This window comes from Gigantopelta aegis, chromosome 4 (genome assembly GCF_016097555.1).
Source record: "Gigantopelta aegis isolate Gae_Host chromosome 4, Gae_host_genome, whole genome shotgun sequence".
NCBI classification, from domain to species: domain Eukaryota; kingdom Metazoa; phylum Mollusca; class Gastropoda; order Neomphalida; family Peltospiridae; genus Gigantopelta; species Gigantopelta aegis.
Window position 1 is genome coordinate 86,753,496 of NC_054702.1, and position 72,089 is coordinate 86,825,584.

The window sequence follows — 72,089 nt, forward strand, 5'->3', positions numbered from 1 at the left end:
AAATTATCTATGAACGTGATTAAATTACAAAGCTATAGTAATTCTCAGAACAGTGCGTAAAGTGGTTTACATCGTTTCTATACAGGTTGGCCTTCATGCATGTGCATCAAAAATAAAGGTTTTTAGACAAAAATAGCTGAGGTAATAAATAGAATAACAAACTCGGTACCAGTTATTATCAAATTTATGTCCCTCATGAAATAATTTTCATTTGTCACTCGCTAAAGCTCGTGACAACTGAAAATTATTTCACTTGGGACATAAATTTGATAACTGGTAACTCGTTTATTATCCTCTATAAAATAATTATTTATTTGAAAAATTTAATTATCTATGAGCAATCTTAAATTATTAAACTGCTTAATGGTAAATACAAAATGTTAATAGAAAACTTAAAAGTGTTCACTAGATTCAAAGAGAATGGCATCATCATCATCTTCTTTTTTTCAACTTATTTCCGTACTTATATCCAATTAAGGTTCAAGCACAATGTCCTGGGCACACCTCAGCTATTTGGGCTGTCTGTCCAGGACAGTGGGGTGGTTAGGGAGAGAGAATGAGTGTGTAGTGGTCTTATACCTACCCACTGAGTTGTTAAAACTCACTCTGGGTGGGAGCCTGTACCTACCAGCCTTATGTTCGATGGCTTAACCATGATACCACCGAGGCCAGTATCATATTCTTCAACCTCTTAAACTGTGTGAACCACAATGAACAAGACCACTTCAAAAGAATGGATATTACAGTGAAGAAACAGAAAGTGAAAGAGTTACACAAGGAATATTTTACTTAAAACAGTTTTGATTAGCAGTAATTAACTGATTAAAAATTGACATTTAGAATTGTTTAGCAATCTCGGAATCTTTCAGTAATCACAGGTGATTGCCACACAATATTGAACAAAATGTTCCCAGTTATATACAGAATTATCTTCTTTATGAAACCTTTTATTACATTCATCTGACTGTAAGTGACCTTATTAGTACTGCCACACCACAAAAACTCTTACTTACACACTATTGCATATTACTTTTGTAATGTATGTCACCCAAGCCTAACATTGTAATGGTCAAATGATATCCTGATATACAACTGTGTATCGATGACAAACAATGCTAAACATTAATTTAGCATCCAGCCACTATGTATGTGAAATGCCACAGACCAACATGGAAATTTGTAAAAAAAAAAAAGACATTGTTGTGCTATTTTGGACATTGCATTTGCCAGAATATCATATGTCACAGATCAGCATGGAACATTTTCTAATAAAACTTTGCTGTCCTATTTTGGACATTGCAGTTGATCAATGGTAACCCCTGATCACTTGGTAATCAGGCCTGGGAAGAGCAAACTCAAGTTGATATCGAGGCATTTGTTCAATAATTATTACTTGTGTCGGTATAAAGTGCTCCATATATACAATGGGTACTGTGCATATGCATTATATTGATAAACTTACTTGTGAAATTGCTTTAATGGAAAGGACACTAATTCTGTCATTAAATGCTGTGATAGACCTTGGTCTCACAACCACATCAACAGTGAAAATGTATTTATTACACTGCTATGGCAGAGATACCTAAGAGATACTTTTTATTTCACACAATGAAGGTCTGGCTTCTGATAAATCATGACTTCTATCAGCATAGTGGGTCATACAAAAATTGGGCATATTGTTTTTAGTTTTTTTCGGCTCATACTTCATTGCTTGCAAGAACCAAATATACATTCAGTCAATTTTTATAATTAAATTTAGTCACATAATTTATCAAAAATATGTGATCAAATACTTTTGTTTAGTCTTGAATATACTTATAGTATTGTGTGCACAAAATCCATTGAGACTTGTGGTGTAGGAATACAAAGGTGTTGGGATTAATTAGTCAAATAAGGTGGGCACCAAACTGATTTTTGTTCACTAATAAACATTGTAATGGAACATTATACTGGTTCCTGTGAGATTCCCATAAAAGACCAATTATACTCATGATCTAGAACTGAAAATAAAATTCATAATATAATTTATAGACTCATTGGAATTGTGCAACATGCAACCTATTCAAAATGGAACATAATGGGCTGAATTTACAGTGTGGTTTTGTCTGACCTGTATGTAACTACACATTTATTATGCTTAAATGTCATTTAAAGGAAGGGACAATTAAGGCAGTTGGTCTGGTATGCATATTCAACGATATATAATGCACATTATTGCTTAATATCAACAAGTATAATCATATAGTTAATTAATAAAATGGTTAAATGTGACGGCTATTATATATAACAGGCGCAGCCATTTTGTACCATCTCAGTGAGTACGCCATCTGGCGAGCTGGTGGTTACGTAATACTTAATGCGTAACATCAGGAATGAGCCTTAGAACTAGAGAAACACAATTTACCTGTGTTGTGCGGCATGATAAATAGTCGTACATTGCAATGTTCTGTAATAATACACATCCCAGTAAGCCAGCAATAAGTATATCCAGCACTATATATATTATTTTTCAATACAAAATAAAATACCATTGTCAAAGTGGCTACACAACAAGTCGAAATAATTAACAATGTTTTGTCCATGCATTAACCTACGTACTGAAATGATACATGGAGTGTTTTCTTAGTTAATTGGTCTATGCTGTTAGTTGCTTCTACCTGTGATTCCTTATTGGCAGGTGTGTATTTGATTGGTAACCAGACGAGCCAATTAATTGACGCTGTCTAGACACAAAAATACATACCAGTATTGTAGAATATTACCTGTCACCCCTAAAATGGTAATGGACATGGTTTATTACTGTAAATAGTTCTGTAAAACTATTGATTATCATTAAGTAGACTTTTCCATCTAAAACCACAGAACTGACCAATTACGTAGTCCCAAAGAAAAGAAAATTATCACTTGGGTATCGTGGATTGTCCTTTTTGCTCCAACATAGCATATCAATAGGCCTAATAGTGTACATTTTTCCTTTGGATTATTTAACAGAGAAAAATACTATAACCCCATTTTGTTCCGTTAATGCAACTTGAAATATATTTAGTTAAATAGTTTATTATATTATTACGTCATTTATGCTGTTTTCCAAGTAGGGTTGATCAAAAAGAAGTGCCTTGTCTAAAATTACTGCTTTTGTTTACATTGTACATACAGGAGATGGTCAGGAGCTGACATCACTTTGCCCCAAGCTATCCCACCGGACGTCACACAAGCGAAACAAAATGGCTGCCCCCAGTTAGCAGGAATAATCATGTTTTTTTATTAACTCTAAAATTACGTGTTTTTCATTTGCTAAAGTATCAGTATGTGTTGGTGGTCCGGGTATGCATCTTTCCAACAGATAAGGCTCTTGTTTGAGTTGACCCTACCTTTAAGAAAAACCAGGCTTCATAAATTCGGCTCAATATTAAAAAGTGATAACATGATGTTTCTGTATCAAGAACACCATAACTGTCCATTCCAATAGCTTCCATCATTTTTCTCGTTAAAAAGGTACTGGGTACATACAAACAGGCATTACTATAACAACCAAAAAATGTTTGAAATAAGCGTGTAATGAAGAACACATTTGTGATTTCTCCCATTAAGTGGTTACAGCTATCCAAGAATAAACTTTTAGTACGAGTTATCTACCAGTTGTTACAGCAACCAGGAAATAAAACCTCCAGCTACACGAACTCATGCAGTGGGTTGAACTGAAGCAATCTTCTGAAGATCATCGGGCCCAGATGATGCCGGTGATGCTTGTGTATCCTGCAGTTGGCCTTTAGATCGCAGTCTTCGGTTTCTCACAAAGCGCAGAATCAGTAATATCAGTTGTGCTGACCAGACGAGGAATGTTATCCAGGAGGCTAGCTGTTCAAATAAAAATAGAAAATACTTATATACATGTAAACCATTGAATCGGTATATTGGTACATATAGAGAACAAAGTTAGTTTGTTTTGTTTCACGACACCACTAGAGCACATTGATTAATTAATCATCAGCTATTGGATGTCAAACATTTGGTAATTCTGACTTGTAGTCATCAGAGGAAACCCGCTACATTTTTTCATTAGCAGCAAGGATCTTTTATATGCACTTTCCCACAGACAGGAATGCACATACCACAGCCTTTGTCCAGTTGTAGTGCACTGGTTGGCGATTCGATCCTGTGATGCAAGCACGTCAAGCGAGTGCTCAACTGACTGAGGTAAATCCTTCCCCCATATAGAGAACAGTAGAAATCTGTAAAGTATCCATGTAGGGACTAGGGAAGCATATAAATCCACTTTTCACGTATGTAGATCACCACATAAATCCATATAATTATACATGCAGAGAACCATATAAATTTGATAATTGTAGAGAACGTTGGTTTATAAATCCATTTATCCTATAACTTGCCCATGATATCCATGTCATAAGCCTATATGATAATTTAGTGTATTAACCTGTGTATAATGGTATCCAAATTTAAAGGGATATGCAAATTTGCAAGGTCTCTAGGTAATAATGTGTTGCTGTCAATGGGTCATTTGTTTACAAGCCAACAAGACCTGTATAAAAATGGAAACTAACTTGGGGTGAGGAAAATTTTAATCTATTAGGTGTACAATTTTCTGTTAATATTGAACAAATTAGTATAAATAATTTTGAACAAAAAGTACTTTGGTCATCAAGGAAGTTGACTGTTTTGGGTCGAATTGTTGTTGTTAAAACTTTAATAGTACCACAAATAATTCATTTACTTATTTCCTTACCAAGTCCACCTGAAGTAATAGCAAAACAAATAAATACAATGTTGTATACTTTTATTTGGCAGAACAAACCAGAAAGAATTAAACGAGAAGTATTAGTACAAGACTATAAAAATGGAGGCATTAAAATGTTACATTTTTCAAATTTTATGATTGCATTAAAAGCCTCTTGGATAAGAAGACTTGTACCACAAATTCAAAATGGAAAACTCTATTCCAGGCAATAACAGGACTAAAGACAGACATTTTATTAAATTACGGTGATTATTTCCTTCAGAAAAAACAAAAACTAATTAAAAATCTGTTTTGGAAAAATGTATTACAAAGTTGGTTAAAGATACAACAAAAACAGACGTGGGAAAATAATGATGAAATAATGAGTACAAATATTTGGTATAATAGTCATATCATTAAAGATGATAAACCTATATTGTATAAACACTATATTGAAAAAGGCATAATTTTTACACAAGATTTATTGAATGAGCAAGGACAGTTTATGGATTATGAAGTTTGTAAAGCAAGATACAATATAAAATCAATTTTTTTTAGAATATGCCACTTTAATAAGAGCAATCAGAACATTTATTGGCAATATTAAAACTGATAACCAAATATTTGTACCTTTGAACAATCCAATTTTCCCTTTCAATCTAAGAATTTTTCTAAAAGATACAAAGGGATGTAAAACAATATACCAATTATTGAACAGGAATAAAGTAATACCTACATCACAAATAAAATATAGTAAACTGGGTTGTACTTTTTCTCCACAAATATGGGGATATTATTACAGTTTACCGTTTTCAGTTTTAAAAGACCCATCTTTAATGTGGTTCCAGTATAAAATCTTACACAGAACAATAGCAACAAATACTTTTTTGCATAAAATAAAATATATAGATTCTGATATTTGTTATTTTTGTTATCTCCAACCAGAAACATTGGAACATTTGTTTTATAATTGTACAAAAGTTGCTGAAGTCTGGAAAACTGTTGAATATTGGTTACAAGCCAAAGATGAACACATCTCATTGGACAAAAATATAGTTTTGTTTCGACTTATAAATCAAAAATACAGATTTATTAATTGGCTAATTATTAATGTAAAATATTACATTTATAGAATGAAAATTCAGAAGTCTGGACTAAATGTTGAGGCACTTCAAAATATAATAAAAGATAAAATGCAAATTGAAAAATATATATTGTATAAAAAATGTCAGTTCAGTGAATTTGAAGAAGTTTGGAGACCTTGGCAAATTTTCTTTGAAACTAATGGTTAATGGTTATTATAGTTTGGAAATCTGTCTTCTTTACTCTTTTATTATTATTATTATTATTATTTTTATTTTTATTTTTATTATTTTTATTATTATTATTATTATTATTTTTATTTTTTTTTCTCTCTCTTTCTTGACTTGAACATTCGCTCTTTTTTTTTTTTTTTTTTTTTTTTTTTTTATCTGCCCATATGAAACCTGTAATGTAAAGGTATTGTATATTGGTTATTTTTAATAGAGGTTATTCACGTCACATCATTTTGCTTCCCTTGTTGAGAATAACCTCTATACATGCATATTTATATATGTACATGCAGGGATTTGTCCAGGATTTTTCACCAGGGGCCCATAGCAGATAAAATTGGGAAAACAAAATAAACAATGAAGGCACATTGAGAATTTTCAATGCCTGTTTCTTCTGGGAGGGGGACCTTTTTGGGTACCAGAGAATGTCTGGATAGATCCCTGACATATAGGCCTATAAGTAGTTGTATTATAGACTCATTCTGTAAGTAATGACTTCAGGGCCCCCAACCCTGACTTTACCAAATGGTTTTTGGAAAAGAAAAAAAAAAGAAAAAAAAAAAAAGACCTGTATACCCGAGCGTAACGTTTCCATAAAATTTAGTTAAAATCTGTGATGTCAAACTAATTTGTGTTAATTGTCATGACATCATTACCAATGGAGGTGATTTTAGTACTGTGATTTACTAAAAATCGAATTACAATGTTATTTTAGAAGTGTTATAGGATAAATAGAATTTGCTACTCATGTTTTTTGATATGTAAAAATATCAACCTAGTCTAGTTAATCAGTAATTGTCTCGACAAAGCCTCAACAAATATCAATTAACATAGACTTGGTTGATATTTTCCACATTAAAAAACACTTGTGAGAAATGCTCTGTATATTGACCGGCCTCGGTGGCGTCGTGGTTAGGCCATCGGTCAACAGGCTGGTAGGTACTGGGTATTTTTAATACAGATACCGACTCCAAACCCTGAGTGAGTGCTCCGCAAGGCTCAATGGGTAGGTGTAAACCACTTGCACCGACCAGTGATCCATAACTGGTTCAACAAAGGCCATGGTTTGTGCTATCCTGCCTGTGGGAAGTGCAAATAAAAGATCCCTTGCTGCTAATTGGAAAGAGTAGTGGCGACAGCGGGTTTCCTCTCAAAATCTGTGTGGTCCTTAACCATATGTCTGACGCCATATAACCGTAAATAAAATGCGTTGAGTGCATTGTTAAATAAAACATTTCTTTTTTTCTTTGCTCTGTATATTAAACATATAGAGAACCATTTAAATCCATATTGTATACCTGTAGAGAATTGTATAAATTGGAAGGAACACACCATGTATGTTAATCCTATCTAGATTTTACATTTAATGTTAGAATACTGTCACATTTTAAAACAAATGCCATTAGGTTCAATTTGATAGTATGAGTTATAGGATATTAAACAAGCTTCCGTTTTGTATCATGTTTATGTCCCTCGTGAAATAATTTTCAGTTGTCATGAGCTTTAGCGAGTGACAATGAAAATTATTTCATGAGGGACATAAACATGATACAAAATGGTAGCGACTTTAATATCCTATTTATTACCCATAATTGATCTTAATTTATATCACTCAACTCATTTGATTGACGTTCTTGTACGGTTGTAGTGTTCCAATCTATGACATCACGAAGTGTTACATTCCACTTGGTGTTCTAGTAGGACGTATCACTTTGATATGTACCAAGATATTTTTAACCATATGGATAATAAAATGGATTACGTTGTGCCCATGACAGACGTGCGCTGCAACAGCTTGTTCTGAATGTGCATGTAAAACCCTATGACCTGACCTGACCTGACCATCAAACCTCACATGTAGGAACAACCTGGGATGGCAGTGTGTCAAGTACTATTACTAGGTCACTGTGACATACTTTTCACGGTCTACTGCACATAACAGTAAATCCTTGTCCTGACCATATCTTCAATACAGATGCATACCATCAAACCTCACATGTATGAACAAATTGGGATGGCAGGGTGTCGCGTTCTATTACTAGGTCACTGACTTACTTTTCATGGTCTACTGCACATAACATAAGATCCTTGTCCGGATCATATCTTGCATACAGATGCATACAGGACCATCAAAACTCACATGTAGGAACAACTTGGGATGGTGGTTGATACAAAACAAACTGTTCATCCATCCCCTTGCAAAAATTTCTCATAATTGTAATTGAATCATACCCGTAACATATTCATTAATATAGATATGGTTTTCCTTCAAGCTCCTGATGGGCGTATCATGTACTTCACTGGTACGCTTGGGGTTTTTTTTTAAATGCATGATGGATATATGTTACAGTTAATCTGTATAATCAGGTAATATGTATATTACCTGATTTTTTCAGCTAATATGTATATTACCTGTTTCAGTCAGGTAATATGTATATTAGCTGAAAAAATCAGGTAATATACATATTACCTGAAATATACTTCACTCATTTATACAGATTACCTGAAACGTGCAGAATGGTATTGACAAGTCTTTTCATCAATGTAGTCCAAGTTGGTCACAATACCTTTGATGTACATGTTCATTGTTAAATCATTTCATAGACAATGTTACAGTTAATCTGTATAATCCACCACTGCTGTTTTAACTAATCCTGTCTGTAGAGCACAATAAAGTGTGCACAATAAAGTTGTGCCAGGCACCCAAGAAATCACCGCGTCAGTTTTACCTGCTTAAGAAATATGAACTACTGCAGTGTGGGGATGTTCAAAAGCTCATCAGAAAGAAGCCAAACCAGGAATATCCACTGTACTTCGCTACCATCGAGGAGACCTTTGACATCATCAAGCGCGCCCACATCGCTACTGGTCATGGAGGACGAGACAAGATGATCAAGGAGATCAACAAGAAGTACGCCAACTGCGAAAGAGCCAACTGCGACATAAAAGACATGTTGATTGCATGGATGAGTGACAATGACACACGGGATTGGACTGTTGGACTCAAGTTTGTGCAATTTCAAAAGAACTCAAGCCATCACACTGGAATCAAGCGTTTTCCCTTTGCTGCTCTGTTTGGTGCCGATGCTCTGTTTGGTGCCGACATCATCCAGTCTCCCCCAAGATGTCATTGTAAGGTTGCAAACTGAAGACGACCTCCTGTCTGCAGTATCCCATCCAAACCCAGTCAAGAAATCCAGCGAGGAAGCAGAACCTGTACCAGTCTCACCCATCTCTGTACGTCAGGAGGAAATTAGGCTGCAGAGAGAGAGTGCCAGAGATGCCCAGTTCCAACAGGCAGAGAGAATGGTCAAACGAAGTCGCATTGTGTTTTCTAGTGTGCAAATGGGAAGCAATGTGACAGTGCCCATTCCTTCGGTTGACAGAGGACGTGCAGATCCTAGGAACATCATCGAAGTTGTGACAGAGTGAAGTGACAACGAGTTGTACACAATTGCTGTAAAAGGAGGAATATTGTATCGAAAGTACTCTAGAAACCAATTCGATGTGTGTGCTACGACCTTGTATTCACCCGATGATGTCTGTACAGATAATGACATTTCCCTGCGTCAAGCTGTGCAACTGGACTCAAGATGCGGTGGACAAGGTTTCACGAGATGTAACTGTGCTGGAAGTAAGAGGTGTCAGAAAAATCGATGTAAATGCTTCAAAGCCAGATTAGTGTGCAATTCTCGCTGCTATTCAAGCCTGCCATGCATAAACAAGAACTGTTGTTGATCAAAAGATCTTCTTGTTTGTTCTGCAGTAGTGTGTGTGTTATGTGTTGCAAATGGTATGTGTTTTGAGCCAATAAAGATTGCCAGCATATTATTGTTTATAGTTATTCATTCAGTCAAATAACAACCTTGTCAATACCATTCTGCACGTTTCAGGTAATCTGTATAAATTAGTGAAGTATATTTCAGGTAATATGTATATTACCTGATTTTTTCAGCTAATATACATATTACCTGAGTGAAACAGGTAATATACATATTAGCTGAAAAAATCAGGTAATATACATATTACCTGATTATACAGATTAACTGTAACATATATACAGTTTCCTAAAAAAAAATAACTAGTAATAGATGACTATGTATTATATATTTTTAGCAAAAATAACTTAAACTGTTAGCTAAGCTGAATTATTCCAATAAACTTGAGAAATGTTAAAACAATATTATTCTAAGAGATGTTCTGTAATAATCATGACATCATAATATATTAATAATTTCTACAAACAAAAAATCAAAAATCCTTTAAATATTAAATGCTTTCTGATAAAGCAACCATATCTGAGACCGTTAACAGTTATCAATTGATAATTGAAAACGATTCCCAAAGGACACATAGATGGTTTGAGACTATTTATATCCACTTTCGTTTTTTCAATAGGCAGGAAATTAAAAAAAAAACCTTAATAACTGTGGCTTACCTGTGTTACTGTTAAGTATGCAAAATAGTGTGATGGGTTGATACTGGTGTTACCCAATATATTCCAGTTAATTTTTGAACCATCTCTGCAGCTGTAACAAAAAGCAAAACAAAATGAACATTAAAAGAACATTAGTATGTACATCTCTAATTTTCACTGAAATGAAAGTATCCACATCAGTACTATTATTGTTTACTTTTTCAACTGTTTATTTGGTTCATTTACTCACTGGTTTTAAGTACTGGTACTGAAATTACTGTGCTCACCTGAGGTAAAATAGGTCCTTATCGACCCACTTGAGTGAATAGACCCATTTGTGTTTTTCCCATTCCAACCAGTGCTCTAATGCTTGCATATCACAATCCTACATGAAGGTCTCTGTATATAATAAAAGAGCCATTGCTGCTAGTTTGTAATAGTACCTTGTCAAAGCTATTTTGAACCATTCTCCATGCACAACTGACTTTACTTGCAGTTACCATCTAGTAAAGTGCTCAATCAATATAGGATCGATCCCTGTCAGTAGGCCCATTGAGCTATTTCTCATTCCAGCCAGTATTCCACAACTGGTGTAACAAAAGCTGTGATATGTACTATCCTGTCTTGGATGGTACATATAAAATATCCATTGCTGACAATCAAAGAGTAGTCCATGGTATGGCAGCAGCAAGCTTCCTCTCTCATTATCTGTATGGTACTTAACCATGTCTGATGCTATATAACCAGAAATTTAAAGGTCTTGAATGCATCATTAAACGAGTATTCTGAGAGTACTGCTAAAGCAATACAAATGTTAGTACATCTACGGTATCTTCTAAATTCAAGGGCCATAACTGAAAAATGGGTAAAAGTCAAACTTGATCTGTAACAGAACATGATAAAGCTATACATAAAATTTCTGCTTGATATCTTACGGCATTGCAAAACAAAGTCAGCAAAATAAAGGACCATAACTTTGTCAAAAATGGGTAAATCACCATGAAAGTCAAATGAGATCTGTAACAGTACATGATAAAGCTATGCACCAAATTTCAATATCTCGTATGGACAAATAGAAAGACAAACAGAAGGAAATGTTTTATTTAAAGACACACTCAACAAATTTTATTTATAGTTATATGGTTATATCGGACATATGGTTAAGGACCACACAAATATTGTGAGGAAACCTGCTGTCGCCACTTCATGGGCTACTCTTTTCGATTAGCAGCAAGGTATCTTTTATATGCACCATCCCACAGACAGGATAGCACATACCACAACCTTTGATATATCAGACGTAGTGCACTGGCTGGAACGAGAAATAACCCAATGGGTCCACCGACGGGGATCCTATAGGGGACTCATAAAACCTATTTCCTTTTCTCCTTCCTTCCATGATTTAAACTTTAGGACATAGCATGTTGGTGATGTAGATACCTAATACACTTCACTATTTGTCATTGAATTACAGTTTTAAAGTGAGTACTGGTAACAGTCTGATATAATACCTTGAAAGTGGAACTTTTGGCCTGTCAACAAGACTGTCACAGAATTGCTTGAAACCAACGCTTATAATACAGGATGCAATAAAAGACACAATAGCTGCCAGTGCAGTAACAAGGATGAATGGCATCACCCACATCTGAAATCTGAAATAGACAAAGGGTCAACCTAAAATGTACATCCTACAGGTCTGAGTGGTGCACTTATTAAGGGCCTTAATAAGCCATCAGCTGGTAGGTTCTGGGTTCACTTCTGGATAGCGATTAATTACTCCCCTAACTTAGGTCTCATTACAAAAGAGGTCAACTGTCACTGAAATCCATGTTAAATTGCCCAAGTTCAAATGAAGATTGCCAATAGAAAGGGTTCTCATTTGCACTAACAACATATACCATTGCAAACATACATTATATAAAATGTTTATTTTCACTCCAAAATTGAGAACATTTCTGTCTCAGTTTTTTTGCTATATAACCGCATCTGGCTGCAGTACCTGTTCATTAACTGATTCACTCATTCATTCCGGCTGTCTCTTCCGCTATACACCAATGTCCCAAAAGGTCAATGCATAAAATGTTACAAAATAACATGGGCATTGCCCCCACCCCGCCACTGCAAAGGATTGATGAGGAATGAGTTATCTCCCCTTAAATGGAGCAATCTGGGGTCTCATCTCCTTACTAACTACTAACAACTAACAATTAACCACTGTCCTGGACATAAGCACAAAAATAAATTAAACAAAGCACATTCTGTTGTTAATGATACAAACTGATGGAACTTTGTCAATAAATATTTCAGCAAAGTAACCCATGCATTTAATACAATTTTAATAAACCTGAATTGATTTGATTTTCAACTGAATATACATAGCATTTGTTTTACATTAATGCTCTATCAACCAAAACTTACCCAATATTTGGATCCTTTCTGGTGATGGCATAACCATAGTATATAGCCATGGCTAGACCATAAAAAATGCAGGCAAATACAGCAAAGTAAATTCCCAATGAGCAGTTGATATTAGATGACATTTTGTAAGTAAAGAATGTTTCATTCTTCCAGCTAATGTCACCATACAGTATGCAGTGTCCATCAAAATCTGACTGGAAGAAAACAAAACTTTGTGACGTTAGGTATTATACCTAGTTTATCTATATTGTACACAATAATACATTTACCTAGTAACTTACTTCTGCAAAGTTTTGGTCAAACTTGAGATGCTTGTAAAATAATGTCTCATGTTACTAAGTGATGCTCATGTTATATTTATTGTAAACTCTGTTGTTGAATTGAATCTATGTATATAATTAATATGTCAAAAACATATCTAGTATAGAACATGAAAGATAATTAAAGATATGCAATTAAAATAAATGATATAAAAATATGTACATGTGTGTATATATATCATATGTAAATAAAACATAGCTAAATAAGAATGTCTATTCAATATGAATTACACAGGTGAGTAAAGACAACAAAATGATGAAATTGGCCTTTTTACTGTGGAATGACCCATATATAAATAAAACTTATATAGCATTTGTTTACATGGTTCAAAGCTAAATGAGAATGCCTGTTCAAAATGAATAGGTAGTATGTACATGTAGATATATCTCCAAAAACAGTATTAAAGAAAATAATGTACCAACACCCCATTTTTTTTTTTTTTAAACTATGGAAATATATATTGCATGAAACATGATTGACATTTAAGTTATGAGACCTATAGTTTTGTTTACCTAATAGGATTTTATGGAGAATGAAGTACTAGTAACATTCTTGATCTTATTGACATATGGTAACCTCCTGGTAACCTGAACAACCAGTGTGCAATAATATAAACACTGACAGAAGAAACCTGCTGTTGCCACATAAACTACACTTAACAAGCAGCAGCATGAAAAGATTCCCAAACAGGACAGTACATACCACTGCCTTTGGTTGGAATAAAGAAAATGCAATGGGTCTACCAGTGAGGATGAATCTTACAATCCAGTGCACATCAGGCGAGTGCTGACCAGCAATCCCCCCTCCAGCCACACACACACACACACACACACACACACACACACACACACACACCACACACACACAGAGAACACACACACCAAACACACACAACACACAGAACACACACACAATACACAGAACACACAAACACACACACACACACACACACAACACACAGAGAACACACACACACACACACACACACACACACACAGAACACATACACACAATACACACACACAACAGACACACCAATTCCCCCATAACCATGCAGCACAAGAAATTTCCTTTATATTTTAATACTGATATCTGTTACATGTTTATGTATAGATTATGATAAACTTGTTTGCTTTCACTATAGTGATACCTCATTAAACATATTTAATGGGGACAAAAAGTTTGTTTTGCTTAACAACACCACTAGAACACACTGATTTATTAATTATAAGTTATTGGAAGTCAAACATTTGGTAATTCTGACATAGTTTTGGAGGAAATCCACAATTGTTTTCAATTAGCAGCAAGGGATCTTTTATATGTATTTTCCCACAGACAGGATAGCGCATACCATAGTCTTTGATATACCAGTCATGTGATACTGCATGTCTGGGACAGGAAAAAAACCAATCAGAGAATGTCCACTGAGAATGTGTCCACCTATAACCCAGTCACCTCAGGAAAAATGAGGTAAGGAAAAGGAAAGGAATATTTGTTTAACGATTTTAATTTACGACTATTTGGTGTTTGTTATAAAATTAAAGTTGTTGAACACTAAAACTAGATGGAGAAGAAACCTGTTGCTGACATAAACAGACCTGCCAAGGATCTTCTACCTCTGTGTTGGAGGTTTAATAAACATTTGCTGGAAATTTGGTCATTTTGGAAAAATAATATGGGAAGTTTCGATTTTGGAAGGAGTTATTAATTTGCATTTTATATAAAGATGCACAGAGCAGAGCTTGTAAGGATTTGAAGTAACATTTTGAAAAAGCTGACTTTGATACTAAAGTGAAAATTTATAAAAAGGAAGAAATATATGTTAATTTTTGACACTTTACTAAACTTTTATTGAACAATATATATTGATAGGGAAACTGAATAACGCAGCTGTAATAGAAAATGGTCAAAGTTCATGTTGCGACTAAAGCAATTTATTTAGGAGCAACATTAAAATTATGGTTGCATTTATGACTACATAGTTGCTATATCAAGCTCTGCTGGGGGGGAAAATGGTCACAATGTGTAATCTCCCGCATTATATGAGTGAAACTTGGCAAATCTACACAGACTCCTTTTACTAATTAGAAGCAACAAAAACATATATATTTTTATAGGATAGGGCAGTACATACCACAGCCTTTGTTTAACAATGCCACCACAGCACATTGATTTATTAATCATCGGTTATTGGATGTCAAACATTTGGTAATTTTTACATATAGTCTTAGAGAGGAAACCTGCTACATTTTTCCATTAGTAGCAAGGGATCTTTTATTATGCACCATCCCATAGAAAGGATTGCACATACCACTGCCTTTTGATATACCAGTCATTATGCACTGGCTGGAATGATAAACATCTCACCAACAGGGATTGATCCCAAATTAACTACACATTAGGAGAGTACTTTACAACTGGACAATGCCCAGCCCCAAACAACCAGTAAATCCACCTGGGGTGATATCAGACATGTGTACATGTGTATGTGTGTGTGTGTGTGTGTGTGTGTGCATATGTTTGTGTGTATGTGCCACTGCATGTGTGTGCATGTGTTTGTGTGTGCATGTGCGTGTGTTTGTGTGTGTGTTTGTGTGCAAGTGTGTGTGTACATGTGTGTGCGTGTGCCACTGCATGTGTGTGCATGTGCCACTGCATGTGTGTGTATGTGTGTGTGCGCAAGTGTGTGTGCATGCGTACACGTATGTGTGTGTGTGTGTGTGCAGAGGGGAGTGGTGTGATGTGGTTTGGGGTTAGAGATTTCACCCAACTTAAAGCAGTTTTATTTTTTAATATATTTTCTGGGGGAGCACAACTCCCCCCCCCCCCCACAAAAAAAACCATCGCTCGCCGCGTCTACCACCCCCCCCCCCCCCCCCCACACACACACACACACGCGCGCGCACAATTTCCGTGGCACTTTCCTGGATGGATTTTAAAAGCTTGGCCTATTATAATGCTACAGAACATTCACGGGTGACTGTATAAAAAACAGTTTCCCAAACTTTAAAAACTCATACCCAGGAAGTAGTGGGCGTTGCCAACCGCAACATGTCAAAAGTGACACCGACCTGGCAGTCGGTAATGCAATGCGTAGATCTACTTACTGTGGTGACGCCCAAAGGAATTGAAACCACAAAACCAAGCACAAAGAGGGTTAGGTACAAAATGCACTGGACAAAAAGATGCATGTCTAGAAGGAGAAAACTCGGCATTGTTGCTGTTGAATTCCTCACTTCGCTGACTGCATTTCCAACGCGCCAGTGTTTGTTGAGGTAACACTATATGGAAGGGAGATAATCTAATTTTCTAACAACAACAAAAAACAATAATAATATTGTGTGTGCATAAGAAAAATACGAAAGAGTATTTGGGCCAAGTTATTATTATTTTTTTTATTATTTTTTTTTTTTATTGTTAAATCGAAATTTCGAGATACCAACTTGAAATTTCAAGTTATTATTTAAAAAATTCACGGCCATTCACATAATACGTAACGCTATTTTTACTCAAATTTAGACTCGACCCTGTAAACCCAGTAACGCTCCGTAACGCTAGACAATAAATCCCCAAAATATTACGTAACGCTTGGAGTCCCCACCCTCCCCCGCAAACAAGTCATGCGATGTTAACGTACTGTTTTGCGATTTGGGAAAGCGCAGATCTATAGGCCCTACGCATTTCAACTCGATTTATATATATGCCTATATAATATCGTGTGAATACGTCTAGTTACAACTATACATTGTCGCGTTGACAGGGTGTTTATGAAAAGAAAAAGAAAAGATTTTATTAATAAAAAAAAGTGTGTTACGTAACGCTGTTAAATACGCCCACCCACCCCTTGTAACGCTACATGTATAACCCAATAGCGTAGCCCCAATCAAACTCTTTTTTTTTTTCACAATCTAATTAAAATTAGCTCCACTATTACATGTGGATCTAACAGCAGCCAGATGGAGCTCATGTCCACCAATCAAAACCTTACTTGCAGAATCATGCTAGTGATTTAAAAATAATTATCCTGAGGGTATACGATATGTTTCATGTAAATTACGAATGCCTTATTTAGACCAGTAGAACTAATTTTAATCAGATTGCTAACAACACTGCGTAGTCTCCAATGTCCAGGTAACATTTCGTCTGTAAATAATAATTTAAATATTGACCAATCACACTTCGCCTTTTATAATGTTATTTGGGCGCATACAAATTCTAAAAATATCGGGCGAGTCTATTTTAGTGGCCGCAGTACAGCAAACCATACCAATACGTACGGGATGGGTTATCAGTCTTCAATTTTACATTAAAAATTATTTATTTATTTATAAAGAAAACCCCAACTAAATCAATCTTCAGTTTTACATTACAGATTATTTATTTTATAAAATAAAACATGTTTTAAGGCATTCGTAATTCATACGAAACATGTCGTATACCCTCAGAATAATTCGGAATGTTTTCAAATTATTTTTAAATCACTTGCATGATTCTGCAAGTAAGGTTTTGATTGGTGGACATGAGCTCCAACTGGCTGCTGTTAGATCCACATGTTATAGTGGAGCTAATTTTAATGAGATTGTGGGTTTTTTTTTACTGTATTAAAGATACGTACATACATGTACATACATACATGCACACACATACATGCACATATATACATACATACATACACACACACACACACACACACACACACACACACACACACACACATACATACATAGTTTGGCTGTGCCAGTGCTTACACCCACCCCATCGAGCGTTACGCAGTATATTTGAATGGCCTCTTAGGCTATCTGGAAATTTCAAGACATTAACTTGAATTTTCAAGTTACTATTTCAAAATTTCAAGTTACTATGTTGAACTAGATTATATCACGAAATTTCGAGTTATTATTAATAATATTAAAGCTCTCTAAGTAACCCATTGAAGCCATAACACTATGTCTTGGAGAGGCCGTCCAAACTGTTGTCCTGACTGCTTGAATATAGGATATAGGCACGTCAAATACTATATATATGGAAAAAAAACCCACCCAAACATTGAAAGTTAGCACGTGTTACCCGCCTCGGTGTTGTAGTGGTTAAGCCATTGGACTGATAGTACCGAGTTCAATCCATGGTATAGGTTCCCATGCACTCAGTTGGTAACACATTCTTAGGTTCGAGCCATATTAATAAAATGTAAACTACTACTACTACTGCTACTACTACTACTACTACTACTACTACTACTACTACTACTACTACTACTACTACTACTACTACTACTACTACTACTACTACCAAGCCCGTAGCCAGGGGGGTTCGTAGGGTTCGAACGAACCCCCCTTTTTCTGAAGTGCCCTTTCAAACTAGGCTAGAGCCCCCCCCCCCCCCCCCCCGAGTCATGTCCTGCCACTCTGAAACATGCTGAAACCGACAATGTGCTCGCAAGTGCCCTTTTAATACCAAAAAGAACCCCCCTTCAAAAATCCTGGTTACGGGCTTGACTACTACTACTACTACTAATAATAATAATAATAGCAAATTTTGGAAGACCTACCATTTTAAAAATAATTCCTTTATTCTGTTCCTTGTTTGTGTTTTTAATGGCTACTTTTGTTTTGTATTTTATAGTATTTGATTTTACAATTTAAAAAAGGCTAAATGGTGCCTTTAAAATTAAATATCAAAACTATTCGGATGCACAGAGTTATTTCCTTTTGGCCAACAGATGGCGGAACGAGCACACGACTGGTACTCTGTAATTTGCTTATTGTGTTTACACTGAAAAGGGAAGTTAGTTAAATATTGGTGTATTGTTTGGGTTAACATGGACGTCATATTTCATGAAAAGGTTTGCGTTTTCAGAGAATTAATTAAAATATTGTTATCCAATACAACTACTTGTCATGTATTTTGATCGAAATATAATAAAGTTCTTTAGTGACAATTTTCAGATTAAAAAAAATAAAACATAATTACAGGTTTGAGGTCACAATGCTAACGGTATTATTCAAGTCAAGACACCGAAATCGGATCTGGGTCTGGATAGTGCGAAAACTGTTTTCACCTATCCCCTTATTTTCTTCGAGATACAATTAAAATTTTGAATAACAGTCAGTATCTATCTGTGATATTTCATTATTTGTATTTTTGCACAGTTCTTTAAACTGTGTTTTTATTTAAATCTTAAATTTTTATATTGATGTTGATCATCACTTTATTTGTTTGCATTACAGTGCTGTCCGGTGTATCGGCGCACCTAAGCTTTCAAGGACCAGTTTCTATGTGAACATTGTGAAATATTTAATAAAATGCGTCTCTCACCAATGAAAAAGTGCATAATCTGAAATACACTACAAACTGTTTTATGTCTGTAGTAAATAAACATTTTAAAATGGTGCATAAATATAGGCACCCCCTTGTATCCAAAACGATTTGCATGTCCGGTGATTCGGCGCAGTAGATGTAGATCGTTGACCCCGCTATTTATAAACCGCCCATGACCTCACTTTTAGCCTATAAACGCTACACTATTGTCCCAGAATTATTTTAGTACTTTTTTTTTTTGTTTTGTTAAAAATATTACTATGAAAATGAACGATCACATGACCCATCTCATGATCAGTTTCGGAATCGTTTTCTTGAGTGGCACAGTACTGCAGATGCATACATGTTCATTGTCATGCATGGCCAAGATGCCTACATGGATTTTATTTTTCTCGGGTAGATTGTGCACACACGTGGATCTTATTTTGCTTTTATTTTTATAACAATGTGACAGTTGTGAAATGGAATGACTGTCAATTAAGGTGTAAAATTTTCGTTTTGTTTGCATTTACCTGTGTTTTCTTTTTCGGTTTAAATAAAAAAATAACCCAACAAAAATAATTACATTTATACTGTTTACTATAATTTTTAAAATGTGGGAAAGGTGTTTTTAGACTGGTTTTAACATTCTTAATATCAATAAGGATGACCTACTTCGTGTTTATAAACACGAAAACAGGTGAATGATTTATTTTGAAATTATTATATAATTATTGATAATTCTAAAAAAAAAAATTAATTGCACCCTTAAAAATAAATATGTTGATACTTGATTAACCATTGAAAAAGGAATTGAACTTTAATTCGTTAAAAACTCTGACAACATGACAACTTCCTAAGCATACTCATGCAAAATACCAAGTGCGCCGAATCACCGGACGCTCCGATACACCGGACACGGTTGTACCATAGTTTGACACCCAATAGCCGATGTATTTTTCGTGCTTGGGTGTCATTAAACATTCATTCATTCATTCTATCGGTAAAAACACGAAGGGTACCCAATGGGTACCAGACATTTCGCCCCCACGTACATAACCAGTTCGCCCCCATAAAGATACCAATGTGAATGTGTGGTCTGGACCCATCTGTGTGTGCCAAGCTTCCTCTAATGCAACCGTACCTTATTTTAAAATTATTTCGTGCACTCCCATGTGCAGTCGTCGAACTTTGATGCAAGTATGATTTACAGATCACGCAGAATTTTACTTTCGTAATCTGGAATAATTAGTTATTATGAATGTCATCAATGTTTAATTCTCAGTCAGGTGTGCCATGGCGCAGGTTCTTCATACCTGAATGGTAAACAGCATTTTTCGGGTGTAGTCAAAGAGCACCTGTCGTATTGAAACCGAAACCCATGGTCCCATGATAAGGAGGTGGTACACATCCTAGCTGGTAATTTAAATCTACTAATATACTGCTGGCACCGGTTCTTTCTGTGGACAAATACAAAAACGTCAGCAGTCACCAAAAACATTCTGCAATTTTAACCAACAGAAGGACGACTACAGCCTGCTATTTATACAACGGATAGGCGATGACAAATATATCTAGAAATCTACTTCTCCGCCAATATTTTCACTTGTCCAAATAAATGGTTTATTTAATTCAAGTATCAGGATGATGTTTGCAATTGCTAAAAATGAAATTGCGCTGAAATTTTTTACTTGTCCACTGGACAACCACCGAGGCAAATTTTGCTTGTCCAAATAGATTTTCACTTGTCGGAACAAAAGGACAAGTGCTTATTTCGAACACTGCCAGCAAATCACGCTAAGAAAAGAAACACACACATTACAATAAATTTTTTAAAGTGACAAAAATTGGGAGTTGGGGTCGAACTGACTGGGAGTTGGGGTCGAACTGATTGAAAGTTGGGGACGAACTGACAAATAGTTAGGAGTGAACAGGCAAACAGTTGGGGGCGAATTGACTTGGGGTGAACAGGTCATACTAGGGGTGAACTGTCTTGGGGGCGATACGTCATGGATTCAAACACGAATACAATATTTACGGAAATACTATTCTACATTTTTCAGTTACGATACGTAAAATGAAGTAGATTGCAATCAGTTAACGTAAAAAAAAATCAACAATGTGGACGTAAAACAAATCCATTCTAGTATACAAAAGTGAAGCACCCTCCAGTAAACAGGTTAAAGTGCAACATTTCTAACTGCAGTGCTTTCACTGTTTCAGGTGCAAAAAGTATCGTAACGCACATGTGCGGTTCGCCATTTTCCATTTTTAAGGCCACTTTATGAAAATATATGTTTCTGAAATATGTACAGTGGACGAAAACTTTGTTTCATATTTTTTTTAAAGGATAAATTCAGTTTGTCAAGCGATCTGGTCCGGTTCACATTTTACCAACACCCATAGCTAAAAGTTGATGTCAATACAGATAGGCATTACATTCATACCAGTGAATAGATTGTAAAATATCAATTTTCAAATGAATTGATTCAAAATTAATGCAATTTATACTCTCAAAATTATTTACAATTGTTACGAATGGATTATGAATACTATTTAAGCAATAAACAAAAACGAATTTGCAAAATTACTGGATTTAAGGGTTTGTAAAGTTTTGTATTGAGATACTTATCTGAACTTAATTGTTAATGAAAATGTTCACAAAATGCGAAGAAAAACCTCACAAATGAACGACAAGCAGACGATAACAAATCAGATTTTGATTGCGTGAACTGTTCACAAGATTTCAACAAACCAGAGTTGGAAGCATAACGCTATTAGGGACGTTGACGATATATATTAGATGTATTTTCTATAAACACCAACACGAATTATGAGAACCTTTTCTGATGTTTATTGACAAAAATGAAAAAGTAAGACTTGAACATTGTGCAGCTACTACCGTAGTCTGGCAGTATGAAAATATAGCACATGTTCTATGTCATCAGTTGCCAAATCTGTAGTTTGTGCCGGAATAGACAATGTGTTTTGTCACATTTGATTGAGTGCCTTTCACTTTTGACTTTTATCATACCACCAGACTGGTGCAGTCTTCGCCATGAGTAAAATCAAGGTGAACTGTAGATCACTCCACTAAAATGGTGCTATAGGCAAGGGATCACAGATGAAAGTGTATTAAAATTTTTTACTGTAAGGTGATCAGTTTGCTGCTTGCCTGAAACTTTCCATGTCAATCTGGAGGGGAGCAAGAGTAATAACTTGACTTTCCTGGCAAAGACTGCTTCTGTGTTTTGGGCTTGAGCCAGTTAATGAGTGAATCATAGTCACTTCGTACCATAATGCCTAGTCATTTCGTACCATTGTAAAAAGTCATTTCATACCAGTATATAGCAAGCGAATCGACCATATCATAAAAGCAGTTGCCACAAAGATGCAATGTTTTTTTGTGTTTTTTTAACTTTATTTGGACAGTTGGAAATTGAGAACACGATATTTCCATTTTACCTAAGTTGACCAGACCCTCATTTGATATTTACTACTAACTGTCAGTTGTGGCATTTACTAGTAACTAACTGCCAACTTCTACAGGTTGTCACCTTCATCAATCATGTAGCAATGTCCTGGTAATATAACAACAAAACAACATAATGGACTAAACTAATATTTGTTTTATTGTTTATTTATTATTTTTTGTTAACAGTTACAATTTGAAAGTAGTCGCACACAAAAAACCAAAAACAGTATGGTGTTTTCAGACGTAGATTTCACATTTATTAATTCACAAAATGAAATGGTTTATAAAGTCAAAACAAGAAAAGGAAAAAAATTTGCAGGTGATGTTGGGGTGATATCAAGTCTGATATTACAAAAAAAATGTTATGGTACAAATTAACTTTCAGTTGTGGTGCGAAATGACGTTGGTTACTGTTACTATTGACAACAACTTGTACCCCATTGTTTTTGTTTTGCACACAATATAATATTATCATACCATAATTTCACTTCATAGTTTGTAATTGGGACAATTTTTAAATGACAATATTTTTTCCAAATATATTTAGATGCATTATTTTAATAATCCTCAAACTTGGGACCATGGACACTTTTTGGATATATCTTTGTGGTATCGGTTTCAAACAGGATATACCGGCCTCGGTGGCGTTGTGGCAGGCCATCGGTCTACAGGCTGGTAGGTACTGGGTTCGGATCCCAGTCGAGGCATGGGATTTTTAATCCAGATACCGACTCCAAACCCTGAGTGAGTGCTCCGCAAGGCTCAATGGGTAGGTGTAAACCACTTGCACCGACCAGTGATCCATAACTGGTTCAACAAAGGCCATGGTTTGTGCTATCCTGCCTGTGGGAAGGGCAAATAAAAGATCCCTTGCTGCCTGTCGTAAAGAAGAGTAGCCTATGTGGCGACAGCGGGTTTCCTCTAAAAACAGTGTCAGAATGACCATATGTTTGACGTCCAATAGCCGATGATAAGATTGAAAATCAATGTGCTCTAGTGGCGTCGTTAAATAAAACAAACTTTACTTTTCAAACAGGATAAGCATGATCTCACATAGAGCAATTATATAACAATGTTTTTTCTTGTTGCTATTGTAGCCATATATTTTGTTTCAAAATCTATATTAGCAATATTTCTAGTCAGTTGAAAATTTGATTAGCAACTCCTGTTTAAATTTTAATGTTTTAAAATTGTGTAGTGATCTAAAATCTCTAAAACTTGCGTAGTGAATCAAGACTCGAAACTGAACAAAATGTTCTCTGTATATATTGTGATTTTTGGGTTTGTTTTAGTTTATGTGGCAATTTTTATTATTTGTTGTTTAGCTTGCCTACTGCATTTTAAACCAGTAACATACAAAATAAAAAATAAAATATCCCAAAAAAAGACGGTGTAATATTATCCTTAGTAAAAAAAATGCCATCAGTAAAGTCCTTGATCTATGGCATTTTATATTAAAGTTATGGGGAATGTTTTGTTAATGTGGCCTGATGTATATTTTGACATCCAATTCTAAGATGGTGTGATGGAAAGTTGCTGGGAAATGTGTTCATCTGACACAGAATGGCTAATAAATAATGCTGTTTGGCATTGTACGTTTTAAAATCTTGATCAGACTTTGAGCGAAAAGTATTACTGTCATTACAAAATTTAATTACTGTAGATTTTATTTTTTATTTCAGCAAGAAGGATCACTGTGTGCACAACACTGTTTAAATGCCTTGCTTCAAGGGGAATATTTTTCTGCTGTAGACTTAGCACAAATAGCACAGAGACTGGATGAAAGGGAACGGGCATTACGTTCGGAAGGGGGAACACTTACCCATGAATACCAAAATTTTATACAAGTAAGTTGGTCCTTTGTCTGCCATTTTCATCCTTTTTAAGATGTTTTAGACAAATTACATTGTTACGTGTACATTGTAAATATTATTATCCATCTGTTAAAAGTTCTTGTCTGGGGCATATTTTCCTTATCAATTCAGTTAGAATAATCAGACCTTGCATTCAAGAACAACATGGGATGGTGGTGTGTCGGACACCATAATTAGGTCACTATGACTAGCTTTCCATGGATTACTTTCATTGCACGTTATAAGAAATCCTTATCTGGACTATATGTTCCTTATCAATTCATATAGGATCATAAAACCATACAACTTACCTGCAAGTATAACTTGGGATGGCCGTGTGGCATACCATAACTAGGTCACCATGACCTACCTTTCACAGTTTATTGGTCATTACTACACCTAACATATTTATGTAATGTGTTATTTTTTTTATCAAAGTTGTAATGGCAGTGCTCTTGTATTGCATGTTATACATTGAGATGAATATCTATGTACGCAACCAAGAGTGACAGAAAATACATTTACTGTATGCTAGACATTTACTTCACAGAATTCTTGTTTAAATAAATAAAGTATGACATAAATGAACTTCAGAAGCACTTTTTACATTTAGTTTTTAAATTTATTTTACAGCAGCCATCAAGTAACTTTGATGACAGTGGTTTCTTCTCCATCCAAGTGATTGTTGAGGCCTTGAGGGTATGGAACCTAGAGTTACTGCAGTACAACAGTCAGAACTCGATAGCCGAGCAGAGTCGCCAAGATCCGACGTAATTCATTAATGTGACTATATGATTATGTGAAATATATGTACATTGCAAAGCAGTAATATGTTTGGCCTCTAAAATTTCTAGTCTTTTTACCTACTCTCATGTCATTTTAACACCTACATTTAAATACTTCAGCCAACTGAGAATTGATATGCATGCATTAATATTCTTGTCAATGAATATATTACATATAATTTCTTATGTTTACATTTTAATTTGGAAATATAACTTACATGACCTAGGCCCAGTTTTATGTACTTACGGTGGTGATACTAACCCTAAGATTGCTTCGTAAAACGAGACACATTTGTGTTGGGGAAAAAAATAACAATAAATTTTGATGTCTAAAGGACCATTACTAATTTGTTTCACATGTCACTACTAGGTAATATATTATGTCATAGCAATCATGTAACACTGAATTATTTTTACTGGTAATTATGTGATATTATTGGCAGAAATTGTAAAGCATTTGAATTGCATCTGGTTTCAGACAACAATCGGCGTACATATGCAACTTCCGACAGCACTGGTTCACGATCCGACAATTGGGACATCAATGGTTTAACCTCAACTCGCTGCTGTCCGGGCCTGAGCTGATATCAAACACGTACCTCTCACTGTTTATCACTCAATTACAACAGGAAGGTAAAACAAATCATTTTTATCACAGAAAATCACAATATTCAATGCATTATTGTCAGAACCATGTTTTCGTCTGAAAGGAATGTTAATGACACCTAAGTATATTTATTTGGTGTTCATTGAACATTGTCATGTTAGCACCATGTGTTATTTAGTAATTGTATGAACCATCAGTTATTTAGTAATTCTGACGCATACTTTAGAGAAAGAGAAGAAAAACCTGCCATTTCAATTTTGCCACAGACAAGGTAGAACATACCCTTTGATGATTAAAATGATAAGATATCCTACTTGGTTCTCTAATTGGGAAATGACTCTTACAATATCAGACAAGCACTAATTGTTTATATTAGAATCAATGTGTAATGACACCCCAGCATGAAAATACACATCGGCTACAGGGTGTCGGAAAAGGTAAGTCTATATTAGAAGACAGGAGATTTTTCTGTGCGTTTGTTTAGGACAAAGAAAATAAATTTCTGGTTTCTGGTCAGTGTGTGCGTTGATTTTAATTTTTGTTTTAATTTCCCCGCGGTATTACATCTATTTTTGCCAGGCTTTCTTGCTGTGACGTAAAACTGCATTTGGAGCCAAAATGCCATTGCGTATGGACTAGGACGTGCATTCTAATTTTAATTTAAATATGCCCCTTGTTTCAGTATCAAATATATCCACCATTTCTGTACAATCCATGCTTTAAGAAAAAAAGAAAGCCACGTCAATTCTGAAACTTTGGTCTGACCAGAGACCGACTTTTTTTTGGCCTTATTTATTTATTTTATTCAGCTTTTTCAGTTATTTGTTAAATTACCTTATTTCAGGTTATTCAATATTTATTGTGTTGGGAGAGTTGCCAGACTGTGATGCTGACCAGCTGTTGAAACTAATGCCTGCTGTCCAGTCAGTGAAACCCACATTGATAACAGAAGTGGACGAGTCGGAGATGGACGATGCTGACCCCCAGATAAGAGCGTTGAAAGAGGAAAGCCGCAAATATGTAGAGGCAGAGGATGCAAGTCTTCAGAAGGCTCTACAACTGAGCATGGAAGGTTCAGGCCGTCTATAAATAATTGTTGCATTGCTGTGACCTCACAGCTATTCACATTTTACATTTCTAAAGGCGTTCTAAAGTAATTAATATTATTTTTTATGTTTTTTATTAAAACATTTTTTTTTAATGAAGTCCTAGCTTCTAATAATAATAATTTATTTGTGTGGTAATAGAATATCAAAAGTTTTATAATTAACACGGTCCAAGTTTTGTTTATTGTTTAATAAAATGTATCACTTTAAATAAAAAGAACACCAAAAGAGATCCACATAGGATGATAAAAAAGATATCTTTTTATCAATTGATTTTTGTTTGCTAATAAAACGTAAATTCCCAAATTGAACTAACAGTCCAACATTTACTTAAAAATAAATAAAATTTATTTACTTCATAAAGTAAGTAATAACAGAAAAAGAGTTATTACAGTGTCCATTATCTACAGCTTAGTATATATTGCTTGGTCTCAGGAGTTAATGTAAATCTATTCAAACTATATAAAAAATATAGACAGAATTATAATGCAACTTAAATAGGAGTTTGGTAAAGCCTAATTTTGAAATATATTTCCACTGCAGGGCTCGCACTGGAAATAATTTTAGGTTAGCCAATCTTTTGATGCTTAATGTATTGCTTTCAAAATTGTTAAAAATAATTAAGAAAATGTAGGTGTTCACATATTAAATATGATAGCCACTTTGTGTAAAAATTAGCAGTTGGCTAATTTGGCAATGAACAAGGTGAGCCCTGCGTTGAACAATTCATTGGGAATAATTCCTTTCCAGAACTTGTAATCTTATTGGTAAAATTAATGTTAAATGAATTACCTAAAATGTTTCTTTATTTCAGGATATTATTTAGATGATGAGGGAATGACCAGTCCTTTGGAGGCTAAGGCTGGTAGTAGTTCAGCTGTGAACTGCACTCCCAGTTTGGAAGAGGTTAGAGAAAAACGACTTGCATTTCTCAACAAACTTGAGAAAAATACTGACACACAGCCAGCCTCCGAGACAGACAGTACACAGGCCAAAGATGGTTTGTTATTGTTTCAAAATTTAGTTAATCGGTCTGTTAATATTGGTTGTACTATTGTTATATTAAGTAAAGGACATGTTACAATGGGATCTAAAGCATATGTGTACCTTTCACACATAAAAAATCAAACCCGTCATGCATATTTTAATAAGGGCTTTGAAGTGTTATTCTTGTCTTTCATTATCTCCCTTAGCAACATGCAACTTTGATTTTGTGTTAATTTTATTTGTAAAAAATTGGCTAGTAAACAGCCCCTTTTTTCAATGTCTGGAACCGATTCTCGATCTCTGAGACTTTTTTTTTTTTTTTTTAAACATGTTTTGCCAGTCACACTTTTGTCATTCTTGTCGGTCCGAAGCACCTGTTCATTTCTATTATTGGACCACATTCTTATCTGTCAATTGGACCTGCCCAGACCGATATCTTATAAAAAATAAAATAAAGGATACTCCCAGAGTGTCTTGTGATATCATAATTTATCAGCATGAGTTGATAAAAGTATGAAATCCAAGACTTGTAACATAGAAGGTATCTTTCTGATAATTAGATAGTAGTAAAAAAAAAAACCCAATTAATTTAATTAATAAACAATTATTATTTATTAATAACAAATGAAACACTAATTAATAGATGTGCTGCTGAACGTGTTTTTTTCCTTCCTGGTTCATTTAATGATTAATATTTATTTTATTTATTATTAATATATTAAAATTATTATTATTGGGGGTTTTTTCTCCAACGAAACTGGCCCCTTGTCTGGGAATAAGCCCACCCCATGCTAAGCTCACAATGAGTTGTCTTGGCCCCCTGGGCTTATTTCCGGTCAAATACGGTAGTATCAATCCACTGCCTCAAGGCTAGACATTTGTCAAAGCTGCTGAGCTGGTCACAAGATTAAACAGTAGTTAACAATAGCACCATTCTTGGTGATAAAGCTATCAAGGTATTATACTCTAATTAAAACAAAGGACCCAGAGTTTGAAACTTGTTACAATCATTGTCCTGTCAACATCTCTGTATGGAGACCCGTCGGGTTGAGTGTCAAAGTCTGAGGCAAGAGGCTTTTGTGAAATACAAACTTCTTGAAATAGCATAAAATGTACTGAAATAATCTATAAATGTATTTATTGTTACCTGTTCAGTGTAGTGTATCCAATAATTATAAAGGACTTGAAAATTAAAAAAAAGGTTTACATTTTTCTTATTGTGGGAGTGAGCACAATAGCTACACCAGTTATCTCCATAGCCAGTAGAGGTCAAATTTATCCAATCAGCGACGTTATTAATCAGTTCGTCAACACATGCCAGCTCAGGCTCTCAAACGCTTCACTGGTTTCAGATTGACAATTTTATTTCCCCCCCACCCTTGCTAGTAAAGCAACTTAGCCATTTTTGGTCTTACTGAAACCAAATACAAATCAAGTTTCTATTCTACACATTCTACAACTATCCTCACCACCTTTGAAATTTTGACTAAATATGGATAATCAGTTGTTCAAAACATGGTTGGACTAAATGATTTTTCATAAAATACAAAATTAGTTTCAAACTGATTACATATGTAGACCTTCAGTTGCTAATTAGTATATATTTATTCAATTATTACTTGCACAGACTTGTATTGAAATACTCTTTTTACCACTGATAGAGCTAACCGTTGAACAGTTTGGGGCAGGTAAACATTGAACAACAAATTTAGGATGTTGTTTCCATACAATATTGTCACAATGCATTAATTTTAGTTATTAAGCATTCATTAAAGGGACATTCCTGAGTTTGTAAGATGTTTCCTACTAATAAAATATTTCTACGATTAAACTTACATATTAAATATATTTTCTTGTTTAGAATATCAGTGTTTGTATATTCAGTGTGTTTCTGGTCGTCTTAATATTTGTAAGAATCCGAAACTGGATTTTGTCTTCAAATAATTTCGTACGTACGAAAAAAACTTATTTTAGGAAATACAATGAAATTTAACCTAATACAAATATTAGAGCGATCAGAAACACGTTTAATATACAGCCACTAATATTTTATGCAGAAAAATATATTTGATATGTAATTATAATCGTTAAAAAGTCTGTTAGTAAATAACATCTTAAAAATTGCAGAAAACTCAGGAATGCCCCTTTAAATGTATACATTGCATTATTAATTTTTCTTCTACATTTTAATTTTTAAATACTTTGATGAAAATTTGTATTTTACAGAATTAAGTGAAGAGGACATGTTGAAGATAGCCATGGAAATGTCTATGCAACAGCAGACTTGACGTTTGTGAAAGCTTCCAAAGTGATCTGTGATATGTTTTGTACCTGGGTTAAAACTAACATATGCATGGGCAGACCTACAAATGAACTGAGTGTGCAGGAACAACATGGAGCCGCATGTTTTATATTGATAGGTTTTTCAGGCCACATTCTGCACATGTTCAAAGCATTTTCCTGATGTGGGTGTGAAAAGCATAATCTCACTACAATACACAAATAATAGTTGTCTGTCTGAAAAAGAAGAATTTGTTTGGTTTTTTAAAAACAAAATGTTACTTCTTTGTCATTTGCAGTGTTTGAATGTTTTTCTGTGATACAGTCAACACCGTTTAATGAACACATGCTAAGCAGTTGGAAGTAGAATGTATTTGTTTACGAGTAACAAGAAGTAGTGCATTAACGTCATATAGCAGGCTCATCGTTGTTGAGTTAATGGTTGATAGCAGCAATTGCCAACGTCGTATGAAACCCAACACTTGTGTTTAGCATGTTCCTGGGTTGTAATGGAGCCATTTTTTGTTCATCCTTTGTTATAAATGGTTGAGAAAATAATTTTGAAATAGTTTCAGTAAGGTTGGGCATCATGTGTTAGTTCTGACAATAAACGTCCCATGCTGAGTGTGATGTATTGTGTTGTACTCCACTACCCATATTGTCATTTGAGTGGATAAGCTACATTGACTAGCTAGTCACTACTCTATTATGGCAAGATGTAAATATCTTTCAGGTCACCAGAGTAAGTGTTTAAAAAATCTCTACTTGCAAAAATGGTAAAAATGAATAGTATTCTTATGTCAAAACATTACCGGTAGATGGTTTATCAAAGTTGTAAATTTAATGTTGGTTGTGCCTTGGGGTGGGTGAAGTTTACCTGAGCCTAAGTAAGTGTTTAAAATTCTAATTGCAAAAATGGTATAACTAAATAGTATTCATATATGTAAGAAATCATTACTGGTAAATAGTTTATCAAAGTTGTAAATTTCATTAATGTTGGTTTGTGCCTGGAGATGGGTGAAGTTTACTAAGACTAATTTCTTCACAACAAGCTTCCTCGACTCGAGGGGAAGCAAATTACCAATTATAGATACATTTACTCTGTAAATAGCTGTCACACACTCTACAAGTCTGGTATGTGGGGGGTCAGCAATTTATTCAGATGACCATTTAGGTCCGTGGACCTCATTTGAATCAAGTTACTCTTAAAACAGAACTTTCAACATGTATAAAAGCAATTATTGAATGCCCATTCATGTTTTTTGTTTTGCTTTTTTTCTTCTTTTCCATTTTTGTGTCAAAGTGCCTTTAATTCTTTTAGTCAAACACTATTTTTGGATCAGTCATCTTAATTTTATTGGTAATTGTTTTCCATCCATCCAGTGTAAAACTTTATGGTATCAGTATACAATGATGTATTTTTTAGTGTTGTGCCAAATTATTGGCAAATGTAAGTAATCTTTCTGTTTTTTAAGTTTGTTTTTGTTAAATTTCCACTTTTATATTAATTTAACACTGAGCCCTAATCTAACCTGTCAAATTTTTTTTTATACCAAAAGGTTGCTAAAGTCATTGTGTTATTAACATAATCGAGAAGTTGAAGTTGCTGTAATCGGATTTTAAAACAAAATCACACAACAGATATAAAGACGCCATCTTGTTTAGTTTCATAGCTTTCTTGACACATTATCAGTCCTTTCTTTTACTTGCCACAATTCTACATTAATGCTCGTCATGTTTTTTGCATTTGACCAGTCTTTTGGTTCTCGGCCAGATTCATTTCAGTAATGTAAGAAAATAATATTACTTTTGTTTTAACATAATGACACATTAATTATCAATTACTTAACACTATGTCTTCAATGAAAATATTAAATAATTTTATTAGTAGTAGTATTTCATATTGAAATATATGTATTACAATTTAATTCTAGATTAGGGCCTGGACATGTAAATACATGCATTTCAGTTCTCTCCATCTTATCACATTATTTTAAGGAGTGCTCTTTAAACTTCTAATTTCCCACGTGTTTAGTAGATTATACAAATTTTTTTGTTCTGTAAAAGCATAATAAAAATATAAATTGTTGCTGTGAATGATTGCAATAATACAGAGTACCACTCAACAATGCAGTTGAACACTTGCTTTTACAGCATCACATTGATTAATCAGTTACAAACGACACTTTTATTTGTTGAGTTGTTTCACCCGTACTGTATATAGACAAGTTATTAGATAATTTTGGCAACAGAGCAACCAAAATGTTACCTTTGTTTTGGCAATACAGTGAAACCGGTCTAAACAGGATCAAGCTACAATCTAATTTTTAAAAGATCCTTTTGGCAACAGAGAAACAAATGTTAGCTTTGTTTTTTTAACACGGTGAAACCGGTCTAAACCGAGACGTAATATTTATCTGATTTAGACAGGATCCTGTGTTTAGAGGGTTGCATTTCAGAATTAAAACAATTTGGGACTACAAAATGTTTCGACAGGATTCCGGTTTCTTCAGTGTCCGGTTTAGACAGGTTTCAACTGTATTAACCTTTGACAGAGACCATTGTATAACTGTTTCATTTAATTTATCAAATGGCATTGTAGAATTATTAATTTTGCTACAAAGAATTGAAAAATGTTTTAAATCTCATTAACTTATTTAAAACGTACTAATAAACAGCATCTTATTTGCTAGTAATAACTAATAACGTCAAGCAATTTTTCTTGTCCGTTTTACATACAATTCCTATTGTTTTAAAATAATTGAGCCATGTGCTGCATTTCATTAAAGCATAATGTAACATGCTAATAAACTGATGCATTACCTATTCTCTTGTTTCTTGTGATATACAACTAGCTAAGAAAATGGATATGAATACGATGTAATCCAAGGTGCAGAAATATTTGAAGTACAAATTTATTCTCCACATGAAACAAAACGGCACATTCCTTACAAGATTTCAACTGATGCATTACCTATTCTCTTGTTTCTTGTGATATACAACTAGCTAAGAAAACAAATATGAATAGGATATAATCCAAGATGCAGAAATATTTATTTGAAGTACAAAATTATTCTCCACATGAAACAAAAAAACATTTATATTCCTTACAAGACATAAAATGGTGCGTTCCCCATTTAGTCTGAAGAGAAATATCAACATATAATATGAACATTATTCACTTCTTAAAAAATCATATTTATGTTTGTAGATATTGCCCTTTTAATTCATCAAGCTTAAGCCAGGCAACAGTTCAAAGGGGTTTATTCCCTAATATTCCACAGACTTCTTAAAAAAACATGTTTATGTTTGTAGATCTTGCCCATTTAATTGTTATTCATCAAACTTAAGCCAGCCATGAGGGGTTTATTCCCCAATACTCCATAGGCAGAAGTGTTGTCTCATGAAATTTACACTCTGATCAGACATTATTTTCCAGTTACACTTTTCTGACTGCTTTCTTCATCAACAGGACGATGAAGCTGAAATAATCAAGTAAGATACTAATTACATGTTAGAATTAAATTCAATGCATCAGGACTGACGAGCCACACTATGTATACTACATCTATAGTGATGGATGTGTAAATTAAAATATGTCAATGATGTGACTTAAAATGGAGCTGGATTAAATCTTGTATACATGATCAGTTCATAAGGTAAAGTTTTGAAGAGAAAAAAAACTATTCTCAGAATTAAGTTGTCTCGCCTACCATACAATCTTTTGGTGAACTGTGATGGACATCCATAGCCTATTGGGTGCAACAATAAACCAAGTTTCAATGACCTAGAACTTGCAGTTTAAAACTAGTTTGAAATGCAGTGGAAAACAAATCTCACCACTTTAGCAATATTAATCCAGTGTAGTGCTTTTACTAATCTATCATCTGCACTGGGCACTTTGTCCAGATTCCAGTACGTGAACTTCTCAAACTTGTGAGTCGCAATCAAGTGACGGTCATCATCTTCAGTCACCTGGCGGTGGTTTTCCTTCAGAATAATTCCTAAAATAATATCAGTAACAAAAAGTGATGTTAAAGCTTCTCAAGAGTCTAGACTCAAATCTTTAATGATGTCACATTCATGCAATTTGTATGACATTAAAAAGTCTTGGAATCTCAATATATTAAAGAGTCCTGATAAGCCCTAACTGAAATAAAGTAGACGAACATAAATTAACTTGGTCTTAAATGGTGGCCGTATTTCAGCTGTTTACAATGTAATATTGCTGAAAGTACTGGTACCTGTATATCCTCTTGGTAGCTCAACTTCTTGTCCATTTAGTGGTCTGCCACGAATGCATGCTGTCAGTCCTACAAAGTATTCAAATACATTCAATTGTCCCTAAGAAAAAAGTTAAAATTTGTTTTGTTTAAAGACATTGCTAGAGCACATTGATTTATTGATCATCAGCTATTGGATGTCAAACATTTGAGTCTAGACTCTTGAGAAGCTTTAACATCACTTTTTTTTACTATTATTTTAGGAATTATGCTGAAGGAAAACCACCGCCAGGTGACTGAAGATGATGAAACATAATCATCAGAGGAAACATGCTACATTTTTCCATTAGCAGCTAGAGATCTTTTAAATGCACTTTCCCAGACAGTAAAGCACATACCACGGCCTTTGACCAGTTGTGGTGCACTAGTTCGAACGAGAAAAAACCAATCATTTGATGGATCCACTTAGGTGGTTCAATCCTGCGACACAATCACCTTAGGCAAGCTGTCAACAGACTGAGCTAAATGACACCCCCTCCTACGAAAAGGTTTAAGCTGTCACAGCACTGTAGTTGAACTTGGCCAGTATTTTATACTAAATTAATTATTGCTAAAAAGTTAGTATTAGTAATAATAAACTCTGGCTACACATTTCATATACAAGTTATCAAACTGCAAAAAAAAAAGAAAAAAAAAAGCTTTGTCCAACTTAAACCCTGTCAACTGAAATGTGATGTGCTGTTGACTTAATTAAAAACATTCCACTTTCTAGGCATTTACTAGGAATTTAGGAAAACACTTTACTGATTTCATGCACTTTCCCACAGACAGGAAAGTACATACAACGGTCTTTGACAAGTTGGTGTGCACTAGTTGAAGGGATCCCCTGGGGTGGTTTGATCCTGCTTCGCATGCACTTCAGGCACCTTTAATCTGTTAATGGTTAAAGGGACAGACCCTAGTTTTTAAACACTAAGGCATATTTTTTACTGTTAGAACCGTTTATGATCACTGAAATCAAACATTTCTTGTATTTTGTTGTTTAGATTATCCATTTCCATATAACTGAAATGTTTCTGGTCATCCTGGTGTTTCTAATGTACCACAAAATGCATTTTTTCATATTTTTAAAAACGCATGTGCGTCTGAGAAGTAACGATTATGGAATCACGTTTTAGATTACGCTTGGTAGAAATTTTTGTAACAATGCTCTGCAGACATAATTCTTTGGCGTTTCTATTTATTTAAAAACTGGTATCAGGTCGTTTCGCCCTTATTCCCGATCACCCCATGTCGTTTCGCCCCCATACCGGGTCATTTCGCCCTCTATACAGGGTCGTTTCGCCCTCATGTTTATGTTATAATGAATAAATTTGTTTACGTGACTCTAGTTGCAAATCAGATATCAATTTGTAACCCTTTATCAACCATAAACACCATTTATATGTATATGTTATTATGTGCAATCGTTTAAAGAACCCCTCCCCTCACACCATCCCAGTTCCTACGGGCCTGATGTATTTTATATTAATAAGTACAAAGACTAGCCTACACAATGATATTGTTGATAGGACATATTAGTTATAAAGTGCTTTGGGGTGTGTGTGGGGGAGGGGTGGGGGGACCGCTTTTTTGCAAATTTGCGAAATTGGCCTCTGTAATATCCATTGACGTGTCATGTTTACATCTATGCTGATGAAATATTAAAAGGTCCATTTGCTTCAATTTACATTTAAAAAATGCTTGTTGTATGCTATATATGGCATTGTTGTTGTCCTTGTTATTAAAATAATGCGTATTTTGTTATTAAAATGTTTTAAAATAATGCGTGTTTTGTGTTTTTTTAAACAGGTTTTAACATAACATATCGATGTCTGTTCTCGTTACAGCCAGTTTAGGGCAAAATACATGCAATTTTCTGCTGTCTGCCATTTTGGTTTTTTATGGAATACTCTTATAGAGTGGTGAAATATTAATATAAAATCAATGATCTCTAGTGGTATCTTTAAACAATCAAATAATATTAATAATAATAAAATAATATGACGTCATCACATTTGCATTTATATCATAACATGTCATTACATTCAACGGTTGTTAGATTAAGTCATATCCTTTCACCCCTCTTGTAGAATATTCTATAAAAAAGTCAAAATGGAAGCCGGCACAAAATTACATGCTTTTTGCCCTATGCGATCTCAGCGAAGTCGATACAGGTGACATGGTTATCATCTAGTATGTGGAATCCATGCCAATGTTTTTTTCAAGATTTCTGTCTGGACAAAATGTGGGTAAAATCTAACGAAAAATACATTTGTTGTAGTTGTCCACATTTTGTTTCGGACCACCCCAATACATAGGGGTGAAACGACTCATAATGGAGGACGAAACGACTCATTCTAAGGGCGAAATGACTCGGGGCGAACGGGAATATGGGCGAAACGACTCGGGGGCGAATAGGAATAAGGGCGAAACGACCCGGATTCTTAAAAACTAGGGTCTGTCCCTTTAACAAACGCTAAAGCTTAGTATATTTACCCTTATTCTCGTCACTTCTAATTGATGACTGGAAATAACTGGCAACATTTGCATCTCCACTGTACTGTATTTCACATGGTAAAAGATGGCAGTGTTTTACGTCTGAAATCGTCTGCGAGTTTGTATCAATTGAAGTGGTCATTATGATGCAGGATTTTTATTTACAAAATACACACATTCCCGCAAAAAACTCACAAACGGTGTAACATGAAAGTTGTACACCAGCAAAATAAAACTTTGACTACACTGTTATAACTAATGAAAATGATGTCGACGGTATAATTATGTATCAACGTTCTTTTTGTTGTATTTGTTTTAAATTTTCATTCCCAGACAATCCCTTATTTTAATTTTGTTTTATTAAAAATTATTCGGTTATGCCATGTTGCTCCAGCTGGCCAGAATGTTTCAAACAGTAAACTAATATCATTGACACCGTTTAATATATTTTATACTTCCGGGGTAAAACTTAGGCATGATTAACGACCTAGAAGTGTTAAACACTGTATTTACAATGACTTGATATTTAATGTACATAACAACGTGTTAGATTTGTTTAATTATGAGACGTTATAGATATGGCGATCCGTCCAAATCTTCTTTGAGTAGATTTAGCACTTTTGCTTATATATTTTTATCGTGGAATGTGCTAGGTTATGTGGTTTATTCAATTTGGCAAAAAAAGAAAGAAAAAACTTCTCCGGAATGGAAAGAAATGTCTTCAAGTGGGTATAATCACAGTAAAATTACGTAGGCATTGAACAATAGGGCCTACCAACAACTATTGGGGTGGGGTAGCTCGAGTGTCCAATAGTCCGATCCTCCAAGTACTCTGCCATTCAAGAGATATTGGCTATATAAGGTACCATCGATGTCCCAAACTGCATTCACCTAACAACAAAAACACGAATATGATATTTACGGAAATACTAGTGTTGAAAATTAATATGAAAACCATGGTCGCCAATTACGTTAGTGTGAGTTGGAAATACATACAAACCGGATTTTGATTTTGTCCCAGAATAATATAAGCTAATTAAATATGATTCTTTTTTTTACAATAACATTGAGTAACAATTGTCAGATACTGGATAATTATGGCGCATCCAGTCCATTCCAATAAGCCGATGACTTCAGATTTAAAAATGCATGCAGTGTCTTCAATATGTTTTGATCTCTATTCTTACGATGACCCGGCCCAAAACCACAGAAGTCAAGTCAGGCACTGTCAAAATATAGAGCATGGTCTATGTCTGCTGTCAGTTATGTACTGTACAGACACCGTGTGTTTTGTCACTTTTGGTTCAGTTTCAGTATGTTTCTTTTTTTAACTTGTACCATACTAGCCAGACCCTAAAATTGATGGTCGCCCAACGGACAACATTTGTAAAATTCTTAATCGCCCTTAGCCAATAAAGGTCGCCATAGGCGATCAGGCGACCGCTAATTTTCAACCCGGGAAATACTATTCTACATTTTTCAGCCACGATACTGAAACAAAATACATGTAGATTGCAATCAGTTAATAAAAAAAATCAACAATGTGGACGTAAAGAAAATCCATTCTAGTAAACAAAAGTGAAGTGCCCTCCAGTTATTAGGAAAGTACAACGTTTCTAACTGCGTTCAGATGCATACTTTTGCAAAAAGTATCGTACCATGCATGTGCGGTTTGTCATTTTCCATTTTTAAGGCTGCTAAATGAAAAAATATATGTTTCTTAACTATGCACAGTTGACGAATACTTGAGAGTAGAGTTTGCAAGCATTCTATTCCGGTCTGCGTTTTACCAACACCCATAGCTAACACTTGATGTCAATATGGATAGGCATTATGTTCATACCAGTTAATAGTTTGTAAAAATATTTTTTTTTTTTAATGTATTGTTTCTTAATTAGCACTATTTATACACTCAAAATTATTTACAATTGTTATGAATGGATTATGAATACTATTCACTACAGCAGAGGCACAAAAATGTAGCATACCTTTTGCAGATCGAATATAATAACTGAAAACAATAGGGAGCTACCAAGTGTTAATTCATCTATATTTTCTTCCTCTATTTTAAGTCAATTTCTACGAGTCATATGAACCCGATATCGGTCATTTTAAGGAATAAACAAAAACGACTTACTAAAATTAATTGTTTTAGGGGTTTGTAATGTTTTGTATTCAGATACTTGTCTGAACTTTATTGTTAATGAAAATGTTCTAGAACTGTGAAGAAAAATCTCACAAATGAAAGAACAGCAGACGACAACAAATCGGATGTTGATTGCACGAACCATGCATGAGAAAACAACTGAACAGAGTTGGAAGCATAACACAGTTTGGGACGTTGACGATACAGACATTTGTATGGTTATGATCACTCTCCGAGTTGGAGATTATTATATAGTAAAAACACAGAATGGCTGACTACCACACGGTAGACAAAGATTACCACTCTAATATAACAATAATCCTATATGTTTGACTCCAAATACCTTTACATTGATAATTTTCGAGTTTGCTGAGAGCAAATATTTTGTTTATTCACCACTACAGGAAGAAAACCATTAGCACCTACGTATTTGACTGGAACATTATTGAAAGGGGGTGCTGTCGGGTTGCTTCATGTAGAAACATTAAGAAACCCGACAGCACCCCCTTTTAATAATGTATTAGTGGTTACTATGTCAAATATAATCGACAAACTCGAAAATGATCTATTGTTGACTTGTAGTAGAATGGGAATCTTTGTCTACCGTGTGGTAGTCAGCCATTTCGTGTTTTCGCTATAGAATCGTCTCCAGCTGAGAGAGTGATCATAACCATACAAATACAGGGTGCCCACGGGACAGAAAATGTTTCTTAAAAATTCCCTGTTGGGAAAATTAGGGAATTTTAAATTTTGGTCAGATTCAGGGAAAATACAGGGAATTTTATTTGAGTGTAATGGAATCTGGAAAAATATCAGGGAATATTGTTGAGTCCTATATACAGTATACCTGTAAAAATGTAATAAACCAAAGATATTGGTGTTTTTGGATTCCTTTGTCTTTTTCCTGGTGATTTCTAGTGTATGTTTAAAAAACTATCAATTTAATTTTGTTGAAAAATCATCTGGTCACCATATCAAATTGTACCACCAAGGAATATATCCTGTTTATATGATCTACACACAGCACCCAAAACACTAGAAATCAAAACAGAAATAAGCGATTATTGCTCCAAAGCGTATTCTATGTATATCAGAAATGTTGGTTCATTACATTTGGTTATGCCATGCTAATGTATTGTTAACAGTGAAAAAGTGTAGTCTTAGATCTGCTTTTCTAACATTTTTGCTATACGTAACTTCTTCAATGTGGAGACTTATCTTTGTGATAATTAAATCTAAAACAAAAAAGCTGGAAGAAAAAGAAATATTTTTTAATGAAAGTTGTGCACATATTTGGAAAAATACATTCTGACCCAAAATCTTTATCATCATTTTATACGGCAAGATAAGTCTCCACAGCTATGAATGATACATTATACACGTCGTGTGGTGAACAGCTTGTACACTGTTAATAGGTCTGCTTGATGACTCTTAGATTGGGCCAGGACAACTGCCCCCCTAAGTGCTGGAGCAAAACCTTAAATTCGGGAAAAAATTATATAGATATTCGGGCAAAATGTGCTAACCTGAGACCTTTTTACCATGTATTTCCATCATTCTATCCTCGAAATTAGTTGTAACCCATGCGTAGTGATTCGTTTCCAACATGAATAAATGTAGTTATTCAGATTTGGGCATTTTTGTTTAATTCGGACAAAAGCCAGCCTGCCCCCTTACAATAATGGGAGCCTGTATGGCTATGGGCCAGGATGTAACACAGTGGTAAAGCACTCACCTGATGTGCTGTCAGTCAAGGATCTATCCCTGTCGGTAGATCAAAAATTAACATTTACTTCTTTATTATTTACAATTGAATAACAGGGACATTCAACAATTATGTAATGCTCTCGGGAAGAATGATAATAATCATGTGATGCGTTGCATTGCATGCATAGCCTTGTTTAGGGCTATAGGGGTGGTGGTGAGTGGGTTGAAATCTTGTTTTTAGAACACAATACCAATACCAGAGTGTTTCAAGATTATGAAAGGGGTGGTATTAAAATGATAAACATAAATATTTTTATAACCAGCATTGAAATGTACATTGATTCGAAGAATGTTTTTAAATAACTCAAAGTGGATCACTTTGTTTAAGTCCGTTACAAACATATCGTTAAAAGACATGATTAAACAAGGTGATTATTTCTTAATGTGCAAAATAGAACATATTCGCAATAGGTTTTGGAGAGAAACCCTGTCTAGCTGGATAGATATACAAAAAATTCAAAACCCACAAAGTGTGGATGATATATTAAGTATTAATATCTGGAATAACAGCAAAATATGTATAGGTAACAAACCATTTATATACAAACATTATATCAATAATGGTATCACATTTATTAATGATTTATTAAACGAACAAAGTGATGTTTTAACATACGAACAGTTTATAACAAAATATCATATAGATACAAATTTCTTGGAATATGCGTCAATAACAAATGCTGTTAAATCATTTATAAACAAATTAGAAAACATAAACGATGACACTTTCACAAGTCTTAAAAATCCTCTTTTCCCGTTTAAGATAAAACATTTATTAAAAGACAAAAACGGTTGTAAACATATGTATGATATGTTAAATTCACAAACTGTCATTCCAAAAGCACAATTGAAATATGCAAATGAAGGATACATGTATGATACAAAGAAATGGGAAAAGTATTATGTTATTCCTTTTCGTTGTGTAAAAGACACAACATTATCATGGTTTCAGTATAGAATAGTACACAGAATCTTAACTACTAATACATTTTTGTATATGATACATTATGTGGATTTTAATGCTTGCGACTTCTGCAAAGCTTCATGTGAAACATTACAACATCTTTTCTTTGACTGTAACAAGGTTAACCACATTTGGGATCAATATGAGAATGGATATTGACTGAAACAGGAATTGACATTATTTTTAGTCAAGATATTGTTATGTTTGGTATGATAAATAACGAAAATATTAACTTTGTAAATTGGTTGATTATCAACATTAAATATTATATCTATTGTATGAAAGTACAGAACAAAAAATTAAATATCAATGGAGTTTGAAATATTTATTTATACAAGAATTGCAATTACAAAATTTTTAATCAACAATGTACACCATGGCTGAATCTCTTTGACTGAAATGTATTTCCTAAAGCTTGTTTCGAATTCCAGATCTTTTTCATTTCGCGCTAGTATAGATTTACCCCCCACCCCCATGTATTTATTTATTTATTTTATTTATTTATTTATTTATTTATTTGTTTTGTTTTGTTTTTACCAATCTTTAATTTCTACAGAAACATTACAAATGAATTTATGTATCAAATTGTTATACATGTATATGACTGTATAACATTATTATGCCACAAATTAAATATATGTACTTGTATATAAATTATATCACTTTGATGTAAGGCCATGAATTTAAGGCTCCCCAACCGTGACATGGTCAGAATGGACTGTGGAAAATAAATATTAAAAAAAAAAAAAAAAAAAAAAAAAAAAAAAGTGTTTAACGTACACATTCAGAGCAAGCTGTTGTAGCACACGCCTGTCCTGGGCACAGGTGCTAACCTCGGCTGGCTCCTCCGTCCAGGACAGGAAAGTTTGGGTAGGTAGGAGGGGGGACCACCTGCACTGGCAGGTGCAAGGGAGCACCAGCAGTCCGACCGTAGCCGGTAACAGGTGGAGGGTGGTATGGTGCTATGGAATTTGGAATGTCCCATAGGATTAAACCAAAGTGAATGCGTGCACATTTTGATGAAGGAATTTAGGCCTAATTTTTTAATGGTCTGTCGAAAAGGAAAATATAGGGAGCTACGTATAGGTTTGGAAATGTAGTAGGCCGTATGGTGCTGACATGTCTCCCTAGGTTGCCCATAAGGGCCCTTAAAAGGGCCTGAACTGTTCAATTCGTGGCATGACAACCCAGGGGAGACTTGAAACAATTTAGAACAAACTGGGCCTATTCTTATTTATAGTAGATGGCTATGTTAAACACCTTTGTAAACAATGTAATTTAATATGCAATATAGTCTATAAAGCAAATAATACATGTACTACCTCTGTGGGTCTGAGAATTGAAAATTAAATTGAGATAACTCATTTCATTTTTTACATATCTCATCAAGCCCATGTAAATGATGTTTAAGTGCATGAATGAAAAATGAGTTGCTCAATACAAGACATTTGTGGGCAATGCAGAAACAAAATGATTGTTATCGCAATTTTCAAAGGCCTGCTTTCGAACCAAGAGTCCATTGAACTTAAGATGAACACTACTATTTCAGTTAAATCTGACCTAATGCATAGAAACAGCAATATTAAAGACTTGTTTTGTGTATGTACATGTATACATTTGATTTTTTTTCTCTTCTCATTCCAGCTGATAAATACCTAAGCATGATGAGTGTATCTAAGGATATAGAGAAAGTGAGAATCTCGGGCTTTAAGACTGTTGATGAGAAGACTGAAAGCAGCTCATCTGTAGAGTAATTCACAATGGTACAGTATCTCTGTTATGTTACAATGGTGATGCATGTTTTTTTCAGTATGTTGCATTGTAATGAAGTTGTATTGTTTGCAGTGATTTTAAGGCATAACATTTAAGTATTAGGCTTAAAAAAATCAACTTTTTAGTGTATAGCTTGGATTCTTTTTTCACAGAATTGGATGTAATATAATGCTTTATTATGAATTGCATTAAAATTAATCCACAATAAAAATAAGTACTGCTGATGAGTTATCTCCCTTGGATTACAAGTCTTTATGTAGGTTGCACTATACCAATTAATTTCTGGCTGGGTCGAAGTTCGAGGTGTACCGAACTTTTGATAGAGAAGTTAACACCACAAGTCCTGTGATTGGTTATAAATGTGAGTGTGTTGGTTGTAAAAAAAATTAGTTTCATCTGGGCTAAAAATGTATGCAATTTTATTTGATGTAGTACCACCGTGTCAAGTAGCCTTGTGCTTGGAACATGTATGGGGTACCTGTAAAAAAAAGTACTAAAATTTTGTGCGAAACTAGGGGTGTTGCAGAAACATCTGGTTATACCGAAAATGAGCCATGAAAGGTACCATTTTCTGCAGTTAATACTTTGAGGTAGGGGTTGTAGTACTGATATTTATGGGTCACAGTTTGGTTGATATATTGCATATAGTGTTTTTAAACACAAACGTTAACATGGTCGCCTATGGGATTTGAATTGGTATAGTCCAACCTATAGCACATATTCAGTGCATAATAAAAAAGATTATGATTTTTGTGATTTAATTAAATTAAACTACACTATTTGATTAATTAGCCGTCACTCGGCCATGCAAGTTCACAATGACCTTGACCTTGACAATAATTACTGTACATAGCTCTGAATGGAGTTTGAACAAAAATTAGCACTGAGGAAAAGTTGGTTTTGGCCTATAATTCATACTATACAGATTTGAATGTTCTTATTTACATGGTGTTTGACTTGCCATATACAACTGCTCTTAAATATGTTAATATATCTAGGCAGTCTGAACTTAGATTTTAATAGCAATTTATTTTTATATTAAAAATAACATGTGCCAATATTGGGATAATGTCTTTAACTTCTATAAACATAGTTAATGTTTCATGTGTGTACTTCTGATAGCTTAACTTTTTAAAGACCTTGATTTTTATTGTCCTTTTGGCATATTTATAGGGTGCTAAGTCATATTTTAGACAAATTTGTAGTTTTAGGGGAAACATTTTTTTACTTTGAAGAATTTTTTTACCAAAGCCATAATTAGAATTTTTGTCACTATTGTGCCTTCTGTTCTCATTTATACATAACAATAAGCTTGTTAAACATATCTTTAGGTCTCCAGATCAAATCTTTTTTTTAAATAATCACTTAGTTTGCTCCCATGAAGTGTATTTTAAGTGTATACTAGATTTGGAACCAATTTTTCCAGATTTGATTATCTACCTTGGTGTAATTTGATGATTTATTTTATTGTTAATGCTGTATTATCCAATGTTAATAGCTAAATGATATGCTGGATTACAGATTGTAGGAATACATCCAATATACATATTGTATTGATCTGGATTAGAAAATAATGCAATAAAATAGATGTTCGGGTAATTATGTCACTTAAAAACAGGTTTTTTTAGTAATGAATCAAAAATAAATATGCGAAAGCTGCATGATAATTCCAGATATCACAAATTTTTAAAACCTCCAACTACAGTAGGGTATACATAAAATATAGTCAGGAATATTGGTGGCTGCCAATTGTTTTGATGGTCCAATTTGAAAATCTGCATAGCTGATGGATTTGAAATTCCCGCACATGGTAACTTGAAGATGCCCACACTCAGCATACAGGATTTTCTTCCAACAGTGATGTGCAGGACATTACGTCATTACTTCATACAGATGCAGTCATGTTGGTTTTTCCTTCCTCAGACATTGTATTTTTTTAATACTGATATTTCTTTGATGTGCCTATTGAGGTCTTCATAATCTAGGGGTCAGTCAAGTACATGTGTTTCAATGGAATAAGTTTAAGGAGTTGAGGTACTCTGAATAGCCATGCTGTCTCTACATACATAGCTGAGCACACACACACATCTGACAATAAATATCTTCAGGAGTATTATTTAAAAAAAAAATATTTTTTCAAATATGACATATTGCATTTGTACAAAACTGTACAAAATACATGTGTTTTGTGAGGTGTACATTAAATTAGGTTGCACTGTAGAAACAACAGTTTCAGTGAGGTTGTCAGTTTATGTCAGAAGACACCAGATCCTGGTTGTCATAAAAACACATGATTCACCACCTTTTGAAACATGTATGTTATCAGTATAGGTTGCACTATACCAATTAATTTCCGGCTGGGTCGAAGTTCGAGGTGTACCGAACTTTTGATAGAGAAGTTAACACCACAAGTCCTGTGATTGGTTATAAATGTGAGTGTGTTGGTTGTAAAAAAAATTAGTTTCATCTGGGCTAAAAATGTATGCAATTTTATTTGATGTAGTACCACCGTGTCAAGTAGCCTTGTGCTTGGAACATGTATGGGGTACCTGTAAAAAAAAGTACTAAAATTTTGTGCGAAACTAGGGGTGTTGCAGAAACATCTGGTTATACCGAAAATGAGCCATGAAAGGTACCATTTTCTGCAGTTAATACTTTGAGGTAGGGGTTGTAGTACTGATATTTATGGGTCACAGTTTGGTTGATATATTGCATATAGTGTTTTTAAACACAAACGTTAACATGGTCGCCTATGGGATTTGAATTGGTATAGTCCAACCTGTAGAGTTTTTGTTGTTTTTGTTTACTTGTTAACATAATAAAAGAAATAGCCACCATTTTTTGTCGCCACCAGTGTGCGATTTTGAGGAGAGCCTGAGGCTTGCAAAAATGATATAGGACTCTCTAGCTTGGCTAGCATATGAGCCCACATGGCTGGTAAAAACTATTTGTACAAATTACATTGATTCTTTGAAATGACATTATCAACATATATCTTAAAATCCTGAGAAATCAGTCTTGAATAGTGATCTTTTCCATGGTTTCATGGAAAATATTTAGTGTATCTTCTGTTCTACTGGTGACACAACGGCAGGGCTCACTGGTTTGGTGGTGGGCTCTAACGATTTGCAAACAGGGAGACCTTATGACACTTAAATTTTTTAAACCAAAATTGCACACTAACCACATTTTATTTTTTCTGTCAAATAATATTCAAATCATTCAGAAATATTTATAGTGTGATATATTCATAAAAGATATACAGTCATTCATGTTTGAAAATATCAGGTGAGTGATAAATCACTGAATCACTCACCACATAAGCTCCAGGCGAAACATTTACTATAACTCGTGGATAAATAAATGTAAATAATATTGTAATTATAACTTGAGGATGTATCAAAAGCTGGTGCCGGCTAGGGTTAAAGCAGCTTTTGTTCAAACAACCAGCGGAAGGTGCACTGTTAACATATTTTTAGGTGGGTGATAGAAAATGCTTCCGAGATAAAATTAAGGTGTGCTGAGGTGCGCAAGCCCGATTCTGCACCCCAGATGTGAAGGACTGGCTATATGTAAAGAAACATTATATAGAGATGTAGTAACAAATTAGATACATTTAATGTAATATGTTATATTTTAATGTAAATTGTTATGCTTTAATGGTTTATTAATAATAATTTTTGTATGAATACAAACCTTACTCTTCTTTCAGAATTCAATATCGTCCTTCTAAAAGCCTACATAAGTTTTTTGAAGTTTTTGTTGTAAAACCCCATTCCCCTAGCATACGGTTTATAGGATAATTAAAACAAGACAGGGTTTTAAAAGAGCATTATTTTAAAATTAAGTCTCTATATTAATAGAATTTAGTATTGTCGCATTTGTGTTTTACTGATTGCATATTTTGAATGATTTTTTTTCAGATAGTGTCTGTTGATGGAATGTTACAGATGGACAGAGTATCAACTAGAGTGGAGAGAGTACCAATATAGTTGTGTGTAACCTGACTAACTTTTAATCATAAACATAGGACAGAATGTTTTATGTAGAGATTTTAAGATTTGGCATTACTATTTGTGTCCTCACCTAAATTTGGAGTATGATAGTGTGTGTGTATGATTTGAATTTTCAAAAATGAAAAATAAACAATCTTTTTCTATGCACCATGGTAGATTCTCTTCATTTCCAATTAGTTATTGTTTCTACAAATACAGTGAAACCACTCTAAACCGGACATCCTCAGGACCACCGATCTTATTGGAGGTCAGACTCGGAATGGGCGTGTTCGAAACCCTAGTGGTATATGGGCACGTTAAACTAGTTATCATCATCATCATCAGGACCAAGTAAAATGTCTGGTTTTAAGAGGTATCCAGTTTAGAGAGGTTAAGTTATGTACTGATATTTAAAAGCGAACCATGAAAAATGTCTGCTTTTGAGGGAATTCCGGTTTTGAGAGTTTTCACTGTATATTCAATGAGCTGGCAGATCTAAATATTTTATCAATGCAAGACTTGAATGTCCTAGAATATAGCTTTTGATACTCTGGGAAAAATATCTGGGACAGAATCCCCAAAACCTCTATAAAAGTTTTCCATCAAACTCCTGACAGGCGTATCATGTATTTTACCATGTATTTTACCGGTACTCTTGTTATATGTCAGGCATGTAGGATCATCAGAATTGGGATGAGGGTGTGTTGGATACTGTGATGGGTTACTATGACCTACTTCTCATAGATTACTGCACATTAATGGAAATCCTTGTCTGGGCCTCATCTTCCTTATCAATTGATATAAATAATAAAACAAAAGAACGAAACAAAATAATTTCATGTTTAATTTCAGCAGAACCACAAACTACTATAGTACTGTCGGAAATAAAATAAAAATGATTTTCCTCGATTATTTCTTACATATTAAACAGACAAGTAAATATTATGTAAATATATATTTAATGATAGTCTACCTAATTTAGCATTTACTTGTTTGGGCTCTCATTGATGTACAAAGTGGTGTTTACTCTTGAAATTAAAAGAAATATGTCAGTAAACAGGTGATTTGTACACTTTATTGGAACAGACTATAACAAATGTTGGTCAACATGTCAATTTCATTGCTGATACAATAATATGTGAGGGACTGTTTCTGATGACAGTTTACCCCAATTCCTCTCCAAAACAAAATATCTGTAGACATTTATAAGTAACTTTTGAGCAAAACTGTCAAGAAACATTTTGAGTTTATGATCTGTTATACCGGTATTAAAGGTGCTATCTCAGTTGCATAATGACAGCTATTGCAAATCATGTTTTTATAAATGTTTTCTCTAACATTTAAAGACTACACCTTTAACTATATGCCCTTAAATGATTATAGGAAATAATTTTATCTACTAGTAGAAAATACATTTTTATTGGAGAATCTTTATCACAAACAGATGCTCACATAGAACTATGATATAGCACCTTTAAGTGGTTGCAAGAATGTGTAAATTTCTAATGTACTTATATTGAATTTATATTCACTAAATATGTTGGTCATAATTTATAATTTATGCTGCAATTCAAAATACTCCGTTAATTTGCAGTTTTAAATTAAAAGTTTGTTTAAGGGTAAATGAAATTGACACGTCATCAAAATGTGTTATAGTCTTTTCCAATAAAGGTCACAAATCTCCTGTTTACCGACATCTTTATTTTAATATCAAGAGTAAACACCACCTTGTACATCAATGAGAGCCAAAACAAGTAAATGCTAAAGTAGGTAGAGTATCATTAAATAGGTATTTACAAAATATTTACTTGTCAATTTAATATGAAAGAAATAATTGACGAAAATAATTTTTATTCTATTTCCGACACTACTTTAGTAGTTTTGTTTACTACATTTTCAGTTCTTTTGTTATGTTAAATAACTGTCATTTTGGTAGTATAAAAACAGTCCACAATTAACAATAATAAAACTATATATTATGTTCCACATAGTATACTAGCCGGCATTAATAACGCAATTTCCTTTTGTCAAAATAATATACGTTCCGGTTGGACTTCGTTGACGCTATTCGTCAATGTACATGGTACAGTGGTACACATTATTTCAGCAGCATGTAAAGGTCGACTTCCGGCCTGTTCCCAACATAAGGGGAACAACGCTAAAAACGCATTATCCGGTAAATCGCGCACACGCAACCACTTGGCGAAATAACACTTTGCACGTGCATTTCCTGATACCCGGGCACACTCAGAACACGCGGGTGGCAATGAGTATCTCACTCCTACACGATGCCTCGGTTGAACAACGCCGATCGGAATCAAGCCATTGGCATGTTGAATGCCGGAAACTCGCAATTGCGGGTAGCACAACGGTTCCACGTGCACCCGTCAACCATTAATCGGCTCCTCAACCGATATCAGACGACAGGGACCGTCAATGACCGCCGTCGTTCGGGCACACCACGCGTAACGACCAATAGACAGGACCGGAACATACGGTTGCGGCACCTGCGCAATCGGTTTTTGACAGCCGCAAGCACTGCCAGGACTGAAGTGGGAACCAGGGACGACTCATCAGCGCCCGAACTGTCCGGAGACGTCTTGCCGCAGCACGACTGCATTGCCACCGACCCTACCGTGGCCTTATCCTCCTGCACAGACATCGTCAAGCAAGACTTATGGGCCAGGAATGGTGGGCATTTGCGACCCAGGAGATGGCGAGATGTCATCTTCTCGGATGAATCGAGATTTAACGTGAGTGTCACGGACAGACGTCGTTGCATTTACCGCCGTCGTGGAGAACGTGTCGCGCAGGCCTGTGTTCTGGAGAGGGACCGCTACGGGGGCGGCGGAGTCATGGTTTGGGGCGCCATCAATGCTGACTTCCGGTCCGAACTCGTGGTGGTACAGGGAAACTTTAATGCGCAACACTACGTCGACAACATCCTGCGGCCGGTCCTCCTCCCATTGATGAGACGGCATGGCGGAAACAGGCTCGTCTTCCAGCAAGACAACGCTCGGCCGCACACTGCCAGGCGTACACAGGCGTTTCTTCGTGCCCACCATGTCACTGTGTTGGACTGGCCAGCAGTTTCCCCGGACATGAACCCAATAGAGCACATGTGGGACGAGCTGGGACGTCGTGTTCAAAACCAACCGAATCCACCACAGAACTTCGCTGAGCTGCAGCAGGCATTGCAGCATCACTGGGCAGCCATCCCACGACGTGTGGTGAGGCGCCTGTGCATGTCCATGCCTAGGAGGCTGCAGGCGTGCATCGCAGCACATGGAGGTCACACGAAATACTGACCCCCCATGACGTTGACAGATGGGCCAGTGGTTGGTCTCACTGGTGGTATCAGTTTCATTTTTGTGGGATCTCGCATAATAAAATAAACCATGATCATTTCCGAGATTGCGTTTTTATTGCCACCTAGTATAGAACGACAGTTGTTTTCACTCATTTGGTGATGGTGAATGTAATATTACAAGTGTCGTATAGTTTACTGTGTGGGTGTTTGCTTCCACATTCGCCGTGCAGAGGTCTGAAAAAGCAACAGTAGCATTGTAAATATATACATTCATTTCAACTTATTTCCGTGCTTATATTCAATTAAGGTTCAAGCACACTGTCCTGGGCACACACTTCAGCTATTTGGGCTGTCTATCAAGGACAGTGGGTTAGTTGTTAGTTATTAGTGGTAAGTGAGAAAGAAGAGGGTGTAGTGGCCTTACACCTACTCATTGAGGTGTTAAAACTCGCTCTGGGTGGGAGATAGTACCGGACTGCGAACCCTTTATCTACCAGTTTTATGTCCGATGGTTTAACCACGGCACCACCTAGGCCGTTAAGTAGATATGATTATCTGTGTGTTAATAGGCTAACTTTAATGACATACCCAGAGTAGGGATTTTTGCAGGGGAGGGGACCTAGATTATCATTGGCACAAAATGTTTGTCATCAAGGAATTTTTCATAAATTCTTAATAGAATAATAGCAACCAATAGCTTTCTATGTAGGATAGGGATTCGGGACGATGCACTTTGTACTTTCTGTAATGAGGACGAGGAAACGATAACGCACCTTTTTGTAAAATGTTCAAATGTGTCTTCTTTGTGGCGAAATTTGGAATCTTGGATTTTTGACGTCACGGGATGCCGTACAGTTATAAACGATAGAAAGGTAATATTTGGTATACAAAAAGGACAAAAAATACTTAATCATTTAATTTTAATAACAAAAAAATATATATATAATGCTCGTGTAGCGAACATCTCACTATCGTTTCCTCGTCTTCTAGCCATGGTAAAGGATTATTATATGACAGAAAAAATAATATCAAAAATAAATTTGCAAGGGGACGACCATATTAAAAAATGGTGCCTATTTGTCGCGGTATTAGAAGCCAGTGAATAAATATTATTCTTCTCCGTTTTCTTTTTATTAAGGTTGATTTAATCAACTGGTTTTAATGCATTTATAATAATATATATTTATGCAAATATAGAAGTCGTGGAAATGGGAGATCTGCGGTGAAATAGCCCATGTGTTCAATTACATGTTATACCTCCCTGAATCATCAGCTGTACATACCTTTACCTTCTTTTTTTCCAAATACTGTGTATTCAATTACGTGCTGTGTGTATAGTATATTGTTCTTTTTTTTCTTGTATTTTGTAATTTATGTTTTATAAACTGTACCTTTGCTAATAAAAAGAAAAATCAAGAAATAAAAAAAATAAAAAAATAAAAATTCAAGGAATTCTATACATTCAACATACTAAAAAAAACACGTTTCTGTTAGATGTGTACATAAAATTAAATATCGGTGAATGAAATCGGTATGACGTGTAATGATCGAATATTTTTAAATAGTTGATCCTTAATCATATTGATACCTGATAATTTTCATCTTTGATATCACCCACTTGACATGAGCAAAAAATTCAAGAAACGCATTTAATTCATTCGAATGAGTTTACCATTCTTGAAAACGATAATTTTTAAAATGTAGTTATCTTAAAAATATTGATATCAAAAACAAATGCATGCATCATCAAAATAATGATTGACTCCTTAGAATAAAAGATCAGAAAGATTCCAAAAAATCTGTAAGTGGCATACATGATTATATAAAGATTTAAAAACATACAAACAAAATTCACAGCACCATGCTTTCAGGTCCACTGTAATGTTATAGTAATGGTGAACGACAGTTTTTATCACACATTTATTTCAGGATCTAGAAGTTTACCCAGATCAGACTCACAGAAGAGCTTGTGGAATTCAAGTTGACGATCAATACATTATTAATAGCCCATAAGACCAATCCGCTTCTATAAACGTGCGTCAACCCGTAACAATGCCAGGCTCAGTGTGCTTTACATCAAACGCACGATGGCAGTTTGGAGAATCGTATTCTATCCATGTGTGCATTAGGATAGCGCCGCGCCAAAGTGAAATATTTCTGGGATGCCGTTGACATTTCCAGAATCTGACAATGTCCATACTTGAATCGAACTATTCCCTACTATACGTTTTGAAAACGACTACTGACCAATATGCATGGTGTAGTCTCCTGGGAGCCACTTTTCACGGTCTTCTTGACTGGGGTCGCAGTCGGGATCTGGTTGAGCCTTTAGGTTGAAGCCGCGGTGGTAGGTTCCAGCTGGGGCAGCGTCGTTCAGGAATCCACCGTCTACAAATGTAACAAAGTGTTAGTAATTCTGTGTTTTATGTTTTAAAAAACAAAATAATAAAACTCCTAATCCTACTGATCAAAGGCTGTGGGACATTTGATTCAGTAATTGGACACGGTCCCAGCTATATATACATTAATAATTCTGACATTAGACTAAACTGCTTTATTTTCATGGTTTTTAATATCTGTATGATAAATGTCAGTTGTGAGGCAATATTATAATCCTTTCTGTTTTGTTATGAACGGAATGACGCTCAGTGGTAGAGGTCACGTCTGGAATGCGATGAGCATTAGCATCAAACATAATAGTATCCATAAACGTACGAGCTGCCATTCGTGGGGAGTGGGGGTGGGGGAGGCTATTTTTGCCCGTACGCTTATGTCGTGTTATACCACTGTTTTTGGGCAAAATTTGGTATATTGATTGAAAACATTTTATTGCATATAATGTGTGTGTGTGTGTGCGTGTGTGTGTATATATATATATATATATGTATGTATGTATGTATGTATAAGTTATCAAACTTACGAGGCCCTCTATTAATTACAAACATTACATGATACAATGAGCCGACTGCAATTTTCTTAAATCAGTCAATCAATGAAAGTAAATTTTTATAATACCCCCCAACCCCCCCCCCCCCCCCCAAACAACAACAACCAAAAATAACCGGTTGAATAAACTGAAAGGACAGAAAAATAAAAGAAATGGAAGTAATCGATGGTTTATCAGTATTCATTATTAACATTTTATCTTCTCAGACAGCCCAACTGGTAAGTAATAACAATATAATAGTAAAAGTAATAAGACATAAATAAATGATTTCGCACCACGAGATAAAGTTTTCTTAGTATATAAGTCATAGGGAATTAGCGGAGTCTGCGGAATATTGGATTTATCGAGAGACCGATCATACGACAAACCGCTCCCCGAGTTACACAAGACCTACATGTAGATTGGGGAGGAACGGGTTAGTTGAGAAAATGTTTACTCTAACAAGTCCTGTACTTGAATTAAGATATGCTAGGTGATGGTTTATAGTCTAATGTTTGCAGCATACAGTTGTGCACACATTCTAGTCAAGTTATTATAACTTAGTCGTGTCCCTGCATAATAGTGGCTTATCAAACATTTTATAAAAAATGGCTCAAATAACACACCTTCTGGGGTAAGATATGCAAGGGGCAAGTTGATCAATATACTGTACTTTACTTGAAGATTGTTTTATTCGAATGCAAACAAATGGCTCAAATAACACACCTGGGGTAAGATGTGCCAGGTCAAGGGGCAAGTTGATCAATATACTGTACTTTACTTGAAGATTGTTTTATTTGAATGCAAACAAATGGCTCAAATAACACACCTTCTGGGGTAAGATGTGCCATGTCAAGGGGCAAGTTGATCAATATACTGTACTTTACTTGAAGATTGTTTTATTTGAATGCAAACAAATGGCTCAAATAACACACCTGGGGTAAGATGTGCCATGTCAAGGGGCAAGTTGATCAATATACTGTACTTTACTTGAAGATTGTTTTATTTGAATGCAAACAAATGGCTCAAATAACACACCTGGGGTAAGATGTGCCATGTCAAGGGGCAAGTTGATCAATATACTGTACTTTACTTGAAGATTGTTTTATTTGAATGCAAACAAATGGCTCAAATAACACACCTTCTGGGGTAAGATGTGCCATGTCAAGGGGCAAGTTGATCAATATATTGTACTTTACTTGAAGATTGTTTTATTTGAATGCAAACAAATGGCTCAAATAACACACCTTCTGGGGTAAGATGTGCCAGGTCAAGGGGCAAGTTGATCAATATACTGTACTTTACTTGAAGATTGTTTTATTTGAATGCAAACAAATGGCTCAAATAACACACCTTCTGGGGTAAGATGTGCCATGTCAAGGGGCAAGTTGATCAATATACTGTACTTTACTTGAAGATTGTTTTATTCGAATGCAAACAAATGGCTCAAATAACACACCTGGGGTAAGATGTGCCAGGTCAAGGGGCAAGTTGATCAATATACTGTACTTTACTTGAAGATTGTTTTATTTGAATGCAAACAAATGGCTCAAATAACACACCTTCTGGGGTAAGATGTGCCATGTCAAGGGGCAAGTTGATCAATATACTGTACTTTACTTGAAGATTGTTTTATTTGAATGCAAACAAATGGCTCAAATAACACACCTTCTGGGGTAAGATGTGCCATGTCAAGGGGCAAGTTGATCAATATACTGTACTTTACTTGAAGATTGTTTTATTTGAATGCAAACAAATGGCTCAAATAACACACCTTCTGGGGTAAGATGTGCCATGTCAAGGGGCAAGTTGATCAATATACTGTACTTTACTTGAAGATTGTTTTATTTGAATGCAAACAAATGGCTCAAATAACACACCTTCTGGGGTAAGATGTGCCATGTCAAGGGGCAAGTTGATCAATATACTGTACTTTACTTGAAGATTGTTTTATTCGAATGCAAACAAATGGCTCAAATAACACACCTGGGGTAAGATGTGCCAGGTCAAGGGGCAAGTTGATCAATATACTGTACTTTACTTGAAGATTGTTTTATTCGAATGCAAACAAATGGCTCAAATAACACACCTTCTGGGGTAAGATATGCAAGGGGCAAGTTGATCAATATACTGTACTTTACTTGGAGATTGTTTTATTCGAATGCAAACAAATGGCTCAAATAACACACCTTCTGGGGTAAGATATGCAAGGGGCAAGTTGATCAATATACTGTACTTTACTTGAAGATTGTTTTATTCGAATGCAAACAAATGGCTCAAATAACACACCTTCTGGGGTAAGATATGCAAGGGGCAAGTTGATCAATATACTGTACTTTACTTGAACATTGTTTTATTCGAATGCAAACAAATGGCTCAAATAACACACCTGGGGTAAGATGTGCCAGGTCAAGGGGCAAGTTGATCAATATACTGTACTTTACTTGAAGATTGTTTTATTCGAATGCAAACAAATGGCTCAAATAACACACCTTCTGGGGTAAGATGTGCCATGTCAAGGGGCAAGTTGATCAATATACTGTACTTTACTTGAAGATTGTTTTATTCGAATGCAAACAAATGGCTCAAATAACACACCTTCTGGGGTAAGATGTGCCATGTCAAGGGGCAAGTTGATCAATATATTGTACTTTACTTGAAGATTGTTTTATTTGAATGCAAACAAATGGCTCAAATAACACACCTTCTGGGGTAAGATGTGCCAGGTCAAGGGGCAAGTTGATCAATATACTGTACTTTACTTGAAGATTGTTTTATTTGAATGCAAACAAATGGCTCAAATAACACACCTTCTGGGGTAAGATGTGCCATGTCAAGGGGCAAGTTGATCAATATACTGTACTTTACTTGAAGATTGTTTTATTCGAATGCAAACAAATGGCTCAAATAACACACCTGGGGTAAGATGTGCCAGGTCAAGGGGCAAGTTGATCAATATACTGTACTTTACTTGAAGATTGTTTTATTTGAATGCAAACAAATGGCTCAAATAACACACCTTCTGGGGTAAGATGTGCCATGTCAAGGGGCAAGTTGATCAATATACTGTACTTTACTTGAAGATTGTTTTATTTGAATGCAAACAAATGGCTCAAATAACACACCTTCTGGGGTAAGATGTGCCATGTCAAGGGGCAAGTTGATCAATATACTGTACTTTACTTGAAGATTGTTTTATTTGAATGCAAACAAATGGCTCAAATAACACACCTTCTGGGGTAAGATGTGCCATGTCAAGGGGCAAGTTGATCAATATACTGTACTTTACTTGAAGATTGTTTTATTTGAATGCAAACAAATGGCTCAAATAACACACCTTCTGGGGTAAGATGTGCCATGTCAAGGGGCAAGTTGATCAATATACTGTACTTTACTTGAAGATTGTTTTATTCGAATGCAAACAAATGGCTCAAATAACACACCTGGGGTAAGATGTGCCAGGTCAAGGGGCAAGTTGATCAATATACTGTACTTTACTTGAAGATTGTTTTATTCGAATGCAAACAAATGGCTCAAATAACACACCTTCTGGGGTAAGATATGCAAGGGGCAAGTTGATCAATATACTGTACTTTACTTGGAGATTGTTTTATTCGAATGCAAACAAATGGCTCAAATAACACACCTTCTGGGGTAAGATATGCAAGGGGCAAGTTGATCAATATACTGTACTTTACTTGAAGATTGTTTTATTCGAATGCAAACAAATGGCTCAAATAACACACCTTCTGGGGTAAGATATGCAAGGGGCAAGTTGATCAATATACTGTACTTTACTTGAACATTGTTTTATTCGAATGCAAACAAATGGCTCAAATAACACACCTGGGGTAAGATGTGCCAGGTCAAGGGGCAAGTTGATCAATATACTGTACTTTACTTGAAGATTGTTTTATTCGAATGCAAACAAATGGCTCAAATAACACACCTTCTGGGGTAAGATGTGCCATGTCAAGGGGCAAGTTGATCAATATACTGTACTTTACTTGAAGATTGTTTTATTCGAATGCAAACAAATGGCTCAAATAACACACCTTCTGGGGTAAGATGTGCCAGGTCAAGGGGCAAGTTGATCAATATACTGTACTTTACTTGGAGATTGTTTTATTCGAATGCAAACAAATTCAAACATAATAAACATCGTAATTTGAAACTCCAAACATATTAAGCATATAGGAATGTCTGATAAACATATTGTGAGTAAGACTGAAAACGTTCCCTTTGAATATGTCTCTACAATAGCCTACTACGAGAGATTTCTCGAGAACATATCTCACAAATAATAATATACTTTCATATCTATATAACATACTGTACCATCAAACACGTTAAATCATAGAATAAAGTCAATAAAAACGCATTAACATTTGAGAACTAAATTCAAATCCTGTCTCAAACACAAATTACTTGAAAATTCTATCTTGACACGTTATTCTGTATCTGTATCTGTCCCACACGAAGATTGTTTTATTCGAATGCAAACAAATTCAAACATAATAAACATATTAAGCATATAAGAATGTCTGATAAACATATTGTGAGTATAAGACTGAAAACATATTTTCAATATGGAAAAAACATACTGGAAAAAAAGACAATAGAGGTAAGTTGATCATATTTAGAAAACACAATGGGGTAAGTTGTTCATGGATTACCCCAATCAGACTGACACAACTTGCCCAATACTGGCCATTTTAATATTTTAATTCATGCTGTTAAAATAGTGGCACAAACTTAACCATTACTGTTCGTAGAAATATAGAGTAAAACAATGTTTTAATTACAAGTCAGGGAACATGCAAAATATTTATGATTCTTCTGATATAAATTAATATACCTTGAGTGATGAATCTTACTTTCTCCTGTGTTAAAATGTCTTTTTCAAGGCAAAATTTATACAAGTGTGCCTGCTGCCTGCCATTACATCAATGAGGCACAGGGTCATGGCCTCTCCAAATATGGTGCCAAATGTCACATGTCTCTATTCAGAAACTAATGGGAAGGGGTGGATCAACTAACCCAGTGGCTCAACTAACCCGTCCCTCCACTACGATAACGTAGCGCTGACACCGACAAGGTCTTCTGAGACGTAGGCGAACGTAACATACGAAATAAGCATTATCATAGGCGTACGGGTTCCCATTTATTGGGGGGGGGGGGGGGGGGGGGCTGGTGTTTGCCCGAATTAAACGAAAATGCTCGTATCTGGATAACAACCTTTTTCATATTAGCACTACTGCCCAACAGCTATATTGGGTTGCAAACGAATCACAACTCATTTTTACATTGTTACAACTAATTTTGCGGGTAGAATGGTGGAAATACATGGTGAAAAGGCCTCATGTTAGTACATTTTGCCCAAATATATATCGTTTTTGCCCGAATTTGAGTATTTGTTCCAGCATTAGGGGGCAGTTGCTACACCCCCACCCCACCCCACCCTGTCTAGTACGCTTATGGTCCTCACTCACCTACTGGGACCCCATCAATGGTGTGGATGACTACAACTATTTGCCCGGTTCCAGTTCCGTTTTTGGACACATAGGTCAGTCCAATCGTCCTGGGACCTGGAAGAAATCAGTATTGAACGTTACATACGAGGTAGAATCGTCAGTAAAGCCATGAACTGATACACTAATTTGTTCTGTTACGTATATACGAAGGTTACGGTATTTATTTTATAGTATATGTCCATGGCTGTACCAAGCCTAAATTAAGTGCAGTGGAATTACAAAAACCATTCGGGCACAGTAATAGGTCATCTCCGATCATTTTTTAAAAGTACGTTTCTTGATGCCCATACCATATGGGTATACTAAATCATTAACGTAATATTTTGAAATTGTCTAAAATAAATTGAATTCCTGCATTTCGATTTCTATTTCGGGCGTTATTTTGAAAGAATCATATATATCACATGATTAAATCTGCACATAAAATATACTACAGGTACCGACTTCACAATACATTGTCTTAGGTGTTTATTAAAGCTGTTAATTCTTTATACTTTTAAATGTAATAAAATGTTTATAACATTGGTATTATAAACTGCAATCTGGAATGTGTTTGTATTATATAAGCGTTTATATTGGATCATCGTCATTAACTTTAAAACCGTCTCAGGCCATTCGTCGATATCTTTTGGCTATAACTGCTAATCTATTATTATCTTCTTTTTTCTTCTTCTTTTTTAACACTCGAAAATATATTAAAACAGGTTGATAATAACTGCTTGTAGTCATAACACGAGTTTATCGAAATTTCACTCGTGTTTGTATTTTGTATTAGTAAATGATGGTGAGGTGAGTCCGAAGCTTTAAACTGCAAATATTTGAATGTTCGTAGTTTTATTCTTCCTGTAGTTAATATACGTCATACATTTCATACTTTGCAATAGTAAATTAAAACGAATCAATTACCTTGTGGGCCGGATACTGGGGTGATGGAAAACTTGGTGATGTGTGCGTCACCATGGTCGTTCACTGCACACATTTTAACTATATCATTTTAGGATCGAGGTCAGCTCTAGTGTAAAATATATACATGTATGTATCTTTCTTTTTTTAATGTTCAATATATATATATATATATATATATCATTCTAATCATACCATACATCTATCATTTGTATTTTGAAAACAACAATACAAAACACAATTTAATAAATAACACTCTTTTTTATTGGAAATGAAGGAAATTAATATGTCATTAGTCTAGCGCAAAACATGGTTATTTATGAAACTAAATATTCTAATCAACGTAGTTATATAATTAGTTTTATAAGTCGTATAAAAATGTGATTATTAAGTTAGCTGGCCTCGTGCTCTTAAAATATCGTAATACATGTACGTGTTTGTAATTAAAAACAAGGCAGGCACGGCGGAAGCTAGAAGATTTAAATTTTTTGGGTTGGGAAGGGGATTGACTGAGATCTAGGGTGCACAGCAAAGGGGATCGGGATATGCTTCCACGTATAATTTAAAAAAACTAGATATTATAAAATGCAATTTCCTGCAATATACAAGTAATATTCATTTCTGCCTTAAGATTTATTACCAATAATATTTTTGATTCAGAGACCGTGTAATGTTGACTACTGGTTGATTTTGTTAATGTCTAAACTACCTGCACATATTGATATAAAAAGAAATTCAAGTGGTCCATATACATGTATATATATTTAAAGTCAGTAATAAAACATCGAAACAATTCAAGTGTGCCTTTTTTGTAGTTAGGGTTGGGTGCACAGAAACATACATTTTAAGGCCTCTTTAGACATACTTGTAAATCATTCAGAGATTTTCTTCTGTGAAATTTTATAAGCCATTGGAAACTATTTAAATGAAGCATAACAACTCATGATACTGACTGGCACAAAGTATAGTATCCATTTATAAAAGTCTCATAAAGTAGTATGCGTGCGCGTTTAAACACAACGTTAATGGATAAGTGCGTATCCTGATGCCATTTTCTATTTTTAAATCATTCATTTATTTATTTATTGCCTTATGTTCGATTTCATCTCCTACTTACTTCTGAATGAGTTTGATAAATCCATCAATGCCAAGAAAATAACAATCGATTTTATAAAGAGTTCCAATAAGTTCGGAGCCAGTTTTCTCTTCCACCATGTTGCAGAGTTTTGAACATGAACCAACCAAACCGACATCAGAAATGTATGTAGTGATATCATAAACAATGCTATTATAATATGCACAGACTTACATATCCATGCATATTTTTATGTCGTGACACAAAACAACAGATAAAAAATGTGCGGGCAACGTGGCATACAGTTAGTAAATGGGATCGAGTCCAAGATGATTTTAACAAAACCGTGAAAGGTCGCTAGAAAACCCCGAAAACGCTGTTTAAAAAATTGAGTTTTTGGTTAAAAGAAAGATTTGGTTAACACGTGCACTGACGTAGCTAGAAAAGAGGTCATGGGAGCCATGCCCCCTCCCTGGTTATATTTAACTGTCGCTCCATAATACCACTCATAGACAGTGTAGGTGTCCCACCGCCCCAATATATAATCCTGGTTAGGCGAATGAAAAAGCGAAATCTTAACTGAATCTGACATACCACAACACACGTACCAACATAATTTTATGAAACACTTGAATAAAGTCTGGTTTCAAAAAAACTCTGTAACGGACGCAGACCATTGCAGACGGACGCATTTGCTATGTGAAGCCTAGTTTCCATAAAATACGTATCAGGTCGCTGAAAACCAGGCTTAACTCCCAACACGTGAGATCTCAACTGAAACCGTACGTATTAACTATCGGCAAGCATTCAAAACACTCTTTTGGGTAAAGACATTCTGGGTAAAGTAGACTTACTGAGAATTATGTTGAGAACGTTGTTGCAAATTTCGAAGGAGACATCGACGCACATTTTACACTTGTCAATAGCGTCCACTCTGTTAGTGATCTTGGAGATGAACGACGTCTGGGTCATGATACGTGGTCGGATGTTGAACAAGGCAGGCTGGATGGCGTTCACAGCCACGACTGTCGATAATATCAATGGTATCGTCTTTTAAAAAGTAAAAAAAGGAAAAGTGAAATATTTCCCAAGTATTTTATGCATCAATTTGTTTTACAAAATATTTCAATTTTTAATCATTTTTTTTTTCTTTCTCTCTTTTTTGTGTGTGGCAAGTTATGTTAGTCTGTCTAGCCTTTAAACAAATACATAATTAGACCTGCACTAACATGTAATGATTTTTTTCTGTGTTTAATAATTGTCAATACCTAAATAATAAAGAATCACTAGAAACAATGCGTATTTCCATTTATATATAAATCTGATACATGTATTTTTAATTTATTTACAAGGTAATATTGTAAAATAGAAATTTGGTGTAGATGTTTCTTTGATATATACATTATATAAAAAAAAACAAAGCAAAAAATGCTTAAAGGACGTATGAAGTTTTCACTATTTTAAGAAAAAACATTCACCCTACCTTCATGTTTGTGATTAATCCAATTTCTTTCGAAAAAAAAACCTTAAAAATGTAATCTGGGTTTCTTATATATGTGTTTCTGGTATCACCTGTTACGTTTCACAATATCAAGTGTAAAACATTTTGGTGTCGGTCCCTTTGATCTTACCCGTGGCGTATTCCATAGTCCACGGGCGTGTCTAGCCTAATTTCAGCGATTGCTGAATGGCTGAAGGAAGTCACGCCCACAGATCACATACAGTTCAGCAGGAAGTAAACTAGAGCATTGTTTTAAAACGTAACACTGTCTCACTGATATTACTAGTGAAATAACAACATAAAACTGTAAAAGTAAAATAGAATGCATTTCTTCAACAGCAAAAATAAAATAAAAATATAGAATATATATAAATTAAAAAAAATAAAGAAAAAGGGATCTTTTATATGCACCATCCCACACAGGGTAGTACATACCACGGCATTTGATATACCAGTCGTGGTGAACTGGCTGGATCGAGAAATAGCCCAATGGGCCCACTGACGGGGATCGATCCCAAACCGACCGCGCATCAAGCGAGCGCTTTGCCACTGAGCTACGACACACCACTGGAGGTAATAACTGTTGTTTCAGGTGCGGTTCTAGACACATCACTGGGGGTTGTTGGTTTTTCACATGAAGATACTGATTGTGGTTTACTTTCAACTTTACGTTTCTTTGGTGGATCCAGTTTATTAGAAATGTCCGCCAACATCATCCATCACTCGAGCTTCGTCTAGTAGCCTAATACGAGCGTGTAGTTTCCTTTCTTCCACGTTTGTCACGGGAATTTCTCGGGGTGGTAGTTGTCCGATTTCTCGGCGTCCAGCATAAATCTAAAGGAGTAGGCGCCTGGTTTTGCGGCTTCGTTGAAAAGTCGTATGTCTGTAAACACAGACATTTAAGTCATTGGAATTTTTTTACAAATATATTTGATATGGAATTGTTCGCATCAAGCGAACGCTTAACCACTGGGCAACGTCCTTGAATATCAAATGCAGTGGATGTATTATCACATCTGTTGGAAAAAGCCATATAAAAGATCCCTTTCTGCTTTTGAAAAAATGTAGCGGGTTTCCTCTAATCAAAATTTAACTAGTCAATAAAGTGGCAGTGTATACTAACATATTACGAGCGTGTAGTTTCCTTTCTTCCACGTTTCGCACGGGAATTTCTCGGGGTGGCAGTCGTCTGATTTCTTGGCGTCCAGCATAAATCTAAAGGAGTAGGCGCCTGATTTTGTGGCTTCGTTGAAAAGTCGTATGTTTGTAAACATTTATACACAGACATTTGGAAAAATTTTAAAAATATATTTGATATGGAATTGTTTTAATAAGATAAATAAATATTTTAGCAAATATTTTGAATGTTATATTTCTCAGTGTATCAATGAGTTTGAATTAGGTTATACAAATTGTATACGACGAAAGTATGCTCTATACCATCCACATCAAGTTTGATCGTTATTCGTCAATAGTTTAAAGGGACTGTCCTGCGTTTACAACCATTGTAAAATATTTCCGACTAATAGAACCTTTTCGATGACGTAACATACAAATTAAATACATTTTCTTATTTAAAATATCAGTGTCTGTATTTACAAGGTGTTTGTTATTGTCCTAATCCTTGTAGTAGCCCAAACCGGATTTTACCTCCAAATAATTTCGTACGTACGAAAAAATATATATCACGAATTAAAGTTAAAAAAAAGAGTGCAACAAACATTAGTATACGACCGCAAACACATTCTATATACAGACACTGGTATTCTAAACAAGAAAATGTATTTAGTATGAAATAGTAGTCGCTCATAAGGCTCTGTTATCGCAAACACCTGACAATGACTGCAAACTCAGGACAGTCCCTTTAAAGGCTACCTTTCCTAATAGACCTCTTTCACATTCCACTGCGCATGTGCCCGTTGTGGGGTAACTCGAGGACGCAAACCGCGAACTCACGCGAGATCTCGCAAAAATAGACCTGTGGACAAGTTGGGGGGCATAGACAATGGGAGGCCACCCAATAGGAATGTTAATATCTCCATGATTAATTATTCTATCAGTAGGGAACCCGAAAATTCTGTCGACATCCAACAAGACTTATTGGAGAAAATTGTGAATTATTGCTTATTACGAAATAAAAAATATTTGGTTGTCTTCGCCCGACAAACCATCGGTTCGGATTCGTACGTAATAAATATCGGATATGGGTTGAAATAATATTAATGTGTGCGCGCGTGTATATATATACAGATATTTATTGTATTTAACATGATTTAAATATTTATAAAGCATTATACAGATAAATACATTCAGGATTCTTGTCGGGATTTCTTTTTACCAAGTTATTTAAAATTTTGTTCGGTATTTGGAATAAAATTAAATGATACATATAAAAATTGAGCTATGGTATATAAAACATTAGAATCAAGCCCGTAGGAACGATATCTGGAGTTGGGGAGGAGAGGGGGCATAATCTGTAGAGGAGGAACACAGTCTAGTTGGTGGGGGGAGGGCAAAAGCCATATTTTAAACCGGGTTTATAAAAGTGGGGCTATAGTCCCTCCTCCGACTTCTCGGTTGCTACCGACCTTAGAATGGTCAGAAATGTAACTGTATTACATATACAGCTATTTAAATTCGAAGCAAGATTATTTGACCTAAGAAAGATGTAAGTTTTATTTATAACAGATTAGACTAGCCGACAGCTCGATAATATAGCTACAAACTCAGGATGGTCTCTTTATTATAAACTCATGAGGGTTTATTATGCGTAGTCATAACGTACTTTGTTTGAATGTTTGAAGCAAACATATTAAGTACCATGACAGGCCCGTAGCCGGGGGGGAGGGGGGGGGGGGATCGGGAGTTGAGAGTTCAGAATTGAGAGTTCCGCTCAAATGAAAAAGAAAATCGGATTTTACATATAAAAGTCCTTGTCCCCAAATGACCAGGATAACGTAGCAAGAACGTCTGTCTGAGGTTCCATTTGCTGAAGGTTCGATCCTCCTCAGTGGGCCCGTATGATTATTTCCCGTCCCAACCAATGACCCATCAAAGGACGTCGTGTATGCTATCCTGTTTGTATGAGAAGTATGCCATGTATCATTTATTATAAATACATTGGTACGACAAAAACAAACGTTTTTTTTGTCATGGCTCTTAATGTAACTTGTTAACGTATATTTCGCAACAAAAGTTCGTGTATAATTCTCGAGTGTATCCGGCGTCATATCAATGTTTGGCAAGGGGTTATATATATTTATATGTGTGTGTGTGTATAAATCTCGGGACCCCCCCCCCCCCCCACCCTCCGGTCTACGGCTCCGCGCCTTTGGCACTCGCGTTTGATGAGTTCCGTTTACATGCAATTTCGACCACCCCCCCCCCCCTCCCCACCCCACCTAGACCTACACATATGTATACACACACACACACACACACACAGACACGCACGCCCGCATGCATGTATCTATGCATGTATTGATGAATATCTATATATTGTATGTATGTCATACATGGATATTAACGCACTGGCGCAGGGGATAATTAAATCCTTTCTAGACTCACAAATTGTCCCATGCCGTTGCTGGGTGTCACGGGGATCCTATAATACCCGTAACTGAATGAAACACGATTATCAAAATATCTCTCCTAACTGTATATCTATTAGATCTCTCTGTAACAGGCAGTTATACCCGCTGGCTCGTCTAGGTATGATCAGAGATAAGATCTTATATAAAGTATATATTATTATAGCACGTTTAGTTTACTAGAAAACACAACAAAAACACAATACACTTTGGAATCTGTATTAACCTACGCTGACAAATGTACTGCCGCAGTAGTTAATTAACAACAACAAATAATAACAACTCAGAACTGATCACTTAATTAGTTAATCTCTAGGTGTCTAGTTTACACAATATGCTAATCACTTCACCGTGACACAACACCCACACGTGTGATAATTGAGAAACGCTTCCAGGAGAACTTAATTAATAAAGGAATTACAACTCTATTCCTAACTGGTTAATTTTTAATTAACCCTTACTACTCATTCAGTAATGTGTGACAATTGAGAAACGCTTCCAGGGGAACTTAATTAATAAAGGAATTACAACTCTATTCCTAACTGGTTAATTTTTAATTAACCCTTAACTACTCATTCAGTAACCTTGTAACACAGAATTAATACTGGTACCTATCACAATAAAGACAATAACCTACAGTTTACCTAGGTCCTCTAGGATGACTGGATAATCTTTATATATACTACTCAAAAGAATTTAAGGGTCAGACGATATTTTCGACATTATTTTCTGAATGTCAATTATATTAGCTAGACCATAATGTCACGCATGGTATTGTTCCATTTTGACGAAAGTGGGTCTAAGCAACCCATAAATGAATTAAAATCCCCTGTATTGACACTGTCGACTAGTTCTAATGGCGAAAACATGCTTACATTTGCACGTAAATTAGGGCGAAAGCGAAAGGTCTGCTAAGTGCCCATAACTTGCTTTTTCACAAAGCGCTTCATTTGCACGCTTTGCACGTGTATTCCATGTTCCCAATGCTGAATTTACCGTATAATTTGAGCTTGCGTTCGTGTACGGTGCACACTCCAAATTCGACAATGGTACACTTCAACTGACTATCGAAGATCGAGGAAGGGCTATTGCTTGGCTACGGGATGGCAATAGCAAAGAAATGTTGCTCTGAGACTTGGTGTCAGTCAGAGTGTCGTTGGCCGACTGTGGCAACGGTACCAAGCAACGAATTCTGTTCGAAATCGTCCACGTTCGGGAAGACCCCGAAGCACTACAAATAGAGAGGACCGCTACATCACCAATATGGCTCACCGTCAACGCACAACCACTGCACGCCGATTATGTGACAATCTGCGGACTGCGACTGGAACTCGAGTGTCTGATCAAACCATACGCAATCGTCTGAGAGCCAATAATCTACGCTGCCGTCGCCAGGCTGTTCGACCACCACTCCTACCACGTCACAGAACGGCCAGACGTCACTGATGCACGCTTCATCTGTGGTGGCAACGTGTTCAGTGGGGTCGAGTGATGTTCACTAGTGAGTCCAGGTTTAGTCTCCACTTCAACGACGGTCGGGTTCGTGTCTACAGACGTCCTGGGGAGCGCTTCGCTGACGTTAACGTTAGACAACGTCACCGGTTCGGTGGTGGCAGCGTCATGGTGTGGGGCGGCATCTCTATCCATCACAGGACCCCCCTCTATGTGGTGGATGGCAATCTGAATGGAATCCGCTATCTGAATGAGATTATCCGGCCGTTGGTTCTCCCAGGCCTTCAGCAGATTGGCGGCGGGGCAGTTCTGCAGGATGACAATGCCAGACCCCACCGCGCCAGGGTGGTAACGGACTTTCTCAGACAACAAGGTATCGCCAGGATATATTGGCCAGCATATTCGCCTGACTTGGCCCCAATAGAGAACGCCTGGGACGAATTAGGCAGGAGAGTTCGGGATAACCATGCCCCTCCGGCCAACCTTCATGATCTGGGTCAACTTCTTATGGCAGAGTGGCAGGCCATTCGTCAGATGACCGGCAGCACCGTCTAAATAATATTGGTATAATACAGTATTAAAATATTTAAAGTCACATCAATCACATCAAGGTTATACACAGAGCAGAAAATATATAATTACTAGTCCGGACGGACAGCGATCCCCTGGAGCCTTCCTTATGTTTCTCCCCGATATCTCTAAAACCCTAGCTATTTATTATAAAAGCCCAGACTGGTCCGGAGACAGGACGCGGAACCGAATCTTATGATTTGTATATTTCCACAGTAACCAAGTGGTATTTTTTTCTCAGATGGTCAGACTTAATGACGCCTAGTCGCCAAAATCACGGTTGTAAAAACCGCACTCGCGGAGGTATTACGTAACTACTGGCCACCTGGGCTTAAGTGCATATTGGAACTGCACACGGCCCTCTAAAACAATTAGTATCGCCACAGGCGAAAACAAAATTAAGAGCATGTTCCGTCACACACCCCCACCTCAAAAAGGATATTTCCTCTACTCTAGGAATAGGGAAATATACTACATTAAAACAAAACGTGCGTTAACCGACGCATCCGGACATTTATAACACATGTAATAATAAGGTGACTACCAGTAATCACACTGAGTCTCTGAGTCCCTGGTATACAAATAAAATATATAAAAACAAAACAGAAATCAAGAATGTCAACACATTATCATAACGTTCAACATCGGGACAGGGCATCAGCGATTACATTAGAAGTGCCCTTGATATGTTCAATGGTAATTGGGAATTCCTGCAGAAGAAGACTCCATCTCAAAACTCTCTGGTTGGAGGCTTTCATTCTGTGAATGAAAGTGAGCGGATTATGATCAGTAAAGACCACCACTTGATGCAATGCCGACTTCACGTAGATCTGAAAATGCTTCAGAGCTTGTACCATGGCCAAAGCTTCCTTCTCTATAGTGGAATAGTTCACCTGGTGTTTGTCAATCTTTTTGGAGAAGAAACTTACAGGATGGTCCAGTCCATTTTCGTCTTCCTGGAACAGCACAGCTCCAGCTCCCACGTCACTGGCTTCCACAGCTAGCTTGAAAAGCATTCGGTAGTCTGGCGCTGCCATCACGGGAGATGAGTAGCGCATCTGCTTGAGACGGTTGAATGACTTCTCGCATTCACCTGACCACTGGGACTTCGTTTCCTTCTTTTTCCGTGTCGCACGTTTTCCAGGTTTTCTCCGATAGGCATGCTGTCGAATCGGTGTAGCGTTGGGTTCCAAGCGCACATCCTGGCTTAAGGTATTGGTAACCGTTGGAAGGTCCTGACAAATGGAAACATTGTCTTGTATCAGCGTAGTCAACTTTTCTCGCTGGGGGTTCAAGTCTGCTAGAATCTGGCTGTTGGTTAATTTGATCTATGCAGCCTTGACGTCATCACAGGAAATTGAGTGTCTCTCAATTTGGAACGGTAACTCTGGAACTATCGGCAGTCTGTCAAAATAACCTTTTAGCAAATTGATGTGACAATACCTACTTTTCCTAACCCTATCAGGAGTGTTTATCACATACCCTGTCTCATTAACCCGTTTGTGCACAACATAGGGCCCGAAATACCTGTTCTGCAATGAACCCCGTTTGATGGGAAGGTACTGCCGCACCTTATCCCCTGGTTTAAATTTCTGACTCCTAGCCTTCCTATCAAACACTGATTTTATTTTGCTCTGAGCATGGCTCAGTTGCTTCCTATCCATTCTATCTCTAACTCTCTTATTCATTAATACAGTTAACAAGGTAGTGCGAGCTGCCAACAAATTTGGAACAGCCCCCTGCTCTAGAACTAACTCTTGTCTATTACAAGGTAAGGCCCCTCTATCAAACACAACTGGTTCATTTACCCTCTGCGGGAGGTCAACAGGTTCCACCACATTTAGTTCGTCAGTTGACTTATCTACCAATTTACTGATAACCTCATCCACTCCAATTTCATGGCTCACACACGTATCAGACAAATCACAAATATCCTCTGGGTATCGTGTTACCCTACTGGCCATAGCCCTAGTCATTACACACGCAGGATATCTAATCTCATCAACCTCACTCTCTCCTATTAGTAAAGGGCTGTCTTTAATTAACAATTGGTCACATTTCGGCTGACAACACTGACTAGTCAAATCATTACCCAACAAAACTCCTATGTTTTCAACAGGCAAGTCCTTTACAACACCCATAATGACTGGTCCCGTCACAAACTTCGAACACAAGAAAACGTTATGTAACCGGACAACCATTTTTTCTCCAGTAACCGAGGTTAAGGCCAAACTACGTCCTGTATCTGAATTCTCAATACCAGCTAAACACTCCGACGTGATCAGCGACTGACTACACCCGGTATCTCGATAGATTCATATTGCCTTCGGACTCAATTCTTGTTTCACATCACAAACCATACCAGTGGACACATACGGGTTTACTTTCTCTGCCATGGGACTAACCATTAACTATCTCGCTAACGGAGCTGACCTCACTAAACCGACCACTTGCGCATTATCGCGTTTCCTTTTAAAACAGTCCCCGACAAGATGGTTATCCTTTTTACAGTAACTGCAATGTGGACGAAAAGTTCGTGCATTGGCTGATAATGCAGGCTTATCCTTACTTTGCCCACCAGGTGCATTCCTTGCCTGACTAGCTGACCAACTAGATGTCTCTCCCCGATAGTTACTTTCCCGGGAAAAACCTGGCTGAAACTTCTTCTTATCACCCTGTTGTATAGAGCTACCCTGTACTGCCTGAGCTTTGTGTATTAACACGTAGTCATCTGCCACTATGCCTGCCTCCTCTATCTTTTTGACATCACGATCCTCTAAATGAATACGTAAGCTAACTGGTAATCCATTTTTAATGTCTTGTAAGATCAACAACTCCCGTAACTCGGTATATGACTCTACCTGATGAGAAATCACCCATTTATCAAACATCCCTGCCTTCTTAGCCACAAACTCACTATAAGACTGACCCTGCGTTTTTCTCAACTCGCTATACCGTAAACGATAATCCTCAGGTCGTAATTCATACGCCCTCAACACTGCCGCCTTAACTAGGTCGTACTGACTTGCTCGCTCATCACTCATTGAATTATAAGCTACACTAGCCTTCCCCTTAAACTTAGACACGGCTAACAATGTCCACTTAGACTGCGGCCAATATAGCTACTTAGCGGCCCATTCAAAAAGTTGGAAAAACATATCTACCTCCTGGTCATCAAATACAGGCACTGATCTATAAGCCTCCGACATGTTAAACCCATTTCCT

General features: G+C 35.7%; 5 protein-coding genes and 1 long non-coding RNA gene across 7 annotated transcripts in view; 2 read left to right on the forward strand and 4 right to left on the reverse strand.

Moving 5' to 3' along the window:
* Positions 1 to 3,291: 3,291 nt before the first annotated feature.
* LOC121371309 (transmembrane protein 179-like) lies at positions 3,292 to 16,477 on the reverse strand. The gene is made up of 5 exons (XM_041497111.1): positions 16,315 to 16,477; positions 12,887 to 13,080; positions 11,980 to 12,120; positions 10,490 to 10,580; positions 3,292 to 3,858 (listed from the first exon to the last, which is right to left on the reverse strand). The coding sequence occupies exons 1-5, from the start codon at positions 16,420 to 16,422 to the stop codon at positions 3,682 to 3,684; spliced, it is 711 nt and encodes a 236-aa protein (XP_041353045.1). The 5' UTR covers positions 16,423 to 16,477; the 3' UTR covers positions 3,292 to 3,681.
* Positions 16,478 to 18,930: 2,453 nt separating this feature from the next.
* On the forward strand, positions 18,931 to 33,423 carry LOC121371308 (ataxin-3-like). Its single transcript, XM_041497110.1, has 7 exons — positions 18,931 to 19,049; positions 24,662 to 24,826; positions 25,466 to 25,602; positions 26,096 to 26,250; positions 27,069 to 27,296; positions 28,145 to 28,330; positions 30,544 to 33,423. Exons 1-7 carry the CDS (start codon positions 19,026 to 19,028, stop codon positions 30,603 to 30,605), a joined length of 957 nt encoding a protein of 318 aa, XP_041353044.1. The 5' UTR covers positions 18,931 to 19,025; the 3' UTR covers positions 30,606 to 33,423.
* Positions 33,424 to 33,634: 211 nt separating this feature from the next.
* On the reverse strand, positions 33,635 to 37,571 carry LOC121371310 (ribonuclease H2 subunit C-like). 2 transcript variants are annotated; one of them, XM_041497112.1, is made up of 4 exons: positions 37,359 to 37,567; positions 34,842 to 34,910; positions 34,438 to 34,601; positions 33,635 to 34,079 (listed from the first exon to the last, which is right to left on the reverse strand). In XM_041497112.1, the coding sequence occupies exons 1-4, from the start codon at positions 37,498 to 37,500 to the stop codon at positions 34,026 to 34,028; spliced, it is 429 nt and encodes a 142-aa protein (XP_041353046.1). In that variant the 5' UTR covers positions 37,501 to 37,567; the 3' UTR covers positions 33,635 to 34,025. The 2 variants fall into 2 exon arrangements, with proteins under 2 accessions (XP_041353046.1, XP_041353047.1); XM_041497113.1 differs by lacking the exon at positions 34,842 to 34,910 and having other exon boundaries at positions 37,359 to 37,571.
* A 240-nt stretch (positions 37,572 to 37,811) lies between these two features.
* LOC121371311 lies at positions 37,812 to 48,169 on the forward strand. The gene is made up of 3 exons (XR_005957786.1): positions 37,812 to 38,083; positions 43,880 to 43,998; positions 47,932 to 48,169. It is a non-coding gene; the product is annotated as an uncharacterized LOC121371311 (long non-coding RNA).
* Positions 48,170 to 51,411: 3,242 nt separating this feature from the next.
* On the reverse strand, positions 51,412 to 63,326 carry LOC121371312. The gene is made up of 5 exons (XM_041497114.1): positions 63,235 to 63,326; positions 62,606 to 62,801; positions 59,732 to 59,827; positions 53,561 to 53,701; positions 51,412 to 51,547 (listed from the first exon to the last, which is right to left on the reverse strand). Exons 1-5 carry the CDS (start codon positions 63,238 to 63,240, stop codon positions 51,459 to 51,461), a joined length of 528 nt encoding a protein of 175 aa, XP_041353048.1. The 5' UTR covers positions 63,241 to 63,326; the 3' UTR covers positions 51,412 to 51,458.
* Positions 63,327 to 64,031: 705 nt separating this feature from the next.
* The window catches only part of LOC121370044 (countin-1-like), a 15,019-nt gene continuing 6,961 nt past the window's right edge, over positions 64,032 to 72,089 (reverse strand). Inside the window, exon 4 of the mRNA XM_041495142.1 lies at positions 64,032 to 64,135. Within this exon, the coding sequence (XP_041351076.1) occupies positions 64,032 to 64,135 (104 nt within the window). The remainder of the gene's footprint in view (positions 64,136 to 72,089) is intronic.

Excerpts from the sequence above, each read along its gene's own strand:
- LOC121371309 (XM_041497111.1), bottom strand. The coding sequence starts at position 16,422 with ATGCCGAGTTTTCTCCTTCTAGACATGCATCTTTTTGTCCAGTGCATT. Across the intron at positions 13,081-16,314 it reads TTCCTTTGGGCGTCACCACA|TCAGATTTTGATGGACACTG; the intron begins GTAAGTAGATCT and ends GTTTTCTTCCAG. Across the intron at positions 3,859-10,489 it reads CATACTTAACAGTAACACAG|CTAGCCTCCTGGATAACATT; the intron begins GTAAGCCACAGT and ends TTATTTGAACAG.
- LOC121371308 (XM_041497110.1), top strand. The coding sequence starts at position 19,026 with ATGGACGTCATATTTCATGAAAAG. Across the intron at positions 26,251-27,068 it reads CACTCAATTACAACAGGAAG|GTTATTCAATATTTATTGTG; the intron begins GTAAAACAAATC and ends ACCTTATTTCAG. Across the intron at positions 27,297-28,144 it reads TCTACAACTGAGCATGGAAG|GATATTATTTAGATGATGAG; the intron begins GTTCAGGCCGTC and ends TCTTTATTTCAG.
- LOC121371310 (XM_041497112.1), bottom strand. The coding sequence starts at position 37,500 with ATGACCACTTCAATTGATACAAACTCGCAGACGATTTCAGACGTAAAA. Across the intron at positions 34,911-37,358 it reads TAGAAGTGACGAGAATAAGG|GACTGACAGCATGCATTCGT; the intron begins GTAAATATACTA and ends AATACTTTGTAG. Across the intron at positions 34,080-34,437 it reads GGATTAATATTGCTAAAGTG|CTTCATCGTCCTGTTGATGA; the intron begins GTGAGATTTGTT and ends TGATTATTTCAG.
- LOC121371312 (XM_041497114.1), bottom strand. Across the intron at positions 59,828-62,605 it reads CGTTCTCAACATAATTCTCA|GTCCCAGGACGATTGGACTG; the intron begins GTAAGTCTACTT and ends GATTTCTTCCAG. Across the intron at positions 53,702-59,731 it reads CATTGATGGGGTCCCAGTAG|ACGGTGGATTCCTGAACGAC; the intron begins GTGAGTGAGGAC and ends TTACATTTGTAG.